A 61,767-nucleotide genomic window follows, 5' to 3' on the forward strand; every position below is an offset into this window, starting at 1 on the left:
ATGCACATCCCTGGAAAGGTAATTTAATACTAAATCCGATGCATGCAAAATTTAAGTGGCATATGTTGCGGAATATAGTTTTATTCGAAGATGTTTGGAGAGGGGTTTTTTATGCAAAAAGACGTATTATTTTCTTAAATATTGTAAAAATATCCTCCATCTTTGAACCGTTCTGCTGGACGTTCCTCCCAAATGCCCACCTATTGATGCACATCCCTGGAAAGGTAATTTAATACTAGATCCGATGCATGCAAAATTTAAGTGGCATATGTTGCGGAATATAGTTTTATTCGAAGATGTTTGGAGAGGTGTTTTTTATGCAAAAAGTCATAATATTTTCTTGAATATTGTAAAAATATCTTCCATCTTTGAACCGTTCTGCTGAGCGTTCCTCCCAAATGCCCACCTATTGATGCACATCTCTGGAAAGGTAATTTAATACTGAATCCGATGCATGCAAAATTTAAGTGGCATATGTTGCGGAATATAGTTTTATTTGAAGATGTTTGGAGAGGTATTTTTTTTGTAAAATCGTATTATTTTCTTGAATATCGTAAAATTATCCTCCATCTTTGAACCGTTCTGCTGGACGTTCCTCCCAAATGCCCACCTATTGATGCACATCCCTGGAAAGGTAATTTAATACTAAATCCGATGCATGCAAAATTTAAGTGGCATATGTTGCGGAATATAGTTTTATTTGAAGATGTTTGGAGAGATGTTTTTTATGCAAAAAGTCGTATTATTTTCTTGAATATTGTAAAAATATCCTCCATCTTTGAACCGTTCTGCTGGACGTTCCTCCCAAATGCCCACCTATTGATGCACATCTCTGGAAAGGTAATTTAATACTGAATCCGATGCATGCAAAATTTAAATGGCATATGTTGCGGAATATAGTTTTATTTGAAGATGTTTGGAGAGGTATTTTTTTTGTAAAATAGTATTATTTTCTTGAATATCGTAAAATTATCCTCCATCTCTGAACCGTTCTGCTGGACGTTCCTCCCAAATGCCCACCTATTGATGCACATCCCTGGAAAGGTAATTTAATACTAGATCTGATGCATGCAAAATTTAAGTGGCATATGTTGCGGAATATAGTTTTATTCGAAGATGTTTGGAGAGGTATTTTTTATGCAAAAAGTCGTATTATTTTCTTGAATATCGTGAAAATATCCTCCATCTTTGAACCGTTCTGCTGGACGTTCCTCCCAAATGCCCACCTATTGATGCACATCCCTGGAAAGGTAATTTAATACTAAATCCGATGCATGCAAAATTTAAGTGGCATATGTTGCGGAATATAGTTTTATTCGAAGATGTTTGGAGAGGGGTTTTTTATGCAAAAAGACGTATTATTTTCTTGAATATTGTAAAAATATCCTCCATCTTTGAACCGTTCTGCTGGATGTTCCTCCCAAATGCCCACCTATTGATGCACATCCCTGGAAAGGTAATTTAATACTAGATCCGATGCATGCAAAATTTAAGTGGCATATGTTGCGGAATATAGTTTTATTCGAAGATGTTTGGAGAGGTGTTTTTTATGCAAAAAGTCATAATATTTTCTTGAATATTGTAAAAATATCTTCCATCTTTGAACCGTTCTGCTGAGCGTTCCTCCCAAATGCCCACCTATTGATGCACATCTCTGGAAAGGTAATTTAATACTGAATCCGATGCATGCAAAATTTAAGTGGCATATGTTGCGGAATATAGTTTTATTTGAAGATGTTTGGAGAGGTATTTTTTTTGTAAAATCGTATTATTTTCTTGAATATCGTAAAATTATCCTCCATCTTTGAACCGTTCTGCTGGACGTTCCTCCCAAATGCCCACCTATTGATGCACATCTCTGGAAAGGTAATTTAATACTAAATCCGATGCATGCAAAATTTAAGTGGCATATGTTGCGGAATATAGTTTTATTTGAAGATGTTTGGAGAGATGTTTTTTATGCAAAAAGTCGTATTATTTTCTTGAATATTGTAAAAATATCCTCCATCTTTGAACCGTTCTGCTGGACGTTCCTCCCAAATGCCCACCTATTGATGCACATCTCTGGAAAGGTAATTTAATACTGAATCCGATGCATGCAAAATTTAAATGGCATATGTTGCGGAATATAGTTTTATTTGAAGATGTTTGGAGAGGTATTTTTTTTGTAAAATAGTATTATTTTCTTGAATATCGTAAAATTATCCTCCATCTCTGAACCGTTCTGCTGGACGTTCCTCCCAAATGCCCACCTATTGATGCACATCCCTGGAAAGGTAATTTAATACTAGATCTGATGCATGCAAAATTTAAGTGGCATATGTTGCGGAATATAGTTTTATTCGAAGATGTTTGGAGAGGTATTTTTTATGCAAAAAGTCGTATTATTTTCTTGAATATCGTGAAAATATCCTCCATCTTTGAACCGTTCTGCTGGACGTTCCTCCCAAATGCCCACCTATTGATGCACATCCCTGGAAAGGTAATTTAATACTAAATCCGATGCATGCAAAATTTAAGTGGCATATGTTGCGGAATATAGTTTTATTTGAAGATGTTTGGAGAGATGTTTTTTATGCAAAAAGTCGTATTATTTTCTTAAATATTGTAAAAATATCCTCCATCTTTGAACCGTTCTGCTGGATGTTCCTCCCAAATGCCCACCTATTGATGCACATCCCTGGAAAGGTAATTTAATACTAGATCCGATGCATGCAAAATTTAAGTGGCATATGTTGCGGAATATAGTTTTATTCGAAGATGTTTGGAGAGGTGTTTTTTATGCAAAAAGTCATAATATTTTCTTGAATATTGTAAAAATATCTTCCATCTTTGAACCGTTCTGCTGAGCGTTCCTCCCAAATGCCCACCTATTGATGCACATCTCTGGAAAGGTAATTTAATACTGAATCCGATGCATGCAAAATTTAAGTGGCATATGTTGCGGAATATAGTTTTATTTGAAGATGTTTGGAGAGGTGTTTTTTATGCAAAAAGTCGTATTATTTTCTTAAATATTGTAAAAATATCCTCCATCTTTGAACCGTTCTGCTGGATGTTCCTCCCAAATGCCCACCTATTGATGCACATCCCTGGAAAGGTAATTTAATACTAGATCCGATGCATGCAAAATTTAAGTGGCATATGTTGCGGAATATAGTTTTATTCGAAGATGTTTGGAGAGGTGTTTTTTATGCAAAAAGTCATAATATTTTCTTGAATATTGTAAAAATATCTTCCATCTTTGAACCGTTCTGCTGAGCGTTCCTCCCAAATGCCCACCTATTGATGCACATCTCTGGAAAGGTAATTTAATACTGAATCCGATGCATGCAAAATTTAAGTGGCATATGTTGCGGAATATAGTTTTATTTGAAGATGTTTGGAGAGGTATTTTTTTTGTAAAATCGTATTATTTTCTTGAATATCGTAAAATTATCCTCCATCTTTGAACCGTTCTGCTGGACGTTCCTCCTAAATGCCCACCTATTGATGCACATCCCTGGAAAGGTAATTTAATACTAAATCCGATGCATGCAAAATTTAAGTGGCATATGTTGCGGAATATAGTTTTATTTGAAGATGTTTGGAGAGATGTTTTTTATGCAAAAAGTCGTATTATTTTCTTGAATATTGTAAAAATATCCTCCATCTTTGAACCGTTCTGCTGGACGTTCCTCCCAAATGCCCACCTATTGATGCACATCTCTGGAAAGGTAATTTAATACTGAATCCGATGCATGCAAAATTTAAATGGCATATGTTGCGGAATATAGTTTTATTTGAAGATGTTTGGAGAGGTATTTTTTTTGTAAAATAGTATTATTTTCTTGAATATCGTAAAATTATCCTCCATCTCTGAACCGTTCTGCTGGACGTTCCTCCCAAATGCCCACCTATTGATGCACATCCCTGGAAAGGTAATTTAATACTAGATCTGATGCATGCAAAATTTAAGTGGCATATGTTGCGGAATATAGTTTTATTCGAAGATGTTTGGAGAGGTATTTTTTATGCAAAAAGTCGTATTATTTTCTTGAATATCGTGAAAATATCCTCCATCTTTGAACCGTTCTGCTGGACGTTCCTCCCAAATGCCCACCTATTGATGCACATCCCTGGAAAGGTAATTTAATACTAAATCCGATGCATGCAAAATTTAAGTGGCATATGTTGCGGAATATAGTTTTATTTGAAGATGTTTGGAGAGATGTTTTTTATGCAAAAAGTCGTATTATTTTCTTAAATATTGTAAAAATATCCTCCATCTTTGAACCGTTCTGCTGGACGTTCCTCCCAAATGCCCACCTATTGATGCACATCCCTGGAAAGGTAATTTAATACTGAATCCGATGCATGCAAAATTTAAATGGCATATGTTGCGGAATATAGTTTTATTCGAAGATGTTTGGAGAGGTATTCTTTATGCAAAAAGTCGTATTATTTTATTGAATCTCGTAAAAATATCCTCCATCTTTGAACCGTTCTGCTGGACGTTCCTCCCAAATGCCCACCTATTGATGCACATCCCTGGAAAGGTAATTTAATACTGAATCCGATGCATGCAAAATTTAAGTGGCATATGTTGCGGAATATAGTTTTATTCGAAGATGTTTGGAGAGGTATTTTTTATGCAAAAAGTCGTATTATTTTCTTGAATATCTTGAAAATATCCTCCATCTTTGAACCGTTCTGCTGGACGTTCCTCCTAAATGCCCACCTATTGATGCACATCCCTGGAAAGGTAATTTAATACTAGATCTGATGCATGCAAAATTTAAGTGGCATATGTTGCGGAATATAGTTTTATTCGAAGATGTTTGGAGAGGTATTTTTTATGCAAAAAGTCGTATTATTTTCTTGAATATCGTGAAAATATCCTCCATCTTTGAACCGTTCTGCTGGACGTTCCTCCCAAATGCCCACCTATTGATGCACATCCCTGGAAAGGTAATTTAATACTGAATCCGATGCATGCAAAATTTAAATGGCATATGTTGCGGAATATAGTTTTATTCGAAGATGTTTGGAGTGGTATTTTTTATGCAAAAAGACGTATTATTTTCTTGAATATTGTAAAAATATCCTCCATCTTTGAACCGTTCTGCTGGACGTTCCTCCCAAATGCCCACCTATTGATGCACATCCCTGGAAAGGTAATTTAATACTAGATCCGATGCATGCAAAATTTAAGTGGCATATGTTGCGGAATATAGTTTTATTCGAAGATGTTTGGAGAGGTGTTTTTTATGCAAAAAGTCATAATATTTTCTTGAATATTGTAAAAATATCTTCCATCTTTGAACCGTTCTGCTGAGCGTTCCTCCCAAATGCCCACCTATTGATGCACATCTCTGGAAAGGTAATTTAATACTGAATCCGATGCATGCAAAATTTAAGTGGCATATGTTGCGGAATATAGTTTTATTTGAAGATGTTTGGAGAGGTATTTTTTTTGTAAAATCGTATTATTTTCTTGAATATCGTAAAATTATCCTCCATCTTTGAACCGTTCTGCTGGACGTTCCTCCCAAATGCCCACCTATTGATGCACATCCCTGGAAAGGTAATTTAATACTAAATCCGATGCATGCAAAATTTAAGTGGCATATGTTGCGGAATATAGTTTTATTCGAAGATGTTTGGAGAGATGTTTTTTATGCAAAAAGTCGTATTATTTTCTTAAATATTGTAAAAATATCCTCCATCTTTGAACCGTTCTGCTGGACGTTCCTCCCAAATGCCCACCTATTGATGCACATCCCTGGAAAGGTAATTTAATACTGAATCCGATGCATGCAAAATTTAAATGGCATATGTTGCGGAATATAGTTTTATTCGAAGATGTTTGGAGAGGTATTCTTTATGCAAAAAGTCGTATTATTTTATTGAATCTCGTAAAAATATCCTCCATCTTTGAACCGTTCTGCTGGACGTTCCTCCCAAATGCCCACCTATTGATGCACATCCCTGGAAAGGTAATTTAATACTGAATCCGATGCATGCAAAATTTAAGTGGCATATGTTGCGGAATATAGTTTTATTCGAAGATGTTTGGAGAGGTATTTTTTATGCAAAAAGTCGTATTATTTTCTTGAATATCGTGAAAATATCCTCCATCTTTGAACCGTTCTGCTGGACGTTCCTCCCAAATGCCCACCTATTGATGCACATCCCTGGAAAGGTAATTTAATACTAAATCCGATGCATGCAAAATTTAAGTGGCATATGTTGCGGAATATAGTTTTATTCGAAGATGTTTGGAGAGGTATTTTTTATGTAAAATCGTATTATTTTCTTGAATATTGTAAAAATATCTTCCATCTTTGAACCGTTCTGCTGAGCGTTCCTCCCAAATGCCCACCTATTGATGCACATCTCTGGAAAGGTAATTTAATACTGAATCCGATGCATGCAAAATTTAAATGGCATATGTTGCGGAATATAGTTTTATTTGAAGATGTTTGGAGAGGTATTTTTTTTGTAAAATAGTATTATTTTCTTGAATATCGTAAAATTATCCTCCATCTCTGAACCGTTCTGCTGGACGTTCCTCCCAAATGCCCACCTATTGATGCACATCCCTGGAAAGGTAATTTAATACTAGATCTGATGCATGCAAAATTTAAGTGGCATATGTTGCGGAATATAGTTTTATTTGAAGATGTTTGGAGAGGTATTTTTTATGCAAAAAGTCGTATTATTTTCTTGAATATCGTGAAAATATCCTCCATCTTTGAACCGTTCTGCTGGACGTTCCTCCCAAATGCCCACCTATTGATGCACATCCCTGAAAAGGTAATTTAATACTAAATCCGATGCATGCAAAATTTAAGTGGCATATGTTGCGGAATATAGTTTTATTTGAAGATGTTTGGAGAGGTATTTTTTATGCAAAAAGTCGTATTATTTTCTTGAATGTCGTGAAAATATCCTCCATCTTTGAACCGTTCTGCTGGACGTTCCTCCCAAATGCCCACCTATTGATGCACATCCCTGAAAAGGTAATTTAATACTAAATCCGATGCATGCAAAATTTAAGTGGCATATGTTGCGGAATATAGTTTTATTTGAAGATGTTTGGAGAGGTATTTTTTATGTAAAATCGTATTATTTTCTTGAATATTGTAAAAATATTTTCCATCTTTGAACCGTTCTGCTGGACGTTCCTCCCAAATGCCCACCTATTGATGCACATCCCTGGAAAGGTAATTTAATACTAAATCCGATGCATGCAAAATTTAAGTGGCATATGTTGCGGAATATAGTTTTATTCGAAGATGTTTGGAGTGGTATTTTTTATGCAAAAATCGTATTACTTTCTTGAATATCGTGAAAATATCCTCCATCTTTGAACCGTTCTGCTGGACGTTCCTCCCAAATGCCCACCTATTGATGCACATCCCTGAAAAGGTAATTTAATACTAAATCCGATGCATGCAAAATTTAAGTGGCATATGTTGCGGAATATAGTTTTATTTGAAGATGTTTGGAGAGGTATTTTTTATGCAAAAAGTCGTATTATTTTCTTGAATGTCGTGAAAATATCCTCCATCTTTGAACCGTTCTGCTGGACGTTCCTCCCAAATGCCCACCTATTGATGCACATCCCTGAAAAGGTAATTTAATACTAAATCCGATGCATGCAAAATTTAAGTGGCATATGTTGCGGAATATAGTTTTATTTGAAGATGTTTGGAGAGGTATTTTTTATGTAAAATCGTATTATTTTCTTGAATATTGTAAAAATATTTTCCATCTTTGAACCGTTCTGCTGGACGTTCCTCCCAAATGCCCACCTATTGATGCACATCCCTGGAAAGGTAATTTAATACTAAATCCGATGCATGCAAAATTTAAGTGGCATATGTTGCGGAATATAGTTTTATTCGAAGATGTTTGGAGTGGTATTTTTTATGCAAAAATCGTATTACTTTCTTGAATATCGTGAAAATATCCTCCATCTTTGAACCGTTCTGCTGGACGTTCCTCCCAAATGCCCACCTATTGATGCACATCCCTGGAAAGGTAATTTAATACTGAATCCGATGCATGCAAAATTTAAGTGGCATATGTTGCGAAATATAATTTTATTTAAGATTTTTCGAAGGTATGTCATGTCGCACTTTATGCCTCGCACTTATTCACGGATATCTTTTTTAGGTGGAAAGCGGAAAAATTATTCTGCCAGAATGACGGTGGTGCTTAACCAGCAAACCAGCACCAACCTTTTATATCGTGTGAAATTTCACTCCACACTTGCACACACTAGAAATGGAGTGTTTTTTGCAAAAGTTTATTTCAAACCTGGGAAGAAAAAATCTGGTTTTAGTCTTATGTCTTGTATCATGTTGATGTATGTCGTCTAGTTTAACAAAGTAGCCAGAGAAACATGCTGGCAAAAAATTATTTTCGTACTTGAACATGAACTGTGCATATATTCATACCAGCTTTGCAAGGTCACTCACTTTTAATACCTGAAATTTGCTGTACATGTAGGTCGTCGAGGTTTTCCTGTCACCAAACAAACAGGCTTTAATAAATTTGTTCTAAATCACTTCCACCTTGTGTACTAACGTTTTGTTGGCCCTACCCCTATTGATTATCGAATATTGAAGATTTGATTGAAATAATGAAAAGTAAATTAACCGTAATGTGGATAATGGGACATAGTATCTGATTTTGTAAGCAATGCCACATACTTTACTCAATTTTGTGCAAAGGTCAGAGATATGGGCGTTCCAGTTCAATCTGTGGTCCATCGTTACTCCTAGATATTTTACTTGATCAGTTTTGTTAATACTTTGGCTGTTTAAGGTGAGAGAGAACGATTTTGCAACAGGAGGATTTTGCAACAACAGTTTTAGTGTAATTGATTGACTGAATCTTTATCCTCGGACTGGGAAAGCTTCTTGCAGAGCTTAATCCTGGCAGTTTTGCATACTTGTAGAGGCTTTGAATCACTGACGCAGGCCCGGTCACCGAGATTGACAGAGTGAAGTTTCCGATTGTTGAAGTCTTGTTGCCGGGGAACTATTCCATCCATTAGATGCCGCTGAATGGAGAGCAGTCCTTAACGTGCGTTGCTCAAGCGCACACCCCGAGAGTCGAACCAGCGCCGCTTGATCTTGAAGCTTCTTCGTTCCAGAAGTGACGCGCTAACCAATTGAGTTATTAGTTCTCATCCATACATCAATCTTTTTTATTTCTTCATTGGCTTGTTGTTCTAGGCAAGTCAAATTATGGTGTGTGATGTGTCATGTTTAGGCTGGTGTCATCCGCAAAAAGAGGATCGATTTCGAGTAATGGGTAGTACCAAATTTAAGTCATAAGTAGAGTAGACAACCGGAAACAGACATTGCAGTCGGCTGCAGCGTGGGTCAGATGTACGTCGGAAGGCGTACACCGATGCATAGCGCTCAAGTCCGCTTTCTCGCAATGCAGGATAAAGATAATAAAAAAAACAAAAAACAATACAAAAAGGTAGATCGTTTACAAACCTATAATAAAAATAACAAAGGACCAAGGACTGACCCTTGGGGGATGCCGCATTTGACCATCAAAAAGTTTGATGATAATGAGTTAAGTTTGGTGCATTGTTGTCTGTTGGTTAAATAAGACTTCATCAAGTTCCATATTTTTCCACGTAAACCATAACAAAATAATTTGTTCAATAAAATTACATGATCAACAGTGTCAAATGCTTTACTCAGGTCAAGAAAAATGGAGCACGTATAGTTATTGTTATTTAAGTTTTTGATGTCGAATCGTTTGTCCTAAAACCGTGTTGACTGGGAGTTAATATATTATTTTCATCCAGAAATTTGATCATTCGTTTGTACAAAAGCTTTTCAAGAATTTTAGAGAAAGTGGGCAAAAAGGAGATTGGCCTGATATCGGTTAAAGCGGTGGGATTGGATGCCTTTGGTATTGGGATGATTTTAGACAGCTTTAGTGGATCTGGATAGGTCTCTTGAGCAAAGCAGTTGTTGTATAATTGAGCAAGAATTGGTGAAATAATACAGTTTGCAAGTTTGATGAATTTTGTCGGGATAGTGTGTATTCCAGGAGAATTTTGTTTTCAATGTCATTATGATGTTTGAAACCTCAGTGGGATTGATGTCTTCAAGTAAAAAACTGGATTGACATGTTGTTGTTAAAAAATCTGAAGAGGATACGCCAGTTGGTTTAATTTTACTTGCCATATTAGTACCAATATTGGTGAAGTACTCATTCATTATGTTTGCAAAGTGGGTTGATTCAGTTTTGTGTAAAATGTTATTTATTTCCATATTGGTGGGAAGCGATGATGTTAACTTGGATTTGCAGTGATCAATTCGTTAATTACTTTCCATGTCTTCGATGCATCAGCTTTGTTTAATTCAAATAAATATAATAAGTGTAGTGTTGTTTTTTAGCTATTCTTTTTATATGCACCAAGCGGTTATTGTTTACAAGCTTTATATTTCTTTATTTTCATGTCGTCTTTGTGCTTATAGCACGCTTGATATAGTCTATTTTTTGTGTTTATGGATTTAAGAATTCCTTTTGTGATCCAGGGTTTGTTTTGCAATTTGACTTCTTTACGGGACAATTTCCTTACAGGTGCGTGTTTATTGAGTGTTTTTTGGAACGCGTCTATGAATTCACAGAATTGTGTGTTGACGTTGTTTTTTCTGAAATCAAGGGAGTTCATAGCAACATGCATTTCAGATAAAAAGTTTTCATTGTCAAAATGCCGCATACATCGTGTCAATTTCGGAACTTTGGTTTTAAGGAAATTCAAATTAGTTACGCTCAAGAACACTGCTAAATGATCAGAAACATCATACAAACAGATACCGCTGGTTTTGTGTTGTTTTTCAATGTTTGTATAAATATGGTCCAATAAATATGGTTCACTAATTTTAGAAAATCTAGTTGGATGCAGGGATGGAGGAACCATTTTAAAAGTAGGTGGTCCCAGAGGTGCAGCAGTCAGAGTCAATCCAACTTCTGGGGGGCTTCGCCTCCCAGACCCCCCTTGGCATTCCTGCATTCCAAATACTTCATGTCATTTATACATTGAGTTTTCATGATTGCCTTACGTATCACCGTGCAAAAAGTTGCCATTTTTGGGCCCAATTTGCCAAGAATTTATTGCTTTCAATGATCGTATTATGGGTCCCACAAATTACCCATAAGCCCCATAAGTACCCATAAGTCGCGTCGAATTACCCATAAGCCCCATAAGTCGCGTCGAATTACCCAAAAGCCCCATAAGTAGCGTCGAATTACCCATAAGCCCCATAAGTCGCGTCGAATTACCCATAAGCCCCGTAAGTCGCGTCGAATCACCCATAAGCCTCGTAAGTCGCGTCGAATTACCCATAAGCCCCATAAGTCGCGTCGAATTACCCGTAGACACCATAAGTAGCATTGAATTACATAGAAGGAACGTCAAATTACCCATAAGCCTGTATAGTGTAGAGTGTAGTCTATAGCCGTCTAGAAGCCTAGTAGCCTAGTCGGCTGCATAGCCGAGTGGTGAGGAGCACGGGCTGGGCGTTCCAAAATATAGTTCGACACCGCTCAAGAGCAGGACACTTGAAGGCATGCCTAAAGGTGGACACGAAGATTGGCTTCGTTGCCTTCCCGTCCGCTTATGTGTAATCTGCAGTTTGCTGCAGCAGATGGAGTGTTTTGTCCGATAAAACACCTTAACATTGGACAATTTTCCCTATGAACCAGGTGACTGCAGCATAGCAATCGTTCTCGCACTCAGCCAGAGACTTAATTCTTGCTTTAAACTTGATAATTAAAGAAAAAAAAGAATAATGGTAAGGGTGGGAATCAAACCCGTGTCACCAAATTCAATAGCCTTTGCCTTAACCACTCAGCCACGCAAGCGCTCGGGAAATCTTCGCTTAATTTGTTTATATGGGTAATGTTTCGAGAACGCTCACAATATTATCAGTTTAGTTTGTTTTTATTTCTGACCATCACAACGAAAAACAATATACGACAAACTTAGCAGAGGTCTATAAAAGGTAGAAGCGACAAAACGCAGACGTTATAACGTGCATGATACCAAAGCAGGACAATCAGTTTCAGTGACACGATCGCAAGTCGCAACAGCGACTTGCAGATTACATATACGCTGACATGAAGGCGTAAGTAATTCCACGTTGCTTATGGGTAATTCGACGCGACTTATGGGTAATTCGACGCGAGTCGAATTACCCATAAGCCCCATAAGTCGGGTCGAATTACCCATAAGCCCCGTAAGTCGCGTCGAATTACCCAAATGCCCCATAAGTCGCGTCGAATTACCCATAAGCAACGTGGAATTACTTACGCCTCATGTCAGCGTATATGTAATCTGCAGGCTTTGGTATCGTGCACGTTATAACGTCTGCGTTTTGTCGCTTCTACCTTTTATAGATCTGTGCTAAGTTTGTCGTGTATTGTTTTTTCGTTGTGATGGTCAGAAATAAAAACAAACTAAACTGATAATATTGTGAGCGTTCTCGAAACATTACCCATATAAACAAATTAAGCGAAGATTTCCCGAGCGCTTGCGTGGCTGAGTGGTTAAGGCAAAGGCTATTGAATTTGGTGACACGGGTTTGATTCCCACCCTTGCCATTATTCTTTTTTTTCTTTAATTATCAAGTTTAAAGCAAGAATTAAGTCTCTGGCTGAGTGCGAGAACGATTGCTATGCTGCAGTCACCTGGTTCATAGGGAAAATTGTCCAATGTTAAGGTGTTTTACAGACGAAATCGGTTAATAGTATATTATACTGCTTAAACGTATCAACCGTTTATTTGAATCAAAACTTGAAATCCCAAACCAAATCCAATCTAATGTTAAGTAAAAACATCCGTTAAACGAATACCGCTTAAAAGAATAAGTCGGATAAAAGCATCAGGATTTGCTTCTAGTTTGCATACTTCATTCATTTAATCGTATAATTGTGCCTGTTAGCGAAAAGAGACTGTCTCTTTTTCGCTTCACATTATTGTCTGCAATGTTTAAAGGAGAAATGAAGCAGAGGTGAGACATACGCATGCGATCAAAACAAAGACAAGTGTCTGTAATCCCAGGCCATAATCTTATGTGCTAGACATCGCACTACAAAGAACCGATTTTCGCACAGCTGGGCTTCATTAAAACAGAAAAGCAGACAAAAGGAATAATCACACTTCCCAATAAAGAAGTTTAAATACTTTTGATGTCATCCGTCGGCGACTGGCCTTCCAAGGAATGGACACGGACAAATTATTTCGGCTTGAGAGGGAAGTGTTGGAAAGCATGTCCAAAAGTTTAAACCAGAAAACTTTGGAAATTTTTTTTTTAAATTGCTGAAAAAAAGTAGCCTACTGTTGTGAAATGCAGTGCGTAATTTCGTTTGTGCACTTTCGTTCAGTTGAAGAACATTGCAAATTAATTATTTTACCAGACAGCGCAAAAGACTTGAAAAAAAAACTTTGCGATTTCAAAACAAACAAAACACAAACAGCGCAAAAGATTTGAAAAAAAATAACTTTGCGATTTCAAAACAAACAATGAGTGTGAGCCGTGTTTTTCTACCATACCACTATTTTGGTAGGCCACGTTCCATACTCACAACTACACAGCTGGTGCGGAGCTAAAAATAGCATGGTTGAATTAAAAACGTCAACGTCAAAGTTCGCGTTGTGACGTCACAAAGATCGGTTAGATTAAAAGAAGTCCGATTGCTACAGTTTGCATAAAAATGCTTTGATCGTAAATGCTCTCCCAGTCAGCAAAGCTGGTCTTTTTTACATTGTTTCAACGTCTGCAGATGATAAATCATGGAAAAAGGACCAGTTTTGCTGGCTGGAACATACAGCACAGTGTTATGTAACACAGAAGTAGTAAACTCTTTAAAATTTTCGTAGGCCATGTTCCATACTCAAAATTACACAGCTGGTGCGGAGCTAAAAATAGCACGCTTGAATCAAAAACATCAACGTCAAAGTTCGCATTGTGACATCACAGATATTGGTGAGATTAAAAGAAGTCCGATTGCTGCAGTTTGCAGAAAAATGCTTTGATCATAAATGCTCTCCCAGTCAGGAAAGCTGGTCTTTTTTACATTGTTTCAACGTCTGCAGATGATAAATCAATGCAAAAAGGACCAGTTTTGCTGGCTGGAAAACACAGCATAGTGTTATGTAACACAGAACTAGTAAACTCTTTAAAGTTTAACCAGAATCGTAAACAGTTGTAGGAAGTATCAGTTGTAATGTGCGTTGCAGCCTAGTCAGCACAGACATCTCAACAATTACGCCCATTCACAATAAACCTTTTTTTTAGTAAATTGGTTAAACGAATCAATCGGATAATCGTATCAAATCGTCTGGCAAATAGGTGATTCGATTAACCGATTTCGTCTGTATTGGACAAAACACTCCATCTGCTGCAGCAAACTGCAGATTACACATAAGCGGACGGGAAGGCAACGAAGCCAATCTTTGTGTCCACCTTTAGGCATGCCTTCAAGTGTCCTGCTCTTGAGCGGTGTCGAACTATATTTTGGAACGCCCAGCCCATGCTCCTCACCACTCGGCTATGCAGCCGACTAGGCTTCTAGACGGCTATAGACTACACTCTACACTATACAGGCTTATGGGTAATTCGACGTTCCTTCTATGTAATTCAATGCTACTTATGGTGCCTATGGGTAATTCGACGCGACTTATGGGGCTTATGGGTAATTCGACGCGACTTATGGGGCGTATGGGTAATTCGACGCGACTTATGGGTACTTATGGGTAATTCGACGCGACTTATGGGGCTTATAGGTGCTTATGGGTACTTATGGGTAATTTGTGGGACCGCGTATTATTAACTTTTTTAGAAAAAAATTTCAAGAGTAATACAGTAGCAGTCACCTATATAGTGACAGTTGAAGGAGCCTTGTTATTGTGTGACACCAGTAGGCCTATTATATTTGTATATTGGTGGTGCAGCTGTTGTGTATGCACATAGTACTGCAGGCTATTTTTTCCGGATAACTTTGCTAACTGTTAATACCAGGAGTACCGGTAGGCTACTGGTATATACACATATTTAACAGTTAGCAAAGTTTCCATCTAGCCTGGTTTAAGTGCCTTCTTTTAGAGACAAAGGTGCTGCATCCTTTACCCTCTACTTGCTGCAGCTAAAATCACTTTCTCTAAGTAGGTGGGCCCAGGCCCACGTGGTTCCTTCATCCCTGGTTGGATGGCTTATCACGGAATTACAACCTATGGCCACAAGTGAGTCCAAATATTCTTTTTACTTAAATAGGGGTTTTATTTTCATGCATAAGGTTGATGTTGATGTCTCTGCAAATGATGTATTGTGATTTCGTCTTCTCAATTTCCGCAATAGTTGATATTATGTATCCTGTTTTGAAAACTATCAATGTTTGGTCCAGGATGCCTGTAGATGACACCCACGACTGCGCTGTCTTGAGAATTACTTTTTATCTCGATCCAGAGGTCTTCACAATTTGGTACATTTAAGCTAATATCATTACGTATAGAATAATTAGAATATGCAGTATTATTTTTAATGTAAAGTGCAACGCCACCAGCATTTGTAGGAGAGTTTTTGTGTAAAAATTTGTATTCGATGAGGTTAAAGTTATCAACACAATTGGGTTTTATTTTAGTTTCAGAAATTGCAATAATATCTGGTTGGTGATTAATTTCGGCCAAAAACTTTTCGAGTTTGTCTTTATTTTTACTTAGACTGTGGGTATTGAAGTGGAACAAGGAGAGCTTTGTTTTTTTACTTTCTTGAAAGAATTTTTTAGTATCAGATGTAGAGAGAGGTAGTTTTTGGAATCGAAATTGATGTTAGTAGTGGACGTTACAACAAACACAATAAAAATGACTGACATATACATGTGCAATGAATAATTATATACAATATGAGTGGTTAGGCTACAGAGTGACTTTCAGTTGATAGACGAAAAACTTTGAAAAATAAACACTATTATTGCGTTATGAAATATTTAATTTAGCAAGGATTTTGGAGATTGACAAGGCACTGCAAGTAATAATTTAAATTTGAAACTAGGAACTAAATTAATTTACCATACTTATTTTAGTTGATGAAAGGTAACTGCAAAATTCCGTCATGCAGTAGTATAGAAACAAATGAATTGAGTTAAAATGATACCTGATTAAAAGTATGCAGCTTGAAAAGAAAATTAAGATTGGCGTGGATAATGGATAAATTCACGTAGAAGTAGCCTAATTTAGTCGTTTTAAGATACCAATCAATGTCGGAAAACGAAATGTATGGTGAAAATTTCAAAAATACTATTATTACGTCACAAACTATGAAACTTAGGAAAAAAAAATTAGCAGTCAGTCTTGACCTAGTAGCCTGGCTGATCACTTCAATATTGTGCAGAAGTACATAACAAGATAAAATTAAACAAAAAAATGGAGTGGTATCGTACGATAAAATTGTCCAGATTTGATCTTTTTTCTTCTGAATTTGAACTGTTTCCAATAAATGAACCTCTTTGGTGTCGATGGTTGAACTTGGTCTTTGTTGGGTTGAAGGTTAGGCTACTTACGTTTGGGTAAAAAATAATGGCTCGGTTGAGAAAATGTAAAGGATGCCAAAATGAGTCCTTTTGACTTACTTTTCTTTGTCTTCAAAACTTGATGATTTGTCTAGCAGCAGTGATTTAACTTCGTAAATGCAAAAAATGACTTGCTGACTTGTTAGCTAGTCTAACTCAAGGTTTCTTCAAATTGTATTATCTCTGCAACTTTCTGATGGATTTTGAAAATTTTGGTTTTGATATGACTACAATTAAATTTTCTTCTTGGTTCTTCTAAAATTAGCTTTTCTCCAGGCCTTATTTTTTTTATGAGTCCATTTTTTTGATATGGGCCTGGAGAGAAAAATTTTGCTGCTTACTTTAAAAAGCGCGGGAAGAGAAAAGAAACTATCCTACTTTAACTACTTTTAAATGTGATTTGGGCAAAAAGTTGGGACTTTAGCACTACACTGTTTGTGCCAAACTTTTCATCAATCTTTCCTCTCTGTAATTAAAAAAAAAAATTTAAAGTTACGAATCATGGTTTTATTGGTGCGTAAGGATAAGAGGTCAATTTCTGAAGCTATCTCAAAAAGCAGTAGCCTAGCCAAAACTTGTTTTAGTGTTCATAAACAGGTAGAACACCCCAGAAAACATGGAGGTAGACAGTAGACTAGAGCTAAAAATTATTCAAATGTGTTGAGCTAATCTTCAGATATTGCCGTGTTTCCATTGCTCCTTGTCTATGAAGCCACTTAGTGGTCCAGATTTATTTCACTTTCACTTGAGAATCACTTGTCCGATTTTCATCAAATTTGCACCATTCTTCTTTCTTCTCAGAAAAGTGAGAAGCATGTTTTAAGCCAATAAAAAAAATAGGTGGTGCCAAAATTTGAAAATTTTGTTTGTATTATAATGAAATGACTCTGATGTCATTCAGGTTGAAGTCATTTAAACCTATCATAAGCATTTTATTCCCCATACAAAGCCCAGGTAAAAGAAGATTTAAGAGTGTACGGTATTCTTGGAATGGATATGTAGAATGGCTAGTCAGATATTGAAGATTTAGTTAATGTCATTGCTGTGCAGAAAAGGATTTCAAATAAAAAAGGTATTTGCACTCAATTTTAATAATTTTTTTTGTGTTATGTTTATCAGTAGAACTGCTTTGTAAGTACCGGTAAAAATTTTAATCAAGATGTCACGAGCCTTTGCAGAAGGGGGAAATGTTGGGTTTGACAATCACTTTGCAAAGAAGTTTCAACAGTTAAATCGACGATCACCTTCACCTGTTCAAGGAGTTCAAGCTGGAGAATCCCCTAAATTGTCAAGAAAGGCAATCTCTAGTTTAGGAGATACAGAAAAGTCTGGAGTTGCTTTAAACTCTCCATGGACATTGTGGCTTGACAGGTAAGTGACAATACTGCACTGTTGGCTGCTAAGGGTACTTTCAAGAACTTTTACAAGGGGTGGAAATATTTTTTACAAAATATGCTGTGAATTGTTTTTTTATGACTTTTCATGTAACTTACACCTGTTTGCCATCATTATTTGATCATTTCTTAATAAAATCACGATTTTAAAATTCTATCACTTACCTGGATGCAACCTAGTTCGTACCCTGAACAGTTCGTACCCTGAAAAGACCGAGAGAAAAAATTAAAAAAAGCGGAAGTCGCTGATCGCAGTTTCCTCAAACATTTTAAAATTTTCCTTTTGAAAAGATCCAGAGAAACATAGCACAAAGCCGAAGTCGCTGATCGCAGTTTCTGCTAACCGTAACCCTTACCCTAACGCTAACCCTCGCTCATCGCAGTTTCTGCAAACATTTTTCCACAGTTTCCGCTAACCCTAACCATAGAGTAATCTATTCTCTAACCCTCGCTGATCGCAGTTTCCGCAAACATTTTTCCGTAGTTTCCGCCAACAGCAGTTTCAGCTAACCCTTACCCTAACTCTAACCATAGAGTAATCTATGCTTTAACCCTTGCTGATCGCAGTTTCCGCAAACATTTTTCCGCAGTTTCTGCTAACTTTTACCCTAACTCTAACCATAGAGTAATCTATGCCCTAACCCTCGTTGATCGCAGTTTCCGCAAACATTTTTTCGCAGTTTCCGCTAACCCTAACTCTGACCATCGAGTAATCTATGCTCCCTAACCCTCGCTGATCGCAGTTTCCCCAAATATTTTTCCGCAGTTTTGCAGTTTCCGTTAACCCTAACCCTCGAGTTTGTTTGCGTTGCGGAAACTCCGATTATCAGCGACTTCGGCTTTGGGCTATTAAACTGCGATCAGCGACTTCGGCTTTTTTATATTTTTTCTCTTGATCTTTTCAGGGTACGAACCGAGGGTACGAACTATTCAGGGTACGAACTAGATTGCACCCCACTTAGGCTACCTTACATGGTCACCTATATAGTATAAATCATGTATGATTGATTGATGTATTATATTGTAAAGGTATCCTATATCAGCTTAGAAATCAGAAAAAAAATCCTTGCAGCAAAGGTCTAGTAGACATTAGCAAAAGATTATGATAAAGTTCCATTTCTAACAGTATATATAATATATATATAAATCAAATGTAGTTATTACTATCTGAAGCCTTTACAAATTGTTTCACCTAACGGATCATCAGAAGGTCTTATATTCGCTCTGCTTTGCCTTTTTGCTTGGTATTGAGCACTTTTTGTAGTATTAATAGTTTTCATTGTTTTAATATATATATATATATACCAATTGCAATAGGTCTATCTTTTCAATACAAAGCTGCATAAATAAACACATAATTTTGAGGCTTTTTTTCTTGTGATGTACGGTACGGTAGGCTACTGATTCACAACCATCTTTATGCCTCCCTTTCATAAATCACAGAACTTTCATTTCAAGTTTTGCTTGTGTTTTGAACTTTCCTGCAGTATCAACCAATTAAACTAACCAAATGCAAAATGACATCATAATACACAACAGAGCTGAAAAAGAATAATCCAGCCATCAAGCACAAAGAAGTCTGCCTTGAATCTAATTGAAAGTTTGCATGATATATTTTTGAAGCTTGTATTGAAGACCGCCATGATTCAAATATTCAAAGCGTTATATTCCTGTTCCAAACAACTTTTTTATACAAACACAGCAATGATTGTCACAAGGTTTTGCATTAACTTTCATCTTATTTTTTTTTTTTGAAGCTGCTCCCACTGTTAAATCTGGCTACCCTATTTGGTCACTTTTGGTCTGGTAATGACTTTTAAAGTAATACTAGTTAGACCACGTATACAGTATACACGGTCTGGAAGCTACAGTACCTTCCAGACCACAGTAACTCCAGGACTGTTATACTGGTATACATAGGCGCCGGGTTTTGAAAATTGCCCGGGGGGCAAACTTTCTAGCCGACTGATTGCTTACATTCAAAATGCTGATGTTTGTTTGTCAGCATTGATGTTTTTTTGCGTCTATCTGCCATTGTATATCGCCAAGCTTTATAATGTAGGCTCAGGCCTCGAAATTCATGGCGGACATGTCCGCCGTCACAGCATGTGATGTCCTCGGGAAGTACCATCTAGATCGGTCATATTTGTCCGCCGAGAAATAACACAGGAACTAGCGATACAAATCGTCATTGCATAGCACGAACAATTGTTGCAATAATATATTTTTCAGCGCACTCTAGCGCGCATCTAGAAAATGTGAATACTGTATCCCTTAGCTTCCATTCAAGGAGGAAAACTTTCGATTTTTACGTTGCTTCAACGATTGATGACATTGAATCAGCGTAACAAAGGTGAATTCTTCACTAAGAATCGATAGGAGTACAGGTACTTCTACACTAATCACGCGCAATTTAGTTCAAGTTTTACGTCACAATGTCTGGCTTTGATCTCCGAGTAATAATGATACGGCAAGGTTGGTTACTAAATTAGATTATACGAGTAGGCTATTACAGCAAGATGCAACAAAATTTGTTAAGTTTTGGTATTACAGTAAGAAAGAAAAGACCTAAAGAAAATTCACTTTCGCTCACATGACACGCAAAAATAAACTTAAAGAAAAAAGCCTGTGAAACTTTGCACAGCAGAAAATAGTAGCGTTGGTGTAGAAATTTTCCGACTCCTGCCCAGAGTATTGTGACGCAATAAGCCACACGACCTCGTTCGGGGGAAGCTAATCAGTTATGTGACGTATTGACCAGCTACACGGCGCTTTGACTCTTCAAGCGCAAGTCGTTGGTCTGATGAAAGCCTTTCAGAGTGACTTTACTGATTTTTTAAAAAGCCTTCTAAAACCGTAGTTATAGTTCTGAAATGGTGATAAATTATTATCAAGATAAAGTGATTAAGCATGACGATCGACGCTAAAACTGGTGTGTCCGCCGTGAGACTTGATTTGTTCGCCGAGATAGCTGCTTAGACCGGACACGTTTGTCCGCCGTCAACAAAAACGAATTTTGAGGCCTGTAGGCTACTTCGAATTCTATGCTAGTCACTTTGAACTTTAGCTCTTAATACGCGTAGATACTAAACTGAGCAAACTGCACCTCGTTATTGACACTCGCAAGAAAAAACAAAGCAGAAGAAATCAAGAAAAACGTTTTTCAATCATTGTTACTATGCTTCAACGGCACCATGCTGGCGTTTGTCAGCTACCGTACTTCTGTTTCTTTTGTTATCTTAGGAGCAGCGCTCTTGTTGCAACAAGTAGATCTTTTAATTGAGATCGATCCGCAATGAAGGTCAATCTAACGCAAATTTGAACTTACAATCATTTGCTTTAGGATTTTTTTAAAAATAATTTGCGGGGGGGCAGCCACCCCGAGCTAAATTCACGGGGGGGCGCCGCCCCTCCGCCCCCCCCGGAGTCGGCGCCTATGCTGGTATATATATATGATACAGAATGCTGTGGATACATATATGATACAGATGTAATTATGAAAACTTTTACTAGGTTATTATTTTTGTTCAGTATTTTTTTAACATCCCAAACAAACCTTGAAGAAAACTTATATACAAACAGGCTACCTGTAAAGCATTAAGTGCGTTCAGCAGCCATTTTGTAGCATATCAGAGCATAACAGTCAGTAAAACATCCAGTATTCATAAGGCATTATCATGTTTCGTGCTGATTTATTGTAGTGATCTTTAACCTGTGGGTTGTGTGACCCAATGCCGGGCGCCTAAATTTTTGTAAGGTTGCCATAACTGACCATAAATGCTTGCTGTTGTTGTACAACTTATGTGTGCTTACACTGGTTTCAACTTTTTGAGTTTGTATTTTTTTCATTTTGCATGTTTCTTATTCTTGGGCTTTTTTGCTAGTGTAGCTTTTTGTTGGGTCCTCATTACGTTTTTTTTTTGACAATTTTTAGATGATTATTATGTCTAATTACATCACAACACTTCTGGTAGAATGCAGAACTCTGGGCATTTTTTCCCCGTTTTTGTCCAACTGTGCCATGCCCATGATGCCACATTTTAAAAACTAAAGTAGTATCATACCTAACTGTACTTCTAATTTGCATTCATCTAATCCTGGAATTTGCACAACATTCTAGTCTAATCTCGTTTACTACCAAATTTGATGTATGGGCTGCAAAAGTAGTTGCTTATTATTGAGCTTGTTTATGGTGTTTATTTTGTGCTTGTTTTTTTATATTAATTTGCTTGTTTTTAAATTATAACCTGACAATATTAGTTGAGACGTTCATGCAATGAGTTATTGTAATGGTAATTTGTAGCCAGTAAGTAAAGCTGAATATTATAAAAAATGGCATAAAAAATACAAGAAAATGATCATGTGATGAGGCTTTTTTAAAACTTGGTTTCTGTGAATTTAATGGCTAACTAAAGTGTGTATATACTTGTGTAGTCTCTTTTAAAGTATGATACGGTTCAAGCAGAAGAATCGATGAAGGAAAATAAACTTCAACGTCATTTAATTTGCGTGGATACTAAAATCATCCACACTGCGTGGATATACCATTTTTGCAAAGCAAAAATCGAGAAATCGTATTTCTTTTAAACAAACTCAAGTTATAAAACACACAAAAGGTCTCAGCAAAGTACTTTTGGGTGTCAAAGCACAACGTACGTGACTATAGCAAATTTTGTTATTCAACTACTGTACTCATCCCATTTTCAACTACATAGCTTTGTGAAGCAGGATTCAGTGCATTGGCTACAAAACAAAACATCATAAACGATTGGAAGTAGAGAGGTGCAACCTATTTCATTCCCTGAACAGTTTGTCCCCTAAAAAGATCACGAAAAAATACAACAGAGCCGAAGTCGCTGATCGGAATTGCCGCAAACGTTCCAAAATTACTAATACATTTTAAAATGTTTGTGGAAAATCCGATCAGCGACATCAGCCTTGTTCTATTTTTTTTTTTCTCGATATTTTCAGGGATATATATTCTAGTCAATTAGTCATATATATAATCTTGGTTGTTTGATATTTTGTTGCCATAATGCTACACCAAAATACTTGTATCATTCTACAGGTCGGTTCCTAATTTAACTGCTTCAGAGTATGAAGCAAATCTGAGGAAAATATACACCGTGTCAACAATTGAGGTAAAAAATATACAATATGTACACTCGTACAGTATACAGGTAATTTATAACAAAGCTGTGGAGTCAGGCGAAAATTATTTGACTCCTCAATTTATAACTGGCCCATTCCGGCTTCAGTGTTACCAGATTTTTTTAAGTTTTTTATATTTTTTTATTTTTTTAAAATTTAGTTTCACTTAAGATGCGATTAAAATGACTGTCTTCCCAAAAACTGTCAAGAACAAACACTACGGTACTATAAAGTTTAAGAGCACAATACAGAGAACAAGGACAAAAAATTGAAAAAAGCTTGCAAACAAGGCTTTTTTGCATTGATTTGAGATTCAGTAAATGCACTTCAGCAATTTGGATTCTCAAAACTATCATTTCAATGGGATATGAACTAAATTTAGCTTAAAGCTGTGTCGTGTATAATATAGATCGCTCTGTTTTCAAGTCATTGCGATGTTTTTGCAGTTGTTGGTTAGCTTGTTTCATTTCGAACCGACTTTCATGGAATAAATAACATTTTTACTTACAAAATTTTTGTTTTTGTTATTCTATTTTTCAATTTTGGATTAGTTTAGGCTGTTTCTTGTAATAATTTAGCTAGTTTTTAGTAGCAATGGGGCTGGATTTTTTTCTAGTGCCCAGTGAGTATGTAAATTTTTAGAGTGTGCCATCATCAATAAAAGTTTCCGATATTGAAAACTTTGTTTTTGCTTATGCTTCTAATGCAGGGGTTCCCAACCTTTTTACGGTCTCGTACCACTTGGACGCTTTGTACTGCCAAGCTTATCACTTCTTGCAGAATAACTAATTTGATCAAATTATATTTTATTAAGAAGAATAATATTGGCGTACTAAAATAACACTAAAGCACCACAACTAAATTTAATGAGATTTTAGTTTTTGTTTACTGTCCAGTGTCCACCAATTGGTCGATGCGCCGTGTAAATTTGCTTACAGCGCATCGAAAGTCATTTCCGGGCGCATCTTGTCAGTTTCGATTGTTTGATTTGATGTTCATCATGACTGAAAATTCCTGCTCGTATTCAGGCAGTCCCACGCGGAAGGGAAAATCAGTAGCTGTGGAACAGCATGGGAAGCTAACGTTGAATATTAGGAGGCCATACTGAGCCTGAAGTTTATTGGAGAACATTCCTTGTAACTGTTGTTGAACATTTTATTCCGATCGAATTTTAGCTTACAACTAGAACTAGCGTTATTCAATGCTATTTGTGCTATAAAACAGTAGATGATATCTATCAACAGCAATCATTTGACATAATTATATTAATTAACGCCACTGTCCCACAGCGTTGTACGGCTTTTCAAAGCAACTGTGCTCCTTGTTGACTATTATTGACATAACCTGTATTTTGAAGATCGTAATGATATGAAACAACAAAAATAGGCCTAGTTACGTAACAATAAAGATAGGCTTCGGGAAATTTTTTTTGTAAACAAAACCAGATAAACAAAATATAAAGTAGTGAATCCAAGTTTTTGTGAAAAAAACGGAAGCTACCCGCGTACCACCTGAAAAACCTTCGCGTATCACTAGTGGTACGCGTACCACAGGTTGGGAACCCCTGTTCTAATGCAATAAATGGGTAACGTAATCAAATAGTTTGGTTTGAAAGCCACATTCAAGGTACCGTACCTTATAACTGAATATTCTTGTGCCAGTGCTCCTACACCTTATCCAATATCCAATTTTTCTCATCACGTTTTTCAACTTGTCTTTTGAACTTAGGAGTTAATTTTCTTGTTGTGATTTCCTTTAATGTGTTCAATTTTTTATCAGTCAGGAAAGGGTTTCCTTCCATTTCATAATTTTCATCCCAAAAATGTTTAATGACGAATGTGGATTTAATACAGAATGCATTTCCAAGCAAACTTCAAGAAAATTGTCAGATAATAAAGATTGAAATCTCTTGACATGCTTAAAAAATAACTTAATAATGCAAGTCTTATCATGCAGTTTCTTGATTATATAATTGCATCCTGTTCATTTTCCAGAGTTTCTGGGGAGTATTTAACCATATTCCACCCCCTAGTCGATTAGTCCCTCGATACAGTTATCATCTTATGCGAAACAATATCCGTCCTGTTTGGTAAGTTGTCACTTTACTGTTCTTTCGATTTGATTAAATAACAAGATGATAAAAAATGTGGTCAAAATGGGTATGCTGCTATTGGGAGAATCCGATTCGGAGAAATCGGAAACAGCCTTTTTCGAAGAATAGCGAAATCACACTGGCATATGTATATTGAAAGTAATTAGCTCACAATAGAGAAATGAATGATAACTTAATGTAAGAATTTTTGATGGCAACAAAACTTTTGAATGTTATGTAAAAGCAAACCAAACGTGGTGGGCTGGTGGCCTACAAGTTTCATCGAAAGGAAATATGTTTGCAACCACCTAATTGGTCTAATTCAACTTCGATACGGTAGCCTAGCTCCCGGCCACGAATTTTTTCCCACAAGCTTTTTGTCTCATTTGCATATTTCTGTAAGTGTAACCTTTACTGGTTACCGCGAGGCACGCGTACAACTGTTTTTACCGATTTTTCAAAGTCAGCAGCCAATTTTCGCTCTCTAGGTCCAAATCTTGAGTTCATTTGACCTTCTCTTTGCTCTTCTCCAGTAGCTTGATTGGTACTGTCCAGCCTGGAGGTTCCACTTTCTGGTAGGCTACCATTTCGTCTCCACTTTTTCGTTTTGTCATCATAGAGTATTTTGGCAATAGTTCTGGGGTAGGTTGGCCAGGTCTTAAGCGTCGAACCGATGGTCGAACCAGGCGTCAAACCGATGTCCTCACGAACATAACCCAAAAAGTGTTTGCATTCACAATGTATTAATACAAACTCTATGCAAAGTAACAAAAAGTTTGTGGAACAAAATTTTGCTTTCCGGTCAGCAAATATTGTCATTTTTACATCATTTCAATATCACCAGACGTTGAAATTGTGTACAAAAGGAAACTTTTGCTGCCTAGGTGTAGGTTGTTACTGAGAAACATTTACAAAAGCCATTCGATTTGTTCAAAGAATCCAGTTAGCCTTACAGAACTTTCGTATTTACATTGATTCAATGTCTGAATACGTTGCATCACTCAGTTGGCCCATCGTTTTTCTTTACATTGATTTCACGTCTGAACAGGTTCATTCAATGTAAAAAGCTGTTTTGCTGACTGGCACGGCGTGCTTGTAAATGCAATGGCCATTTCGCCAATCAATTGCAACACCGATTCGCTCCAAAATTCCAGAGTGTGTTTCAATAGTTTGGTAACATATTTTTTCATTAGCATGGCAACAAGACCAAGAGGAGAACTCCTCCTATTTTTTGAAAACGCTGGCAAACAAAGTCTCAGCGAAAAAAAAAAACAGTTGTCAAACAGTGCTTCATCATTAACAATAGAGGTTAATGAGATAAAGTCTCAGCAAAAAAATGTCAACAAAATAAAGACAGTTGCCAAATAGCGTATAATCAACTAAGTTAAAACCTAAGTGGCAGTTTAGAATAAACCTGGGTTAGCTACAAAAGTTAAAAAAATGTAGAGATGCTGACAACCGCATCAAGAAACTTGTCGTTTGCTTCGATGGGCATAGCAATGTTCCACCTCAGTCCATGTGGGACTTCCTATGTGGTATCAGCCATAATTTCCAAATGGACGCATGAATTGTTATTTTTTGTTTGTTTGTTTGTTATTTGACATTGATTGAATCATCTCCGACGTTTTTGTATTGACTTGTTAAACTAGGGAGTGTATTTTCTAATAGTTGAGGATTCGAATATATTCTAAATTTGCATACAGACGGCGACGCAGGATACGTATCAATTTTATGTGAGCAAACATTTTAATTTAATAGTTCAAAAATAAAGTTAATTCGCTTTTTATTTTTCGCTAAATTTCAATTTAATTTATTTTTCTTTGTCGGAATGCAAAAGAAACGATATTGTGGAATAAAATACAAAACTCTGTAAATAAACAGAAGGTGTCGTTGGATTTTCAAAAATTCTCCGAAAAGAGCTTTCTTCGAATCGGAACGGGCCATTCCGTGTGTCGTAAAATTGCGTTATTATTGCGTACTATTATTGCTACTGTGTTTCCTTTACTTTGCTTCTGGCTGATTAATTGCTGCGTGACTCTGCTTACTCGATGAGTTGCCACTCACATTGTAGTGCAGTGGCTGGGAAGCTTGCATGCTGTTTAGTTTGAGCGCGTCTTTTATTATCGTTATTTTATGTTCCATAGAGTTAAGTTTACAACCAGTTAATTAAAGCCTTACAAAGGTCAAAGTAAACTAATGTGTTTTAGTACAATTTAATTAACTGTAAACTGATTACTAATGGACAGCAAGTGCTTAAGACCGCCGACCTTCGACGTAGATGTAAATGCCTCAGATAGCACCAAGAAATGGAAGCATTGGAGGAAAACATTTCAAAATTATTTACGTCGGATCGAAAATGCTACAGCCGAAGATAAGCTCGATATTCTGGTCAGTTTGATTGATGCATCGGTGTATTCCTACATCAGTGAATGCGCTACCTTTGATGAAGCAGTTGCGCGTTTAGAAAGTGCATATGTGAAGCCCGTAAATGAAGTATTCGCCAGACACCAGCTCAACACTTGCCATCAAAACTCTGGAGAATCGTTAGAAGATTTTTTACAACGATTGAAAGCGCTAAGTGGCAATTGCAATTTCATGGATTCTACCTCCGTGCAAATCAAAGAAGCGGCAATCAGGGATGCCTTTTTCGCTGGTCTTCAATCTGGGTACATACGACAGCGAATACTCGAAGACAACGTTCTTCAGCTTACTGCCGTATTTGATAAAGCAAGAAGGCTTGAAGAAGCTCGCAAGAGTGCTGATTGCTATGATTTGGTAAGCAGTAGCATGACTCCAGAAAATTCGATCGCTCCTTGCAACAGCCAGCAAGATGTCGCATCACTTCAAACTGAATGTGCCACCGTTAATCAAGCAACTTGTACGTTTTGCGGAGGAGCTCTACACAAACAAACTAACTGCCCAGCAAAACAATCCATATGCTACAAATGTGGACGCATGGGGCATTATGCTAGAAAATGCCAATCTACACAGCGAACAAATCCACGGATAAATGCTGCTGCGTCTGACTTTGACAAAAAGAAACCAAACTTTGAACTATCTACGCTATTGACGTCAGTTAAAAATGGAGAAAATGTGAATTTGTATGTCCTGGTGAATGGTTCATTAGCCAATTGTCTCCTCGATACTGGAGCTAAGCTCAACCACATGGACAGCAAATTTTGTCGTAAGGCAAAAATCGACATTGCCAGTCCCAGCACTAACATGAAAATTGATTTGGCTGTTAAAGGTGCTACTGTTGAAACTCAAGGCTGCTGTGCTGCGTCGGTAGAACTACAAGGCCGCAAATACTCCGATGTTGACTTTTCAGTCATGGATGATTTGTTATGGGATATAATCTTGGGACGAGAATTCTTACGACAACATGAAACCGTGAGTTTTAATTTTGGAGGTCCTGAGTTACCTTTGCAACTCGGTGTCTTAAAGCCAATTCGAGGTCTTAAACCAGTACGGTTATTTGAACATCTGACCTCCGACTGCCGACCCATTGCAGCTAAAAGACGTAACTACTCTAAAGCGGACCAGTTATTTATTTCTGATCACATTTCTCAACTGTTGGAGGACGACATCATTGAGCCTAGCTCATCGCCATGGCGTGCGCAAGTGGTAGTTGTAAAAAACGAGAATCATAAAAACGCATGTGCGTGGACTATAGTCAAACAATTAATAAATTCACTTATCTAGACGCATATCCGTTACCAAAAATCCAAAGCATCATTAGTGAGGTATTTAAGTACAAGTGGTTTTCCACACTAGACCTGCGAAGTGCTTATCACCAAGTGATGTTGCTCCCTGAAGAAAAAAAGTATACTGCATTCGAAGCGGATGGGCAACTGTATCAATTTAAGCGAGTACCATTTGGCCTGAAAAACGCAGTTCCTTGTTTCCAGCGTGTGGTAAATCAAGTCATTGCAAAATTTAACTGCAAGGGTACTTTTGCTTATTTGGATGACATTACGGTCTGTGGTCGCACACGAGAAGAGCACGATGCTAATTTGAACACATTTTTAAAAGCTGTGAAAGAATGTAATCTCACCTTGAACAAGGATAAGAGTATTTTTGCGACGAATTCCATCAAACTGTTGGGCTATCAAATCTCAGGGCATTTTACGACCCGATTCCGATAGAGTAAAACCGATTCTTGATCTACCTGTGCCAAATAGCTCAAAGGAACTTCAACGCATTATTGGTACATTTTCTTATTATGCGCATTGCGCAGTGGTTGCCAAAATTTTCAGAAAAAATAAGCCTCTTATCAATGCCGATAGATATCCTATATGTAGTAAAGCTGAACAAGCTTTCAATACACTCAAAAACGACTTGGCGTCTGCTGCCTTACAGATACCGTAATTGACGAAACCTCGCCGTTTGTGATAGAAACTGATGCATCTGAGAATGCAATTTCTGCTTCCTTAAATCAACAAAATCGTCCTGTGGCGTTCTTTTCTAGAATGTTGAACAAGAACGAGCTCCGTCATTCCAGCGTGGAAAAAGAAGCCGCTGCCATAGTTGAGGCAGTTCGGAAATGGGCCCATTTTTGTCAGGCCGCCACTTTACGATCATTACTGATCAAAAATCAGTAACATTTGTGTACATTGTACAGTTCCCAAAATTATGGTAAGATCAAAAATGAGAAGATAATGCGCTGGCGTATGTTATTAAGTGAGTTTGATTTTGAAATTGTATATCGGGCAGGCAAGTTCAATAATGTGCCAGATGCCTTGTCGCGAGCCTTTTGTGCAAGCATGTTTGACAATACGTTGATTGAAATTCACGAATCGTTGTGCCATCCTGGTATCACCCGTCTTCATCATTTTATTCGAATGAAAAATTTGCCTTATTCCATTGAAGATGTGCGACAAGTTGTTAACCGTTGTAAGATATGTTGTGAAATCAAACCTAAATTTTACAAGCCGCCTAATGCGGAACTAGTAAAAGCGACCCAGCCATTTGAAAGGCTTAGTTTGGACTTCAAAGGTCCGTTGCCGTCATCCAGTAAAAATCATTATATACTAATGATAGTAGACGAATTTTCACGTTTTCCCTTTGCCTTCCCCTGTTCGAATGTTGACTCAAAAACTGTGATAACTTGTTTGAATCAATTGTTTTCATTATTTGGTATGCCAAGTTATATTCATACTGATAGAGGTACTGCATTTATGTCTCGTGAACTGTCTTCTTATCTTCAGCGGCGTGGTATTGCAAGTAGCCGCACGTCTGTGTATAACGCACCCGGTAATGGTCAGTGCGAGCGTTACAATGGAATTGTTTGGTCTGCAATCAAGTTAGCTTTAAAGTCTCGAAAATTGGATACTCGTCAGTGGGAGTTAGTGCTTCCTGATGCTCTTCATTCAATCCGATCACTTCTTTGTACTGCGACCAATCAAACCCCACACGAACGTTTATTCAATTACAAACGTAAATCTTCGTTTGGAACGTCTGTGCCTACATGGTTGAGTAGTCCAGGATCTGCTTATCTGAAACGGCATGTCCGAAACAGCAAATACGACCCGTTAGTAGACGAGGTTGATGTGGTGCACACTACACCGAATTATGCCGTGGTCCGTTTGCCAAGTGGACGGGAAACAACTGTTTCTTTACGTGACATCGCTCCGAGAATGGAAGAAGAACCTGCTCTGAATGAAACAACTAACCCCAGCGGTATGAGTGTTGGTCAAAGTACGAGTGTTGACATCGGCCCTACCAAAGAGCACCCAATTGCTTTAGACGAACCGGCAGATCAACCCTCCAATAATCCTCAGCCGGCATGCTCCGAAGGATTTATTCAAGAACCGCGTCGATCTACTAGAGTTCGAAAAGGAGTAGATCGATATGGAGTTGTACCTTATATGTAAATGCTTAGTTATACTTCTGTAATTCTGTATTTGCTCTCATTTTGTTGTAGGGAAGAATGTCATAAAATTGCGTTATTATTGCGTACTATTATTGCTACTGTGTTTCCTTTACTTTGCTTCTGGCTGATTAATTGCTGCGTGACTCTGCTTACTCGATGAGTTGCCACTCACATTGTAGTGCAGTGGCTGGGAAGCTTGCATGCTGTTTAGTTTGAGCGCGTCTTTTATTATCGTTATTTTATGTTCCATAGAGTTAAGTTTACAACCAGTTAAAACTAATGTATTTTAGTACACCGTGCAAAATGCACTCTGGAGATAAGCAATAAGCATTGGCACTTTATCTTTTGTGAATACAGCACACTGCACTTCATCCTCTTGAGTGATTTTATTTTGAATATTCAATATTATTAAACCCCAAAGCTGATTCTATTTAATACGTGCTTGGATTTAAGCAGAGGTGGGCACTGGAAAGTAGTGTGCCTCATCAGCGCAATGGTTACGTGCCCAATCCAAGATCACACAGCACTCGTTTGGGAATGTGCTTCAGCAACACATTTCAGGACTGCTCTCTAATTTCCATCCAGCGGCACCTGGTGGATGGCAGGCCTCGAAATTCACGGCATACACCGCGGACATGTCCGCCGTCACAGCATGTGATGTCCGCGGAAGTACCATCTAGATAGGTCATATTTGTCCGCCGAGAAATAACACAAGAACTAGCGATACAAATCGTCATTGCATAGCACAAACAATTGTTGCGAGAATATAATTCCCCACGCTTTCTAGCGCGCGTCTAGAAAATGTGAATACTGTATCCCTTAGCTTCCATTCAAACAGGAAAAATTTCGATTTTTATTTTGCTTCAACTATTGACGGCATTCTTGCTGACATTGAATCAGCGTAACAAAGGTGAATTCTTCCCTAAGAATCGACGGGAGTACCGGTACTTCTACACTAATCACGCGCAACTTAGTTCAAGTCTTACGTCACAATGTCTGGTTTTGATTCCCGAGTAACATTGATAAGGCAAGGTTGGTTACTAAATTAGATTTATACGAAAGATTTATACGGCTATTACAGCAAGATGCCGCAAAATTTGTTAAGTTTTTGTATTACAGTAATAAAGAAAACGCCCAGGGAAAATTTGCTTTCTCTCACATGACACGTAAAAATAAACCTAAAAAAGAAGCCTAGTTAAACTTTACACAGCAGAAAATAGTAGCGTTAGTGTAGAAGTTTTCCGACTCGTGTCACAATTGTGATTGTGGCGCAATTGTGATGCAAGAAGCCACACGACCTCGTTCGGTGGAAGTTAATCTTGTGCGGCGTACTAAGCAGCTACACGGCGCCTTGACTTTTCAAGCGCACGTCGTTGGTCTGATGAAAGCCTTTCAGAGTGACTTTACTGAAATTTTAAAAAGCTTTCTAAACCGTAGCTATAGTTCTCAAATGGCGAAGAATTATCAAGATAAAGTGATTAACCCATATCATCCTACCGTCAGTTTAAACTGACAGCACGTTTAGATGGTTTCTAGATTACAAACCGTTTTGTCGAAACCCAGTTAGTATGTTATGCGGTTCGTAAGGTCTGTACCTAACACTATAGTACATTTAGTGAAATTCCGTTTATCCTTCGACTGGATATAACGAATCAAATTTCCAAAATGCATATTTTTTGTTGTTCGTAATTATAGCGGTGTCAATTTTTACTGGATTGCGTTATAATGACATAAACCACGAAATTAGTTAGAACTAACATTGCTGTATCCATATTTTGCATACTTAGAAGAAATTAATTGTTTGTTTAAGTTTTGTACCATTTCCGCTTCCGTCAGTTTAAACTGACGCTAGGGGCAGAAGGGAGCATGTAAATTGTAAATGATTTTACAAATTATGTGCAGAATAGTTGAGTTTAGGGGAACTTATTTTGCAAACATTTTGATTCTCAAGCAAAACGTTGATATATTAGCAAATGAAAACTTAATCTAGGTCAATTGGTGAACATAATATGGTATAACTGTTTCATTTTGAAGTTAAAAGTAGTGATATATCATACATCTTTTGATTTCATACAGCATAGCAATGGCAAAACATTTGCATGATAGCAACAAATTGACAGTTTTGAAGCATTGGAAACTCTTGAAAGGTTAGAAACTGATGAAAAATCAATATCAGAAGTCGTTTCTAAAGCAAATTTAGTTATATTTCCTCCTGAAGATGATGGCATGGATACAGATGAAGATGATGGTGGTGAAATGGATTGTATTCCAGACAATCTATGTGGTAGACAGTTGTTGGCTAATGCTGAATTGGATCTCGTTGGGAATGAGGGCATTCAACAAGTCGATGCACTTGAAACATTATCAATTTCAAGTTATCCTTCTGTTAAGCGGATATAATCAAATGTCACGACAAGAGATGTATTGGCAGAGGCGAAAGGATTCCAACAACCAAATGGTAACTGAACTGATGACAAAAAATGAATTTGAGGAATGTAAGCAATTTCTTCATCTCTCTGACAACCTGGGTTTTTTTTTTCGCTGAAACTTTTCGGTCATTTGTCCGAAATGACTTGAAAAAATTCGGTCATTTTTTATTTATTTCGGTCATTTTTTCTGATGAAAATATTTCCTTTCAAGTAGCTGATACAAACCAAAATTTGCACTTCCTGACTAGCTACAACATAGGCGCCAACTTTTTATGCTGTATTGATACATAAAACAATAGATGATGAACTAGCGATCGGCAGCAGGACAACATTTTTTGAAAGCAAACCGCAACAGCTTCGCGATAAATAATCACTGATGATAGTAGGATAGATAGTAGGATGCTACAATTCCACACCAGACAAAATCTGTCATTTTTACATTGATTTAACGTCTGCAGACGTTGAATCAATGTAAAAATGACTGATTTTGCTGCTTGCGACATAGCAAAAATCTACCATTTTGTGTCGATTCAATGTCATCAGATGTTGAATGCACCCAAAAACAACATAATTTGCTACGTAGACGGAGAGCGTGCGTTTGGCTTTATGCGCTTGCAAACAGACTCGATGTTGCTTTCGAAAGTCGAAACCTCTACAGTGAATTGTCGCGGCAGTGAATCGCTCGCTGTGAAAATGAACTTGAAGTCTCGGCACGACGTAACCACCAACCAACGCAACAAGGGCTGGTACAAACCGCATTGCGCACACGCGACATAATCAACGCAGTAACGGACTCGCGCAAACTGCATGGCGCACACACGACCGTTGCCATAGAAACCCGATCGAAGGCGGGGAATATGCGCATCTTTTGTTTCATCTGCAACGCGAAAACAGGTCAGTCATAAGTTGCGATATTGTAGTCAAAAGGGAGCTATGTCAAGTCGAAAACTTAATCAAACGTCTGTTCGTAACTATTTTTCAAGGGCTGTTTAGTGTTTACGGATGCCAGTAACTTTTAAATTTATTCAAGGTGACGTGCTGTTGAATTGATGTAAACGTGAATGATTTTACTTTCAACAGGTACATTTTCAAGCATATAATCAAGTTAGTATTTGCATTCCATTTTCAAGACATTGTCATTCCATTTACAGTACACCTTTTACTTTTTAGTAAACTTTTTCGTCTCTTGTTTCATGGTAATAAATCTAATTCGTTGCTAAACTTTATGTTGGGCTTAGCTTAAAGAGTCGCAGTCCATCAACCGCTAGCCTACGTAAACGCATGGCATGTGTTTGCTTAACCGAAGTGGTCGAGTTTTGTTTATAATAATTAACGGTAGGTCGAACGTAGCGATAACTGCGAGTGTGGCAATAAAAGCAATCCTAGTGTTACGACATAATTACGTCATCCATCTGCGTGACATTTTGCTGAATTTACGTTGCTGCTGATGAAACACGCTTTCGCACCCACGGCCAAAAAAATAGTTAGGCGCCTATGAGCTACAACATTAAGTTTCGCTGAGAAACGTTGTCGTGTTTTAACTGAGAAAACTTTCTTCAACGTTCATCAGCGAAACTCAACCTTGCAACACCCGATTTGACTATATATTTTTCGGACATTTTGACCGAATTGACTATATTTTTTTCGGACATTTTGCTAAAAAATCGGTAAATGACCGAAAAAAAAAACCCAGCTGACAACCAGCAACTAGACAAAAGTGACAAATTTTCCAAACTCCGGCCATTCTTCGCTGCAGTGAACAAACAATGCTTTGCAAACTACAAACCTGAACAACATGTGAGTTAGTGTTGGGCGATATTGAAAAAAACAAAACGATACGATATTTGAAAAAATACTCGATATTTCGATACTTTTCGATATTTTTGTTCTAACTAAGAAAAGAGTTTCTCAATCCTTGAAATTAGTGTCGGCAAGTGTCGAGGTGATTGCCGACGCAGATGCATGAATGGCGCATTAGCATCGGCAATAAAAATGCTGAGGCCACACGAGCGCTTGCAAGGTTAGGTCAGACATTCCTCCCAGTCGTTATGCCACAGCCATACATTTGCTCCTAAGTCAACTCCCTGATGGAGCTATGCGAAAGAGGCGTGTGGATGGGTATCAAAGCACGAAAGCGGCTAAACGTGGACGCTATACTACACGCTACAACGGCGAAGACAGTGTAGATTTACAGCCAAGCGATGAGCCTCTTGATGTGTCCGATTCCAGTGATGACACGACAACCTCATCCTCTGATGATACCGATTCTGACATCTAGTTCTTCATCAAACAGACTTTGTGTTGCTCGCAGTAGCCCAATTGTGCCGAAATTATGTTAGTGCACACGTAAATTGAGGCAATCTTCTCGCAGGAAGCTATTAATTTGTTACCGGTACTTGGTTGAGCAATTAACGTTATTTTATGATAATTCAACGTCGCTAGATGTTGAATTAATGTAAAACAAACGTAAATTTCTGATTGGGCATCGTTGTTACGCAATATAACCCGCCGGAAAAATTAAATCGATTTGTGCTGACTCGAACGTTGAATCAACCCAAAATTAACTTACTTTTCCTCCCCGTGAGTTATTCAACGTGAATTATCGTAACAGCGTGCGTGTCGCGTTGCTCGCTTTATCGCTACTTTTGGTATTATTACATCACAACAAATCAAACTGTGCGGTCGGGATAGACTATTCTAGTATATTTTTCGCTTCTCGTTTTACATGTTTTGGAACAATTTTTTAGTACAGTAATAAACGTTCATAGCAATTGCCGATGCAATTTCAACTTTTGCCGTTTGGCCTCGGCAACGGTTTTGTAGGGGTTTGCAGTTACGAGTTAGGGCTGTAATAGTTAAAATATCGAACGATATTGAAATAAATATCGATATTGAAAAGATATCGTATCGTATCGAAAATTCGATATATCGCCCAACACTAATGTGAGTGTGGATGAAAGCATGCCTTAGCATGGTACCATACTTTGGGAAACATGGCGCAAAACAATACATTCATGGGAAGCCTATAAGGTTTGGCTATAAGCTGTGGGTGCTAGCGAAGCCGTTAGGCTACTGCGTACAATTCCGCCTTTATGCAGGAAAAGACTCCCAGCTGGAAGAGTACGAGGGTATTGGGCTTGGGATGGGTGCTGCAGTAGTAGCTCATTTGGTGCAACATCTACTTCCACAAAGCGAGTCCAGTTCCAACTATCATGTGGTTATGGACAACTTTTTCACAAGTCCGGGACTTCTGCGACACCTTCGTGAAAAGTCTATTGCAGCTACAGGAACAGCCAGAGTTAACCGCATGGAAAATCCTCCCCTCAAGCGAGTTAATGAAGCTGACAAGTTACACAGAGGTGCCTCGGATGTTGCTGTGGAGACATCACATAACATCGCTGCTATCCGATGAAAAGACAGAAAAGTAATAAATGTTCTGTCAACCTTTGCAGGAAAAAACCCACTGCAAAAAGCGAAGCGATATAGTAAGCAGGAAAGAAAAAAGATTGATATTCAGCAGCCAAATGTAATACACGTTTACAACCAACACATGGATGGTGTTGACCGTTTGGATCAAAATGTTTCAAAGTATATGATCAACTTGAGAAGCAAAAAATGGTGGTGGCCATTATTTCGTTTTTGTATTGATAGGGCAGTCAACAATGCATTTTAAATATATCGCCATCGCAAGACCGATGCTGGTGAAATTCGTTTAGAATCTAAACGAATTTCACTAGCTAATTTCACCATCTAAACTTTAGATGCTCTGAGCTTCAGAAGAGCAATTGTTGAAAGTTACCACCAGCTTTATCGAAAAGATGTTCCAGATATACTGTTTCCGGGACCCAGGGCATCTCCGCAGCCCCATATAAAATACAGCACTGCCCAACACTGGATCATAAAAGAGAAGCAACGCCACTGCGCCAAACCAGGATGTTCTGGAACATCCCTTTATTTTTGTGAAACCTGCAATGTTGGCCTACATCATCAGTGTTTTAAGGAGAACCACATGAAATAGATGATGTCAGAATTGGGCTCTTTCAGCTGAACTCCAGCCGGGTGAACATGTGAGACGAAATGGTTTCAAGCCAATATAAAGTACCTTTTTACAATAAATCAATATCGCCAGACGTTGAATCAACCAAGAACATTCCTATCTTTTGATACTGTGACATTTGTTTGATTCGTTAACATGTAGTGATTTCTTGACTTTTTTGTCCATTATTGCTTTGGTTGAATACAGTAGCGTAGCCAGGAATTTTGAAAGGGGGTTTTTGACCACCCAACGGCGGGGGGTCTGGGGGGCCACCCCCAGAAAATTTTGAAAAATTCTTTTGAATTTGGTGCATTCTGAGAGAATTTTCAATAAAAATGTGGGTACGAATATTCCTGTAAAATGGTGCTGTCCGGTAGCATAGCAAAAGGATAAGATCATGTTTTCTTCGGCATTTTTCGGAAAATAAGCTAAGTCTCTGTGTTTTCTTGTTGCTACTTCCTGGCTGAGATGTTTGAATGTTTGATATTGGCAAAACTCGCTCTTTTAATGCAATTTTGTTTAAAATTAGGCAATTTTTTTTTAGACTGACAGCATCATTCTCAATATCGTGACGTCACACACGTGCCAAAGGGGGGGTTAACCCCTAAAACTCCCCTTGGCTACGCCACTGGACTTGAATACGTATTAGACTAAACACTGACCGAGAAAACTTTTTCGTATTTATTTTATATGCCCCCTCCTGCTCCTAACGTCAGTTTAAACTGACAGGCTAAAAATTGTTGATAATTGTACCCACCAAATTTTATTTTTCAAAAATATTGTTCAATTTGGTTAAGATACCTCAAAAATAATATACATACAAAAAATTGCAAAAAAAATTTGATTCAAGAGGATATGGGTTAAGCATGACGATCGACGCTAAAACTGGTGCGTCCGCCGTGAGACTTAATTTGTTCGCCGAGATAGCTGCTTAGACCGGACATGTTTGTTCGCCGTCAACAAAAACGAATTTTGAGGCCTGGGATGGAATAATTTTCTGGCAACAATTGGAAACTTAGCTCTGCCAATTTCGGTAACCGGCCCTGTGTCAAAAGCCTCTACAATCTACATGTATGCGAAACCACCTGAAATAACCTATAATTCAAGGCTTTGTCAGTGTAAAGATAAAAATTCAAAACTAACCAAGTGCGCTGCTTTTTTAGCGATAGCTATAGCACTATAGCAGCACTGTATTTTTTTTACATAGTAACAGTTGCTCTAGTGATAATGCTTTTTAGCAATGTAACGGCTGCACGCCGCAGCATAGATGCTGTATTTGCTTCAATCTGAATTGCTTTTTTCTTGCTACCTGCTACTTCCTTGTCTAATCCTAGAACTACTGAAAAATTATCTCGTTTGTAGTTGGTAACAAACCTAATGATGAAGCTGACAGCAAATGAGTTTCGTTATTTGACGTAGTAGTATCGGAAAAACTTAAACTACAAAACTACGGGAAGGTTGATATACCTAGAACGACCACACCAGTCAATTGACCTGTAGATAAGCACATAAGGATAGCGTTGTTTGTAGGTAGATGTTTCTGAAACAACATATTTGGTAGAGATGGAAAACCAAACCTCTGCCCGAGCTTTTGTCAAATAAGTTTGATTATTCGATATCTACAAGAACAATTTATTCAATATTTCAACTTGTCGACTGGTGTAGTAGTTCTAGGTATATTTATGTTTTTTTCCGGAGTTTATTTGTTTAAAGTGATTATCTTCATAGAGCATGTAGACCATACCTAACTCAAGGATTAGCCATCATATTAGTCGAATATGTGCTCATATACAGAAAATATTGCAAAAACAAATGTCTGACCGGTAATTAAGTAGTTTTAGTGTTAATGAAGAAAAATCCTTTTTAGCACTTTTTGTGTGAAACCTTGGCAAGTGTGGTGCCAACCTCATCACCCGCAATTATTTTAAAAAAATAGATTTTTTGTTACAGGGAGGATGAGGTGAACGCAAACGGAGGAATGTGGAAACTACGTTGCCACAAACTTTGCACTGTAAGCTTACCTTTTTCGTACATTGTCGTTGTGTTTCCATGGTGGTTTCGTTCTTTAGACTATCTTTGTTTTTTTTAGATTGTATTTCAGTTTTGGATAACTACCTGTGGTTAGTTTTAATCTTTTCCCCTAACACACAAATCAAATCAGTGATAAGTCAACAAGTGATAAAACTGTTGATCACAAAAAACTTGACTGCATTCTGTGATTTTGACAGAAAACATAGCATAGAATCACTTTCTATTAAAGGATACATCTTAGCCTAATTAATGATATAGACACCGATGTCTGTCAACCTCTGTTTTGGCTCTTTGATATTATTGAGGATGAAATGTTATACTATACAATGGTCCTTCATTTAACATACAACCAAACGATTAAGCGTAATAATGGGGAGGGGATAATTTTAATTTCAACTTTAGCCCTGATTTTAGAGTGCAAATACAATCACAAGTAAAAGTGCACAAGGAAGGTAAGCTACCCCTCTTCGGCCTGTGGTTTCCATGATAGGCTCTCCGGAATATGACGGAATGGCCCGTTTCGGTGAGTCCGATTCGGTGAGTCCGATTCGGTGAGTCCGATCCCTTAACGGGGGATTTTTTCAATTTTTTTTTAAATTATCGGATACCGTAGCCTAATTGTCATTGCCGTTTTAGGGTTAGGGGTTAGAGGTTAGGAACTCACCGAATCGGACTCACCGAATAGTAGCAGACCCGGAATATGAACTGGCAAAATTCTTGGATAGTATGATCAAACCGTACAATCCAAATTCTTATATGCTTAACTCCACAAATCATTTTTTAGAAAAACTATAAAAAATTATTCTCCATCTTCCAGACAAATGGTGGTCAGTTCTGATGTTAAATGTCTGTTTACGAATGGTACACGACATCTGGGCGAGACAAACTGGGCGATACCCACTTGGGCGAGACCAAGCGGTACATGACAAGTGGGCGAGACAAAGTGGGCGATACCCACTTGGACGAGACCAGGTGGGCGACGAGTCAAGTGGGCGATGAGACAAGTGGGCGATGAGCCAGGTGGGCGACGGTCAAAGTAGGCGACGGTAGCGAAAGTTTAGCCGTTGGGAACGGTGATGACATATTTAATTTATCTAGTTGTTTTGCGGCGTCACGGTTTATCGTGAAGCTTAAGAGAAACCCCTCAGAAAAGAGACAAACGAATGGCCAAAGAGTGGTTGAAGTGATTATAAAGTCATATTTTCTATTTTAGATCATGAAATATGACTTTTAATTTTTACTTTAAAATGCAATGATTGAGGCAATGAGAGTTTTCACGTTGAGTTTCACGAAGCATTGGAAGCAACATTTTACTTTTTGTAGTCTAAACGGCTGTTTGATGTTAATTTGCATTGTGACATCATGACATATTATTTTGCAACACACAATCCAGTCTCTGAATATTATAAACACTTGCGGTAGGTGACTAGGTCAGCCAGTGCTGAGATCTTAACTACTAAGTAGCTGGTTTGGTAGGTACATGCAGTAGCGTACGCAGGGGGGGACATTGGGCCATGCCCCCCTCCCCTTAAAAATGTTTTAGTAGTTAACGACGTAAATTAAGACATTTAATATGTTTTGGATTGCACTGTCAAAGCAATTAACAATGCCGTTTTATAGACTAACTAAGCCAATACGAAATACATGGCCCATGATCTACAATGGGAGAAGAACGTCTCAACGGACTGGCATTATTGTTCATTCATACGGAGTTAGAGCTAAACTATGATGACGTAATAACAGAGTTTAGCAAGAACAATCGATGATTGAACTTTGTCTAAAATTACTTATTTGATTGTGTACGTTGCGTTTATCACCTTGGTGCAAACGTAATAGCCTAGATTCCGGGTTTTCGTTTCTAATCAGGTGAATTTAGTCCTAGCACTCCGGCTTATCATTATTTTGCTCTCACCATTATTGCTGGACGATAATTAAAAACACTATTGTCTTTTTCGTCATTTTATCGCCCTACGTAAAATCTCATGCAAACCGTTTTGCGTCTATTGTAATTCAAGTTTGTTTATTGTCTGGTAGGTCTATGGGCCACCATAAATATCCAAAATAACTTTTATAGGTAATTTAATCAATCTAATCTTGCATGCCAAAAACGTATTACATTTATCGAAATTTAGGTGTATCAAAGCTTGAAATAGGCTAATAATATGATATGAAATTTTATGGGTACCGGTAGGCTACGCTTGGAGAGAAACCAGAGTTGAAAGCAACATTTCTTGAGAATCTTAATCAAAGTTTTCAATTGTCCATTGAATGATTTATTAGCTTTACATACTCTTAGTCTCTTACTAAGCGCATTTTTTTAGCGTTATTGTGTAGCGTAAATATGTTTTGCTTGAGGTGGTTTAGGGTAGGCCTTCTTTTTCGTTCTATAGTTCAGAGTGTGGTAATTTTTGATTAAAGTTAAAATTGCATTCGATATTTAAACCTTCACAGAGTAGTTCGATTTATGCTTTAATTAAGGTAATGGCGTTGCCTATCATGATCGAACTATTATGGTTTTTACTTCTCCGTTTAGGCCTACTATCATGCTTTTCATATTCAGAATCGGTATCTGTACAGTGACATACGCAAAGACCGTGAGAGTCTATATTTCACCAACAGGTAAGCTACCTTAAACCTTGGTCAGACTATAGAGTAGCATAAGGCAACTCTTGAAAAAAAAAGTCAAATTATATCGAATGCCCCCCTCCCCACGGAACAAAATCCTGCGTACGCCACTGAACGTACCCTCAATACGCGTAGTTCATTGGGTTTAGTAAGCCAATTACGTCGTCTACGTAAGGCATTAAATGCGACGTTAAGAATGTTATATCGTATCGTTTGTTTTCAATACAACATCTATCCAAATGAGTAAACTAGCCGTTGCAAATTAAAACATTATCGTCAATGCAAGCTGAGTACCTATGCCAGTAACCTATCGGCTATTACTAGCAAATGGGCGTTTTTTAATTTTTTTCGTTTCGATTTAAAAGCATTTTCAATGGTCCCCCCGTTGAGAAAATCCTGCGTACGCCACTGGGTACATGCATTAGACATTTGAATTTTTGTAGCGATTTTCAAGCAAAACAAAAGTTTTTTGTTGGTTGTTTGAGTGGTTTGTTATTGTTCAAAATACATGTAAAACCGCAATTGTACATGTACCGCAAGTGTTTATAATATTCAGAGACTGGATTGTGTGTTGCAAAATAATATGTCAAGATGATGTCACAATGCAAATTAACATCAAACAGCAAGCGATATTACTAGACTACAAAAAATAATGAAAATGTTGCTTCCAATGCTTCGTGAAACTCAGCGTGAGAACTCTCATTGCCTCAATCATTGTATTTTAAAGTAAAAATTAAGTCATATTTCATGATCTAAAATAGAAAATATGACTTTATAATCACTTCAACCACTCTTTGGCCATTCGTTTGTCTCTTTTCTGAGGGGTTTCTCTTAAGCTTCACGAGAAACCGTGACGCCGCAAAGCAACTAGATAAATTAAATATGTCATCACCGTTCCCAACGGCTAAACTTTCGCTACCGTCGCCCACTTTGGCCGTCGCCCACTTGGTCCATCGCCCACCTGGCTCATCGCCCACTTGTCTCGTCGCCCACTTGACTCGTCGCCCACCTGGTCTCACCCAAGTGGGCATCGCCCACTTTGTCTCGCCCACTTGTCGTGTACAGAGACCAAGTGGGCGACGAGCACAAGATTGCTTCAAATCCACTAAACAAGAACGGCATGCAATATCAGTGTTAGGTGCTGTTGTTAATTTTATAAAAGCATCTCCGAAAAGACTGGCAAAATTTAATGATTTCATGAAGATAAATGAATCTTCTTCCTCGCTTTCATTGCGCCCTCTCTGTACCACGTGCTGGGTAATGCAGCTCCCAGCCGTAAATGCTTTTTTTGACCAGTATGAGGTCATACTAGATTGGCTTGACATGGCACCGAAAAAAGATAGCATGGATGCTGTCACTCGAAACAATGCCACTAGCCATGTTTTATCCATGGAGAATTTTGACGTTTACTTTTCCTTGCATGTCCTGCAAAAGCTTTTGCTTATTTTAAGCCCTGTACATATCGCTGTTCAGAAACGTGGGATCAATGTCGGAAAGGTACGTGAATTACTGGAAGCCGTATCATCAACAGTTTCTTGGAATGCCGTAACAGAAAGTGAGGCATCTGCGTTGTTCGACGCATGTAAAAAATCAGCTGTTAATATGGGTTTGCAGTTGCCATCTTTGCCGCGTGGCCGTGGTAGACGTACTGCAAGATCTTTCGATGACCAGCAACAGCAACCGTTTTTTTCTACCGTAGATGCTTATTGCTTTCTACCAAAGCATTTATTTAGACATATTGAAACAGTGTTCTTCTTCACTTTTGTCACGTCATTGACAGCAGGACATGAAAACGATCAATGACATAGAAACAGTTCTGCTTGCCAAGGATCAAGCATCGGAAGAGAACAGAGCTGCTTTTGAAAATGTTGCTGCCACATATAAAGATGACATAAACCCAACGCTTCTGCGTCTGGAATTGCAACAGCTCGAAAGTTTTCAACAGCCAAAACAGATTTCTGTTTCAACTATTTCGCAACTGCTTGATCTATTTGCAAGCAATGAAACAATTTCATTAATGCTTCCAAATGTGGTCTGCATTGTGAAAATATACTTATCGTTGCCTTCCACCACCTGCGAGGCGGAGCGATCGTTTAGTGCACTCAGGCACATAAAAACCTACTTGCTATGTACCATGACGCAACAGCGATTGAACCAGTGAACCACGTCCTAATTTTAAATGTTTATCAAGCTGAAGCTTCAAGGTTACAACTTGACCAGTTGGATTGACAGAGCTGCTGTTCGCAAAAATACTTTTGCCAAATATTAAGTGTCAGAGCAGCAACGTAACAATAAAATTCACGACATACCTCCCTGTGCTGTGTTTTAAAGTTGCTTTGTAAATTATCAAGCTACAAATCAGGTGTGAAAAGACAATTGCATCTACGAAACACGCTTAGTAAAAATCAAACAAAAACATGCAGTTTGAAAGTTTTTAGGATGCCATATTGTGCTATCCGCCACCCCGTGCAAAAATAGAAGTTGGTGCCTATGCTGTTGTGTACACTTCACCACAAAATGCGTGTGGCAAAATCGTCGGGTGAATCTTGCGGCTTAGTTTGAATACTAGAAATTACAAAAAGTAAAGTAGTGGTAGGCAGTTTTAACTTTGTTCAAGAGACATTATCTGTTATCACCACATCTTACAGCGACCCAGCCAAATGAAACGGCAACCCAGTTTTGGGCCGCGACCCAGGGGTTGAGAAACACTGCTTTAGACCAAGGTATCATCAAGAATTTGAAACATCATTATCGCTGGAGTATGTTGCAAAAACTTCCGGTCACCATCGATGCTGATGAAAGTGCTCCAGCCACCAACATAGCACACGCAATCTGTTTTTTTTTTTTTTGCTGAGACTATTCGGTTATTTGTCCGAAATGACTTGTAAAAATTTGTTCATTTTTTTCAGTCATTTTTTCTGATGAAAATATTTTCTTTCAAGTAGCTGATATTGTAAACCAAAATTTTCAAAATTTCAGACTTAGCAAAATCGGGAAAATTGAAAATGATGTCACGTCACAACCCAAAACGCAATTTTTGAAAAAAGTTGTGATATATGCTGCAAAAATACTCATAAATGTATTTTGACTTTGTCTAAATCTAAAAACTAAACGTGCAAAGAAAAATTTTAATTTGAGTAGGTGCCCTACATATAGGACGCTAGGCATAAATGGGTTAAAGTCGACTGATATTTTTTAACCCGAATGCTCTAGTCTAGGCGCTGCGTAGCCGCATCAGCAGTTTACAGAACACATTGTGACTGACAGTCATTACTAGGGCCATTTTTTTAGGGTCTGCTACTATTCGGTGAGTCCGATTCGGTGAGTTCCTAACTCCTAACCCTAAAACGGCAATGATAATTAGGCTACGCTACCTAATGATTAAAAAAAAAAATTGAAAAAATCACCTAATAGGGACTGGACTCACGGAATCGGACTCACCGAAACGGGCCATTCCGATTTTTTATGACCTCAAAATTGACTTTATTTTTTGAAATACCGGTATAAATACCAAATTAACATCATACCATCAAATTAACAAATACCAAATTAACATCAAACAGCAAGAGTTATTACTAGACTTCGAAAATAATGAAAATGTTGCTTTCAATGCTTCATGAAACTCAATGTAAGAACACTCTCATTGCTTCTCTTCCACAAATTATCAAATTTCAATGTCGACAGGAGCTGTTTGAAGTGCATTTACGAAGTTACTAGGGTTCAATCATTGTATTTTAAAGTAAAAATGAAAAGTCATATTTTATGATCTAAAACAGAAAATGTGACTTTTTCACGACTGACAAGCTTCGATAACGGTTAGGGAGCGTTCATAACCGACTTCAACCAGTCTTTGGCCATTCGTTTGTTTCTTTTCTGAGGGGTTTCTCTTAAGCTTCACGATAAACCGTGACGCCGCAAAGCAACTAAATAAATTAAATATGTCACCACCGTTCTGAATGGCTAAACTTTCGCTACCGTCGCCCACTTGGTCCGTCCTTCACTTGGCTCGTCACCCACTTTGTCTCGCCCAAGTGGGTATCGCCCACTTTGTCTCGCCCAGATGTCATGTACCGGTTTACGAACGTACCTTTGAAAGAGACTGATTGACAACATTGCTGACTACATTTATTCGGAAACACAACCAACTCAATTACCTTTCAAGCGTGACATATTTGTCAAGTTAATGAATTTAGCTTCCGAAGGCATTTATGTACAAAAACCAATTGTTTAAACAAATTGCAGGTGTTGCCATGGGATCCTCATTAAGCCCAACTATTGCTAATTTTTTTCTGGCACATTTGGAAGCAAAACTATTGAAAAAGCATCTAGCATTTCACCCAAAGTTGTTATTACGTTACATTGATGACATTTTTGGCTTAATTTATAAGGAGACCTCATGTGAAACCTTTTTATAACTGCTGAACTTCAACATCAAAACATCAAATTTACCATCGAAAAAGCACGCGAAACCTTGCCATTTTTGGACGTAGAAATTAAAATTAATGCCAGTGGATTTGATACTTGGGTTTGGCGCAAACCAACCCACACTGTTTTTTTTTTGAATTTTGATGCATTACGCCCATCGAAATTGAAATTTGGTTTGATCGTGTGCCTATTAGCTTGAGCTAAAATGATTTTTTTTGAAACAGAGAAATTAAAACAAATGTTCTATATAATAATGGTTATCCAAAATTGTACTTTGAGAAAATATTGAATTGCTTTATCTTCACAAATCCAAACAAAAAGAAAACGCTGAAAATGAGTTAAACATGAAGCATTTCTTGACGCTTGTCCATTCCGTTTATGGGAAAAGAATCTAAAACGTTTGCTCGTAAAATCGGACAGTTTGTTAAAAGTAAACTTGATGTGGACGTTTTTCCTATTTACAAAACATTCAAAGTTAGTTCGTATTTTCAAATAAAGTCCCAGACGTTTTTGTCTTTCTGTTCAAATGTCGTATACAGTGTTACATGATCGTGTGATTCGGCATTGACGTACATCGATATGTCCACCAGACATTTGACCACGAGAGTACGGGAGCATCTGAACTTTAGAGACGAAAAGTGCCATCAAAGACCATATCATGGTGTGTTTTTGTTTTGCACAAATTGAAAATTCTCTACTGACCCATTTAAAATTTGCGCAAAGGCAAATCCTAACTTGACACAAAAATTCACGAAGCACTGTTAATCAAACGCTACAACCCAACTTTAACCATACAATTATTTGCGGGAGGCGCGTCCATTCCCAACATTTACTAAATGTATCACGTACCCCGTGGTGCAAATACTTTTCTACTGATGTTATTTTTGTTGAGAAGGAGCGATCTTCCTGGCGTCAGCACTACCTGACTACTTACTTTAGAACAGCGAGCATTGTGTTTCGCTAACCATACTGGTGTAGCCTCCACACTAGCCATCAAGACTTTTCCAAAAACATGTGTTTCTCGGCAGTTGAGTGTAGCAGAAACTCAGCGATAGACACGTGTTTCGCCCATGAAGCTGCCATTGTGATTGATGTGATTACCGAATGTGTAAGAGAAGATTCATTGATGGAGATACTACACACGGATGATTTGGTTTTGTTGAGTGACACAATGGAAGATCTGAGAGAAAAATTTGAGAAGTAGAAAGAGTCGCTTCAATGTAAAGGTATGCTTGTCAACTGTCAATATCAAACAGACAAAGGTCATAATAAGTGGAACGGAAAGTGAAATCACAATGAGCAAAATTGACCTATGTGCTGTATGTGGAAGAGGAGTGATGGCAAATTCTGTTTAGTGTAAGAAATGCAGGAAGTGGGTACATGGAAGATGTACAAAGATGAAGAGAGTGGCATGCAGATCCGGAGATGGTTGTGAATGTGAAAGATGCAAGAAGATTGAAGAAGGAATGGTTTGTCCTGTTGAACAGCTGAATGACGAAGTTGAATCAGTGAATGCCTTTTGCTATTTTGGAGATGGATTGAATGCCAGTGGTAGTTGTGAAGCGGCAGTGACTGCAAGAGTAAGGTTTAGTTGAGTGAAATTCAGAGAGTGTCGAGAGTTGTTATGTGGTAGAAGATTTCCGTTGAAAATAAGAGGAAGAATTTATACTAGTTGTGTGAGATCTGCAATGCTGTACGGAAGTGAGACATGGTGCTTATGGGAAAACAAATTGGCGATTTCAAGACGAACTGAGAGGGCGATAGTGAGAGCAATGTGTGGTGTGAAGCTGATGGACAAAAGAAACACTGAAGAACTTATGAACTTGCTTGGGTTGAATGAAAATGTTGAAAAGTTGGCAAAAGCGAATGGAGTGAGGTGGTATGGGCATGTTTTGAGAAGGGGTCAAGATGATGTTTTGAGAAGAGCGCTGGAGTTGCAAGTGGAGGGTCGTAGAAAGCAAGGAAGACCCAAGAAAACGTGGAAAAGGCAAGTTGAAGAGGAAAGCAGCAAGGTGGGCTTGACAAGAGAGGACACGTTAGACAGATGGATGTGGAGACAGGGTATGAAAGCGATTGCGGCACTTGGAGGTGAATCCGGTCACCCTTGGTAACGTCACTGGATTAAAACTGGACTACTACTACTTTTGTGATTGCCTTTTCCTAATGAAGTTTTTTTTCTGTCTGTCTGTTTTCCACACTACTGCTTTTAATCGCTGCGTGTTTCTTAATGCTTTTAGTCAGACTCAGTTAGTTAGCTAGTTACCTTCAAGAAGTTGAAATATATTGCATTTTTATAAATATTTTCAGATTCCCGATGAGGGCTTAAGTTAAGCCTAAAACGTTCGACTGTTAAAACTATTTTTAAATATGTAAAATATATTGTTATAATGCCTCACCCCTGTTGTATTGTTGTATCTTGCTTGTCTTTGGTACAAGGAAGCAAACTCTCTCCCGAAACTATATTATCTTGAATTCACGAAGTCAATTTCTTTCCAGCCATACGCACTTTACGCAGTGTGTGATGCTCTCAAATATCATACGAACTTGACCAGTTTCCTGACCCCAAAGTTACCCCTGTACCGGTACTTTGTTGCAGGATAATGTATGGAGCAAGCTTCTTTTGGGATGCATTGGAGAACAGTTCCTTGAAGTTGTTAATAAGGGTAAGTGCATTTATTCTAAAAATTTGTGATTTGTACTTTGTTGAAACTTCGTCTAAACTTTAAGTGATAATGTAAAAATAATAATAATTTCACAAAACATTCAAAATGAAGAAGCGTGGCTTCTGTAATACTAAGGCTAATTAAGGCTTCGATCGAACGAAAATGGAAGACTCCATACTCGAGCTTCACTCAACTGAGACTTGGCCGAGTGGTTGAGAACGGCATACTGGACACCGTAGTAGTCTACAATCTCGACTGAAGTTTGAATTCTACTCAGTCTGAGACCTAGGCCTTCACAATTTCCATCAAGTTGAAGTTCGATTCCCGCTCACGACACATGGATAATAGATATGCACCACTATTGAGTGTTGATACCAAACAAGGGTGAAGATGGAGCATAGGCGCCGACTCCGGAAGGGCGGCGTCCCCCCATGAATTTAGCTCGGGGTGGCTGCCCCCCGCAAATTATTTTTAAAAGAAATTCTAAAGCAAATGTTTCTATTAGTTTGACCTTCATTGCGGATCGATCTCAATTAAAAGATCTACTTTTTGCAACAAGAGCGCTGCTCCTAAGATAACAAAAGAAACAGAAGTACGGTAGCTGACAAACGCCAGCATGGTGCCGTTGAAGCATAGTAACAATGATTGAAAAACGTTTTTCTTGATTTCTTCCGCTTTGTTTTTTCTTGGGAGTGTCAATAACGAGGTGCAGTTTGCTCAGTTTAGTATCTACGCGTATCAAGAGCTAAAGTTCAAAGTGACTACATATAATTCGAAGTAGCCTACAGGCCTCGAAATTCGTTTTTGTTGACGGTGGACAAACGTGTCCGGTCTGAGCAGCTATCTCGGCGGACAAATCAAGTCTCACGGCGGACACACCAGTTTTAGCCGTCGATCGTCATGCTTAATCACTTTATCTTGATAATAATTCTTCGCCATTTCAGAACTATAACTACGGTTTAAGAAGGCTTATTAAAAAATCAGTAAAGTCGCTCTGAATGGCTTTCATCAGACCAACGACTTGCGCTTGAAGGGTCAAAGCCAGGGATATCTAAAGTAGGGGATACGAAGGCTTTTATTACGCCTGACAATAGAAGGGCTTTTGTTTATCGTAATTAATCTGCGTTTATCGTAAAATGACAATTGGCACCGATAGTAGTTTAATAAATCTTGTTATGATAACTTGAATTGCGCTATTAGAATCAGGCCTGGATATTCACAGCATGCTCATGGTTGCTTGTTAATTCAACTACCCATATACTTGCGTTACATCTAGCCTGCTGCAAAGGCTTTGTTAAAAAAAACAGCTTACCGGTAACTTTTCAACTGTGTTTGTAAACAAGTATTCTTTAACTATGCTCTACGTAACATTTGCTAACTGTCCTCTGTAGCTCATTGTACCAGCTGCACTACAAAACTTTCTACGATTTTAAAAAGAACCACATGTTTAAAGCACTACAAACTACCGCCCTGGTAGTGTCATGAGAATAAGGCAATCGCTGCGAGCCTTCATATCCCCTTTTCTAGATATCCCTGGTCAAAGCGCCGTGTAGCTGGTCAATACGTCACATAACTGATTAACTTCCCCCGAACGAGGTCGTGTGGCTTATTGCGTCACAATACTTTGGGCAGGAGTCGGAAAATTTCTACAATAACGCTACTATTTTCTAACTCTGAAACTCTGTGTGCAATTTTTGCGTGTCATGTGAGCGAAAGTGAATTTTCCTTAGGTCTTTTCTTTCTTACTGTAATACCAAAACTTAACAAATTTTGTTGCATCTTGCTGTAATAGCGTACTCGTATAATCTAATTTAGTATCCAACCTTGCCGTATCATCATTACTCGGAGATCAAAGCCAGATATTGTGGCGTAAAACTTGAACTAAATTGCGCGTGATTAGTGTAGAAGTACCTGTACTCCTATCGATTCTTAGCGAAGAATTCACCTTTGTTACGCTGATTCAATGTCATCAATCCTTGAAGCAATGTAAAAATCGAAAGTTCTCCTCCTTGAATGGAAGCTAAGGGATACAGTATTCACATTTTCTAGATGCGCGCTAGAGTGCGCTGGAAAATATATTATTGCAACAATTGTTCGTGCTATGCAATGACGATTTGTATCGCTAGTTCCTGTGTTGTTTCTCGGCGGACAAATATGACCGATCTAGATGGTGCTTCCCGCGGACATCACATGCTGTGACGGCGGACATGTCCGCCGGGACTTTCGAGGCCTGAGCCTACATTATAAAGCTTGGCGATATACAATGGCAGATAGACGCAAACAAACATCAGCATTTTGAACGTAAGCAATCAGTCGGCTAGAAAGTTTGCCCCCCGGGCAATTTTCAAAACCCGGCGCCTATGAGATGGAGTGTCGCGTCTTCCGTTTTCGTTTTGTCGGGGCCTTAATAAGTTTTAAACTGTATACACTGCACAACAAGACAAGGAAATAATACACAACATATCTGATAATTAACTCAAACGTCTCGGACATGTCATCAGGAAAGAAGAATACGAAGATGTCGTAGTTGCAAATACACACATGGTTGCAATTTTTTTATCTGCCAAACGAGTGAAGAAGTTTTATTAAAATTTTAATAAGTCAAATAGACAACTAACAACACTATGAAAAACAGCGCGACAACAAAATGTTCGAGCTCAGTATTTAGTAATGGTTCCCAAGTGCTTGCGGCACCCTTCAGAAGAGAAATCTATTTTGTGGCACCCTGTGGCAGACCAACGATCATTCACCTCGATTGTTGCAGATTGTTGAAATAAACCTTAATCGTTTCACACCAAAGATTTTCAAAATAGTATTCATTGCTTCTCTGCATGACTTTCAGCTCTAATGCAGTGTGGAGAAAAAGTAGGCAAGTTTGCTTGATTTGCGTGCCCTTGGGAAAGGGAATTAGGAATATAACTTAATTTATGTGGAGATTGAATGCCACTTTGAAACAGCATTTTGTTAAAAATAATATTTAAAAATTAAGCTCACTTTTTGCGAAGTCAGGGTGAAACTTAATATACAGCTTACCGATTTTTCATTAGCAAACAAAATAGGCAAAAACCTATCTATGCACAGCATTCACCTACAAAACTACAATCGACAATCAGCACGAGTTGTACTGATTTTGACTATGACATCACAAAACCACAACAATAGAAGCGTGCCATGTAAAGAATTTGTGACCATGACACATCATATGCGGTATGGCAAAGAATTGCCTTCAAATGATGTCACAAAAGCAGTCATGCATGAACATTTTATCAGTAACGGTGATCCCAGCTAACCATTCAAAGACAGATAAAAAATTAAATAGAAATAGCTTGTGGCACCCAGGGTATTGTAAATGACATCCTGGTTATTAATCAATGATTGTATGTTTAAGTAGGCTATCTCGCAAAGCACTTCTGTAAGTAAGTAAATGTGGTTTATCACCTTTGTTTTGTTTTACGCGGTTTTATGCAATGAAAGCAAATCTGGAATAAACATCGCAATAAATAAAGGGTCAGTCGATAAACAATTAACATGCATTTTTAAAAAAGCATTTTTTTTTTATTTCTTATTTGTTGAGTTTCTTCAAATATCCATTACTTTCATATTCAATAGCCGATGTAAAGATATTTTCACGTGACACCAGAGAAGAATAGTTTATTAAGGATTATTATAGAAATTATGGAGATGTGGGGATTGGTAAAGTCATTCATGCCCCGATCGAAAAAAAATAGAACTCGTTGGTATGCGACGCATATAAACGACGTCGTTTTATCACCTTCGTGGATGATTGCTTAGTTTTGTTTTTTCGATCTCAAATGACGTTGATTTTACGTTGTTTGTATCACTACTTATAAAAAAGTGCGTCATGATTCACAAACATGATATTTTCTGCACGCATCATCTTGTGCGACGCGTTTTAGAAAACAGATATTTTTCCATTTACTTACTTGGTGTGAGCGTGTTCAGTCAATCAATTTCTTGAAATATTCTAATTTACGGTTGGTTCAGGAATCAAAATTTGCTTTTGCTGATTTTTAGTTGCGTACACTCCATTGTTGAGGTACACCCTTAGACCACTTCGATTGTCGGCTGATCGAACCTGGGGTTTGATTCCAGGTTGTGTCATATCAAACACTCGAAAAATTCGATCTGCTCGTTATTCTTGTACTAAGGCACCTGATAGGAAAGTTTGTATTGGTTGATGTAATTCAGCCCTTTAACTCACCTTTGACACTGTGATTCCAGATGATGAAATCATTGGGCTCAGCGTAAGCATTCGCAAAAATGACGACCTGGTCCAAGTCTGGAACATTAACTCTAACGGCGTCAATGAACAAAAAGTTGTGGAAAAAATTAAAGAAATTCTTCCTTACGTCACTTTTGAAACTACTTTTTACAAAGGTTTGTTGATTTTTAGTTTCGCAAACCTAATTTTGTATATATCGCCACCGATAAATCACAGATTTTCGATTGTGCACCCATGATCTTTAACTACCTGACAAGTTTGTCATAACTTCAATTTTATTGTAGGTGTTGTATCAGTTTCATTACTAAGTTGAACAATACTTTGTTTCAGTATTATCCTCTTTCTAAGCTACATGTCGCCTGCACGGCAGTTTGATCAACGCTCTCAGGTCGTTGGTTCTACTCCCATGAAGCATGGCTTTTATCTCTTGGCGTTACACTTAGGAGTCTGCTACTATTGGGAGAATCCAATTTGGAGAAATCCCTATTCGGAGACAGCCTTTTTCGGAGAATTGTAAAATCACAACGTCATATGTATATTGAAAGGAATTAGGTTACAATAGAGAAATGAATGATAACACTGGTCTACAAATTTCAACTTTTTTTTTCAGGTTTGGGTTTTGACAACTGATTTTGGCTAATTTTGGGGCGCAGAATCCGAAAATGAACTCAGATTTTCTCTATCACATCAAGTTTTCTTTCTATCGTTGCCATTATTTTGTGAAATTGACCAGTTTTTGCCCTTTTTAGTGCAGTAAAATGTCAAATATAATTATTTTCTGACAGCTATAAACTTTCAAACATAGAGATATTTTTACACTAAATTCATAAATTGGTTCAGATTTCCTCTAAAATAAAAAAAATTCCTGTTATGATAATCGTAATAGGACATAGTAGAGATTGGTAGCGTTGAGTTTTTCCATGCTGGCTTGAACTCCCTGTCTTGGCCTCTCAGGCGTTATCTGTGGGTCAGCTGCTATTTCTGTGCACTGTGCAGATGGAATATCGTAGGAAGACAGCTGGTGGGAGTAGATTTGACTTAGTAATAACTTCTTGCTTAGTAAGGAAGATTTATTTAGAAGTTTCATAAAGCACATGTACATTGTACAGACCAACATCAGAGTTCAAGGTGAAAAGTGGTTTGTAGAAGGAAAAGGTATTTTCATACTTTATAAGTTTGAGTTCAAGTCAGTTAGAGTTTTTGGTATAGTGGTGTTTCTGTGGAAAAACTTGCTCTTAGAAAACTACTAACAAAGAAAGGTTATATTTGATCTCAAGCTATGTCTGCTTCCAGCAAAAGAAGAAAATGTTGTAATGATCCGGATATATTTTGTTACATTTGTGGATGCTTCATGTTGAAGTCTCAACAATGCAATATTACCACGTTTGTAAAAAGGGCATATCTTGCTTACTTTAAAGTCAAGTTGGGGGACCAGGACAAAAGCTGGGCTCCTTATAAAGTGTGCAAGACCTGAGTTGAATGTCTGAGAAGTTGGTCGCAAAGAAAAGGTTCACAAATGAAATTTGGAATACCCATGATTTGGCGAGAGCAACGAAATCATTTTGACGATTGTTATTTTTGTCTTGTTGGTGTGAAAGGGTATAACAAAAAGAGTAAACATCGTTTGAAATATCCAAATCTGGATTCGGCATTGCGCCCAGTTCCTCACAGTGATGAAAAGCCACTGCCAGTATTTACATCACTTCCAGAACTACACGAAGAGGCTATTTCTTCTTCAGAAGCATCGTTTAGTGAAGGAGAAAGTGAAATTTTTCAACCAGCACCGAGGATCTGTCAGACAAGCCTTCCCAGTTTAATCAGATGGAATTAAATGATTTAGTGAGAGATTTGTATTTGCCTAAGCAATCTGCGGAATTATTGGCATCAAGGCTACAGGAAAGGAAACTTCTCAAAGCTGGTACAAGCGTGACATTTTATCGCAAACGAGAAGAACTGGAGACAAAAATATCATACGTGATCAGTTAGTTGATATCAAAAAGATCCTCTTGCCTCCTCTTCACATCAAACTTGGTCTCATGAAACAATATGTAAAAGCTTTAGATCATGAAGGAGAGTGTTTTAAGTATATATGTTATGCTTTTCCTGGTCTCAGTGAAGAGAACAAAAGAGCTGGGATTTTCAATGGACCACAAATCAGGCAATTGTTAAAGGATGAAAATTTTGTAAAATCAATGTTGCCATTCGAGGCTAGAGCTTGGAATGCTTTCGGTGCTGTTGTGAGAAATTTTTTGGGAAACAGAAAAGCAGAAAATTATAAAGATCTCTTAAGGGAGCTACTGCTTAGTTTTGAAGATTTGGGATGCAGGATGAGCATCAAAGTTCACTATTTGAAGAGCCATGCGGATGAGTTTCCAGAAAACCTTGGGAAAGTTAGTGAAGAACAAGGTGAACGTTTCCACCAGGATATTAAAATTATGGAGGAACGTTATCAAGGTCGGTGGGATTGTCATATGATGGCCAACTATTGCTGGAGTTTTAAAAGAGAAATTCCAGATGCTGCTCATAAAAGAAAGTCTCTCAAAAGAGCATTTTTAAGCTTATAAGTGAAGAATTCATATTTTATGAAAGCTCATTTTTGACTGTTTCTGAACTCGCCCTGCCCAAGTCCCTTTATTTTGGCACTTTGCTATTTCTGTGTGTGTCTTCAGAATTTCTGCACTCCATTGGAATGTCTGTGTGCATATTGTGTGAACTGTAGGTTATAATTCAGATAATATCTTGTCACTGTCCTATCGACATGTTCGTCAGCATAATGTAGCGTTTGATGTTATTATGGTTGCTCTTTTGCATGCCTATTTTTTATTCCAAGGCATGAAATTTTAATAAAGACAACGCAAATTTGTGTGAATATAATATAGAATGCTTGTTTGCTAATTAAAGCTAGATTATTGCAGGTAAAACAGTGTTTATTGCATCAGAATTCCTTGTTTTGACAACAGAAGGGGGGCAAAAATTGATTTTTTTCAAAAATTAGGGATATTTTATATCTCAAAAACGTGATGTGATAGAGAAAATCTGAGTTCATTTTCGGATTCAGCACCCCAAAATTAGCTAAAATGAGTTGTCAAAACCCAAACCTGAAATTTTGTGCAGACCAGTGTAATGAATGAAATGAATGATCACCCAATTTAAAAGTTTTACCGCATCTTGCCGCATCAAAAAACTTGTTCGCTGCGATGGGCATTGGGCATAGCAATGTTCCACCTCAGTCCATGTGGGACTTCCTATGTAGTATCAGCCATAATTTCCAAATGGACGCATGAATTGTTATTTTTTGTTTGTTTGTTATTTGACATTGATTGAATCATCTCCGACGTTTTTGTATTGACTTGTTAAACTAGGGAGTGTATTTTCTAATAGTTGAAGATTCGAATATATTCTAAATTTGCATACAGACGGCGACGCAGGATACGTATCAATTTTATGTGAGCAAACATTTTAATTTAATAGTTAAAAAATAAATTTAATTCGAATCAAAAAATAAAGAGCCCAAAATGTAGATACTAAACTCATGTTCAGCAAACAAACGTTTCGAAAACTATACTGTCTTCATCTTCAGTGTTATAAATGTGTTACATTTATAATTATTTTTATAAATGTGTTACATTTATAACACTGAAGATGAAGACAGTATAGTTTTCGAAACGTTTGTTTGCTGAACATGAGTTTAGTATCTACATTTTGGGCTCTTTATTTTTTGATTAGATTAATCAGGCGTTCCAACCATTTTGCTCCTAAATTTAATTCGCTTTTCATTTTTCGCTAAATTTAAATTCAATTTATTTTTCTTTGTCGGAATGCAAAAGAAACGATATTGTGGAATAAAATACAAAATTTTCTAAATAAACAAAAGGCGTCGTTGGATTTTCAAAAAATCTCCGAAAAGGGCTTTCTCTGAAACGGGTCATTCCGTACACTTAGTGGCGTGCCAAATTGGGAACGGTCTGTTGTGCCGCGCATGTACTTACATTGTATCGTCACAACGGATTCAAATTAAAAGAATTGTTATGACAATGTATGAATTTACGGTATATGTTAATGTGACAATCCTATTGCTCAAGAAATCGATTTGCAAAAATGGAGCATTCTTTCGACGTTCAGGATCAGACACTAAAATACCTTTCAAACATTCTGACTCAACTTGATCAAAATATAGTTGGAGTAGTTTTTAAAAGACTTTTTGATTTTCAGCTCATCAGCTCCACCGTGCATTTGAAGGGAAAAAGTGAAAGTAGCTATATTTTCACATTTGTCATCTCGATGGAAGTGCGTTCGTTTTTAAACGTTGTCATGACAACTAGCGCATTCTCAACTACAGTAGGCTAGTATTTTCTGTCTTGTTGACACTTATTTCTCGAGAAGCCAGTTGTTGGCAATCATCGTCACACTTAATGTGATTTCATGTCTCTTTATTTGTACCAACTTATTTTTGTCGTTTGTCTACCTACGCATGACGTCACACTGACATTTTATGAATGGTGTATGACCTATCTTCTAGTGGCGAAACATTTGTACTGACGTACTTTTGTCACTACAATAACTTAACGATCATGAAGTATCTTGAAAGCGGCTCCATTGTTTATGTGGTTATTCTAATTCAGTATCCACCAAACCAAACGATATGTACGTCGTTGACAAAACACGCTTTTCCAGTGGTGAAATCATCTGATTGAATACTTGTGTAGATGTTTATTGGATGCTTGTTTTTTATTTGAGCCTTTATGAAAGTTTATCCTCCGGGGTTGGGGGTTGGATATATTTTCAAAATACTAATTGTAAGGAAAAAATAATTTGGGATGCTTGATCATCTCGCATTTGTATAGAACCCAAAATGGTATGCACCGTATCTCCGCACAACCGTGGAGTTAAAATTGACTTTAAAAAAAACGCTAAAATCCTCCCGACTTCACAGCCATGTATTTCGGTTTCTAATCGAATTCACAACCGCTTTCGTTTTAAAACTGTGCTCAAGTTCTATCAACACTAATATTGTTTCTTCTGTTTATTGCTTACGTATTGAAATGTTTGTAAAGTCAAGTAAATTGAATTAAAATTTTTTTTTGAGGGTCGTTGTATTTCTGCGAAATTTCAAGCCAGTGGTGTAGTCATTTCGTAACGATCACCAACAGAGAGTTTTCCGCAGGCATTGATTTTATTAGCAAAAGATGCTGTAATAAGTTGTGACTTTTTTATTAAACATTAAACAAACTATTGCCAAGATTAAACGTTGCCCTTTTATTATATGTTTTAATTATCGATATTTGTAGCCTACTTTGTGAGGAAACAACCAACTTCGCATGAGCTGACAAAACTTTAATTTCAAGCTTTCAATCAACAGACCGAAAATACTATAAAATATTAGCTGTTTTATCAGCCACAGCGGATTTCCACTGCGTATTTTTATCACCTCATTTGTTGTGCAGAGTCGTTGATGCTACGTTGTTTACTGCTCAGTGTTCTATGTCGATTGGGTTCGTCAACGTCAAACGATGCGTGCTATTACAATTAGACTCGTTTTATCTGAAAGCAATGTGCACACGACGTGAAACGACGTCACATTTCAGTGTATTTTGTGATTTCGCTTTTTGTTGAAACAACTTACTTTCCAACAATATCCGAAATGTGCAACTGTCATGAGTAAAATGTTTTATAGTAATCTGCGTTCAGCGCTCTCGATTTGTTGCTGAATCAGCGAGTCTTGCAGCTTCTCCAGATCGTACTTTTAGTTAATCGAACAATTTTAATTCGATTGCGCTTGGGTAGAGCCTATTTTTATCTTTGAAAGATACTCCTGATCTTAGGATTTATTTTTGTTTCAGAATTACTTTAGAATGTGGTCTGTGGCTGAACTCAAGCTTGTCCAAAATTTTCGCGTCGTTGCTTTTCGATTTCGTGGTATATGACTATTTGGATGTAACTTTAAAAATCTTTAAAGTGCTGAGAGTATTGATGAGATTTCTCTAACAAAATTACCAACAGAAAATTTGTTTAAGTCACTTGAATTTTCAAAAAAAAATGTCCACAAGCTTTAGTGCATTTGCATAGAAAAAAAATATCAACGAATTAACACTGAGTCAATATGGTAATTTCATTGTCATAATTTATCTCATGAGGCGATTTGACAGATTTGTCAAATGCTTGTTATGTTTTACTTAGAATGAAATGTGTGCGTGTCAAGCAGTGGTCTTTACTATTTAGAAAATAAAATCCCATTTCATTTCCAAAAATGCTATTGCATGATAATTTAACGTTAAAAGTAGTAACACTACTTTACTTCACGAAAGTTTGCTGACTTGTGAGTTTCTCTTAAAATGCTCAAGTCCCTTGTTGCCAATCTTGATCATGATTGTATCCTGCACTTGCAATTACGTTTATTTGTAATTGGTTTTGTAACTTTTCATGCCTATTGTCCCATTATTTTGGATATTCAATTCACACAAGATAATGTAAAGCGTCTAGTCAGTATTTTGTAGAAACATCACGTTGTTTTTATGCAAGCTGATGCTACCAAAACATTGTTGGCAGCTCGTTGTAAATTGATCTTGAAATCAGGTTAATAAATTTTTAAATTTAGTTTTTGATCTGTTGTTGAGTTTGATACAATGCCTTCATTTTTAAAAAGTAGGATTGCGAAAAATATTTCAACAATATTTTTGATCATAGTGCAGTTAAAATTCAAACAATATTAAACAAATTCAAGAAAAATGTACAAGTCCAATTGATGTCAAGTTATCTTGTTGTGTATCGCGATTTCGAATATTGAATTCTCTTCAGTACAACTTTATAACAGGCATAGTAAAATCTTCAATAGGTCAGTTTAAGAATGCAGCAGTTAAGTTTAGAAAGAAACTAACAATAGTGTTTTCCGGTTACTAAGAAACAAATATAATTAGTCTGCGAGCAGTAGTGACAATATTTTGCAAATTATGAAGGGAATTAAGTCATACATTAGCAAAACGGAGTGACAAACGCCAGGAAGGAATTCTGGGGAGGCAAACCATCCTCGCACAAAATTGCCAAATCAAAATGATACAGTCACTATCAATTAAAATGCAAAAATAATGAAAAAGGCAATATAACGCAAGCGAACAACTGCACGCCCATCAAGCTGGTGCAAGTTTTTCTTGAATTTATAATTATTAGACAGTGCATCCTATGGATCCGTAATTGGGTCTCTCTCTTGCACCAGCTTGCTGGGCGTGCAGTGTTCGCTTGCGTTATACTGTATTGCCTTTTTCATTATTTTTGAATATTAAACAACGTGCAAAATTCATAGGAAAAGTTACCTGCAGCGGGCATACCTAGGAGGGCATTGGGCCATACCCTTCTTTCAAGCTTGGTGGAGAGATACAGAAGAGCTAAATGTTCGATTTATGCTTTAAATAGCTCGTACGAGTCTCGTACAATTAAGTAGTTGTAAACTGTCTACTTACCGGTAGCTAGCAACATTTCTGCAAGTGGCTGAAAGTTGGCAAATGATGAAACAGTTTTGCAAGCGATGACCAAGCAAGTCCGATGCTACGTGAAAAATCTCATTTGCTGACTTGCCAGTAGCTGAAATGTAGCCTACTTGCTGAGTTGTCGCATGCCGAGTGGTCCGACGACCAGTGATACAGCTTGTCAACGTAAATTACTAAGCATAGGCTACTTTATAATTTTTACTTTTTTGTTTAATAATAATAATGCTTGTTTTATATATAGCGCTGCATCCATCGCAGCGCAACTAAGTACATTACTATCATACTTTTAAAAGCTATAATGTAATATGTTAATCGTAACAATCTGTCAAAAATTATCAAATTCCGTCACAAAAATTTTCCCATCTGCAATTTTTTGTGGCTAAATTTAAACTAAAAATTTAACAGCAGTATTTTTCTAAGATTGCGCACCGTCTGGTGTTAGAACCGGAAAGCCTATAATTGTCTTGAAAGTAGTTTTGGTTCGGTGCAAGTGCAACTTCAAAACTTGGTGTGCCAGCAAGGTGGAATGCGTTGGAGTGGCTTATTTTCCGTATTATGTCAATTCATGTGAACCATCCGGGGTAGCCTATATAACTTAGAAAACGGTTTTGTTTTCCATTGCCGCCAGATCCATCGCCAACCGTGGCGAGTCAACAAGTTTTTTGCGGGTTGGTGGAGAGAAGGAATGGCTCTTTTTGTTTTTGTGGTGATTTCTGTCCGGTGTGTAATTGG

At 37.6% G+C, this 61,767-nt stretch overlaps 1 protein-coding gene and 1 pseudogene across 1 annotated transcript; both read left to right on the forward strand.

The window, feature by feature from the left end:
- Positions 1-17,718: 17,718 nt before the first annotated feature.
- On the forward strand, positions 17,719-60,258 carry LOC145764567 (eukaryotic translation initiation factor 4E type 3-like). Its single transcript, XM_082576191.1, has 7 exons — positions 17,719-17,964; positions 23,056-23,128; positions 25,133-25,227; positions 39,518-39,578; positions 49,245-49,311; positions 53,554-53,709; positions 57,767-60,258. Exons 1-7 carry the CDS (start codon positions 17,753-17,755, stop codon positions 57,802-57,804), a joined length of 702 nt encoding a protein of 233 aa, XP_082432317.1. The 5' UTR covers positions 17,719-17,752; the 3' UTR covers positions 57,805-60,258.
- LOC145765658 (zinc finger MYM-type protein 1-like) lies at positions 40,443-44,492 on the forward strand (annotated as a pseudogene).
- Positions 60,259-61,767: the final 1,509 nt, after the last annotated feature.

The sequence above is a fragment of the Aplidium turbinatum genome, chromosome 2 (genome assembly GCF_918807975.1).
Source record: "Aplidium turbinatum chromosome 2, kaAplTurb1.1, whole genome shotgun sequence".
NCBI lineage: Eukaryota > Metazoa > Chordata > Ascidiacea > Aplousobranchia > Polyclinidae > Aplidium > Aplidium turbinatum.

What these genes read in the sequence shown, in the direction of transcription:
- LOC145764567 (XM_082576191.1), top strand. Translation starts at nt 17,753, where the DNA reads ATGTCACGAGCCTTTGCAGAAGGGGGAAATGTTGGGTTTGACAATCAC. An exon ending in GTTGCCACAAACTTTGCACT is followed by an intron (nt 39,579 to 49,244) that starts GTAAGCTTACCT and finishes ACTTTGTTGCAG; the next exon opens with GATAATGTATGGAGCAAGCT. An exon ending in CCTTGAAGTTGTTAATAAGG is followed by an intron (nt 49,312 to 53,553) that starts GTAAGTGCATTT and finishes CTGTGATTCCAG; the next exon opens with ATGATGAAATCATTGGGCTC.